We start from the raw sequence: 72,089 nt of genomic DNA on the forward strand, positions 1-72,089 counted from the left end.
ACAGCCCCTTTCCATTATTGTTGCATTCACCTTCATTTTGACCCAGTAACTGAATTGATCTATGGGGAAGCAGTTTCCTTTGTTTGGTTGATTATATATATTAACTAGCTTGATGCCCGTGCTTTGCTATGGTATTTAACTACTTAAAATCCAGTTATAATATTTATGGGTAAGTAACGTTTTTGGTTTGGGGGGCGGGTTGAGTTGGTTTTGTAGTATAATAGCATAGTACCAGAGCTTCACAAAAGTGTTTGAATAAAGCGAAGCATGTTGATGCCTAAAACTGATGAAGTGAATTTCGAAATGTAACATTTATTGAAGAGATTTTTAAAAGGAAAAGATTGTAGTGCAAGAAATAAAGTGAAAAATACGTACAACCTTATTTTTCTACTGAAGGACCTCTTTATAAACCTCATGGGTGGTTTTCTCCCACTTTGGAGCCCCCACTTTGAGGAGAAGCTTGTGGGCTTGGAAGTCAGGAGGGTTGAGCACGTTGAGGAACTCCACAGGGAGTCATTGAATGTGTCCTGAGTACTGTTTAGAATGTTGGGATGATGGCCAATCAGGGCCACGTATGCAAATGACCTCAGGGCACAGCGGCTGAGTTGGCAGTTAGCAGGGGGAGTGAGATGAGCAGCCTCCCAGCCACACAGGGAAGCTGTACCCCTATGGGAAAACACATTTTACCCCTTTTTACCTCCTTAGGGGCCAAATTTCTTAAAATCCCTTCTTAGTGAGCCTCTACACCACAAAAGGAACATTCTCCCCAAATTTCATGCTTTTAGGTTCAAGGGTTTGGGCTGGGCATTGATGAGTCAGTCAGGACACTTGTCTTTAGATAGATAGATAGATAGATAGATAGATAGATAGATAGATAGATAGATAGATAGATAGATAGATAGATAGATAGATAGATAGATAGATAGATAGATAGATAGATAGATAGATAGATAGATAGATAGATAGATAGATAGATAGATAGATAGATAGGACATCTCTTTTTGATTGTTTGTTGGAGCCTCCAGCCAGGCAACCGGTATTGGCTTGAAGCCATATTTTAAGCCCCAGGCTAACTCCAGACAATGGGGAGGGGGTTTGAAAACCTGATCTGGGTGCACATAAAGCCCCGAGCCACTGCAGAAAACCCTGCTGTCTGCTCTTCTTCTTCTTCTTCTTTTTGAACTTTTTATTTTCTGATTTTCTGGAATACATAACAATTTAAACAAAAATTTTACACATAACATTCAAAAAACATAAACAGTGAACCTTGGAACAGTCAATAAGAGATCAGCTATCACTGAAAAGTACATTATTGTTAGAGAAGGTACAATACTAGAGAAGACTCATAAGATTGCCAAAAAGCTGAAAGTGTTCATATCTGCATTCGGCAGTTGATTGGTAGCATGAAGATGGTTCAAAAAAGGCATCCATTGTGTAAAGAACGTTGAATGATGCTGTGGATTATCAGTAGAGTGAAGATAATCAACTATTTTCTCCATGGTGAAGATATCCCACACTTTCTGGTACCACTGCTGCAATTTTGGAAGTCTGTCTTGTTTCCGGTATAACGCAAGAAGCATTTTCGCTGCAGCTAATAACAGGAGTATTCAGTTTCTCCTGATCGTTGGTACTGTTGGGTCTTCCCAGAGACCCAGCAGGATTGTCTCAGGATTTTTAGGTACATCATAGCCTGTGATTTCTGTAACAGACCTCAAGATTAAGTCCCAGAATGACTGGATTTTAGGGCACGTCCACCAGAGATGAATATAATCTCCAATTTGGCCACATTGCTTCCAACAAAGCGGGGCTATAGTAGGATTAAGGTGATGGAGGGAACTAGGTGTCACGTACCATCTTGACATTATTTTAAAAGATGACATTTTAATATTGATTGCTTTAGTTTTTAGTTGTCTGCCTGACCAAATCAGGGCCAATTGGTTGTCCGTTAGTATGTTCTTGCAATTCCTATTCTATTTCATTTGGTATTTTAAGGGTGGATGTTCATTTTTTTAAGTTTAAAATGGAATAAATTCTTGCTATAAGTCCCTTACGTTGAGATATTTGTTTTAGTAGGAACTCAAAGTCCGTTAGCTCACGTTTCAAAGCATTTGCAATTGGTTGGCTGCTTATAAGGTGTGATAGTTGTAAGTATTGGTACCATGGCAAGGTATCAGCTGCATCTTTTTCAATTTGCCCTTTACTTAGGATGGCCCCTTGTTTGGTTATATCCACAATTCTACTTTTCTTAAGTATCTTCCATTTCTGGAATGAGATTAAATCCTTTCCAGGTGGAAACCAAGATTGGTCCAGGAAGGATGATAACGGAGAAGGAGTGGGGGCTAGATACTGCCTTACCCTGTCCCAAGTTATTAGAGTAGATTTCAGAAAAGGATTGTTAAATGTTTGAACTGGTCTGCTTTTATGATCTGTCCAGATTATATCTTTTATGTCATGTGGGGAAATGTGTGTTGTTTCAGCATAGCTCCAGTCTAAATTTTCTGTAAGATTTAACAAAAGCACTATATTAGCTAATTGAGCAGCCATGTAATAATGTTTTAAATCAGGTATAGCCAATCCACCTCTATTGGAGGCACGTTTCATGGTTGAGAAGTTGATTCTAGGGCGTTTGTTAGCCCAGATAAATTTATTTATGAGACTTTGCCATGACTGGATATCTTGATCTGTGAGATGAATAGGCAGCATACGAAAGTTAAATAAGAAAAGAGGTAAAATCGTGGATTTGACTAGCAGTATTTTTTCAGCCCAGGACAAATTTAACTTGAACGACAGCGACCTTTAAGTCGCTGTAGTTCAACAGAAACCTTTCAAAAACAAAATCCAACGGGAAGCTGCTGAATTGGAATTCATATGCAAATTTGACTCTGTCAAGCTGGGACTGAATAGGGACTATGAATGGTTATCTCATTATCACAGGTAACTGATTTCCTTTACAGAGCCGGGGTCAGGGGGAGTCCAGTGGCACCTGGTGTGGGCTTTCAAGGACCACAGTTCTCTTTGTCAGATGCATCTGGCGGGGAGGACTGTGGTTATCGAAGGCTTGTGCTGCAGTGGAATTGGATAGTCTAGGTGCTGCTGCTGAACTCTTTTTGATTTTGCTACTACAGACTAACACGGCAAACGCCTTTGAACCTTTACACAAGCAAACTGATCCCCACACCAAAAGGAGCTGTCTGCATCTCCATATCAAAGGAGTTGTTTATATCCCCCCTCTCCTCCTCCCCCTCCCCCCTCTCCTCCTCTATATTTGACCAGTTTCCTTCTGCCCTCCATGCATCTGACAAAGAGAACGTGATTCTCGAAAGCTTATGCTACAATAAAATTGGTTAGTCTTAAAGGTGCTACTGGACTCTTTTTGATTTTGCTAAATTTAAGGGAATCATGATACCTAAATAGTCCCAATTATTACAAATCCAGTGGTATTCAAAAGTAGAAGCTATATGTGAACGTATGGCTAGGGTTAGATTAATAGGGTAAATTTCAGACTTGGATTTATTAATTTTGAGGCCTGATAGTTGCCCAAATTTATACAAGATATTTTCCAGGGGAGGTAATGAGGCAAGTGGGTTAACAATATAGAGTACCATGTCATCCGCAAAGAGGGAGACTTTATATTCGTGTTTTTTTATTCTAACACCTGCAATTTCAGATGTTTGTCTTATGGTTTCTGCCAACGGTTCGATAGAGAGGGCAAACAATAATGGGGAGAGGGGACATCCTTGCCGGGTCCCTCTAGTTAGCTTGATGCTCTTTGATATCATTCCATTTATTTTCAGTTGAGACATAGGGTTGGCATAAAGCAAATTGATCAAGCGTATAAAGGATGGGCCAAAACCCATTTTTGACAGGAGTTTCAAAAGAAAATTAGTTTCTAAGCTATCAAAAGCCTTTTCTGTGTCCAATGCCAACAACAGTGCCTCAATTTGGTTAGTATTACAGTAGTTGATAATATTAAGAGACTTACATACATTATCTGTGATGTTTCTATTCGGGATGAAGCCAGTTTGGTCAGGGTGGACATACTGGTTTACGATTTTGTTCAATCTATTGGCTAGTATTGCTATAAAGATTTTTGCATCCTGATTTAACTGGGAAATTAGACGATAGGATGCTGGCAACGTGGCATCTTTCCCTTTTTTGGGAATCACAATGACCGAAGCTTCATACCAGGACTGGGGAAAGATACCCTGTGAAAGAACTGTGTTGCAGGTCAGTCTCAATGGTTCCACTAGAATGTGCTTAAAACATGTATAAAATTCTGCAGGGAAACCATCCCTGCCCAGGGTTTTATTAAGATTGAGCTTTTTAATGATCCCTGTGATTTCCTGAGTGGAAATGGGAGAGTCTAAAAATTCCCTATGTGCTATAGTGAGTTGCTTTAAAGAAGTACAGAAAGCTAGAAAATTGTCCATTTCTGATGGAAGGGGATTTGTGGTTTTATAAAGATTAGAGTAAAAAGCATGGAATACTTCCAAAATTTCTCGATTGTTGGAAGTATAAGCCTTGTTACTTTTTTTGATTAGGTGAATTTGTTGAGAGGAGGCTTTTCTTTTAACCTTCCAAGCAAGCAAATGCAGTGTCTTAGAATTGCTGTGCCAGTATTTCTGTTTCAAAAAAAGTAAATTCTTTTTTATATTGGAGGACTCCAGTGTTTCAAGCTTTTTCCATTCTAGCAATAATTGTTTATAAGCCTTTTTACTATTGTATTTTTTGTGTTTGTATTCTAATACTTGGATTTTATTTAAGATGTCTAATCTAATTTTTTCTCTTTCTTTCTTATAGAATGAAGTTAAAGAAATGATCTTCCATCTAGCCACTGCCTTCATGGCATCCCAAATTGTTGCCTGAGAGACTTCTCCTGCAACATTTTCCTTAAAATAATTCACAAGCATTTTCTCTATTTCTTTGTGGATAGTTGGATTCAATAAAAGGGATTTATTTAACAACCAATGTGATTCATGTCTCGTTTTTTCTGCCAAATCTAGTTGACTTTCCACCCATGCATGATCTGACCAAATTTTACTGCCTATACTAGAGGAGGTAAGGTTTTGATAAATTTTACACGAGGCCAGAATAAAATCAATTCTTGTGTGAACCTGGTGGCGAGCAGAAAAGAAGGTGAAATCTTTTTCTTGCCTGTGTTGATTACGCCATACATCTTTAAGAGCAAATTTATCAAATAGAAGTTGCAGGTTTGATTGATGTGGTTTTTTCCTAAGACGACTCCTATCATTCTGGGACTGGTCTAAATTAAAATCTGCAATACAGTTAAAATCCACCCCCAACAGAATTTCCCCTTCCGCAAACATGCATAAGCTGGATATGGTTTCATGAAGAAAAGCAAGTTGTTTATCATTTGGCGCATATATAGAGGCTAAAGTTATCTTTGTTTCTTCCAGAGTCCCCTTAATAAATATAAATCTTCCTCTTGGGTCAACTTTGGAGTCTAGCCACTGAAATTTAACATTTCTCGAAAACAAAATTGCAACCCCCCTCCCCAGCGTTTGATGAGCCAGGGGCTTGGAATTGCATATTAAACCTGTTAGATCTCAGTATCTGAGGCATTTCCTTTTTAAATGACTGCATTTCTCCTGCAGAAATAATATGTCTGCATTCTGTTTTGCTAGCTCTGTGGAGACATGTTTGATTTTATGGCGTTGTTTAAACCTCTGCAGTTAAAAGTAATAATTTTAATTCTGTCCATCATAGTGTATTAGCATTTAAAAGAATTTCACTGTTAAACACAAATTGTAGAGTCAACCCCAAGAAACAAAGCATTTGTAATGTTAGAGATGCACCTCCCTTAGCTTTACATAACTGAACAGAAGTGTCTGAAAATAAACAATAGTTCCAAGGATTAACCTCAACAATACAATCCAGTACCCAACTCCCCCCAACAAACAACATCACAAACTTAACTGTCATAACCCTCTTCTCACTTAAAACAAGGAGCAATCACTCCAGAGGCACAAAGTTAGACACTCTGTGCAATGGGTAGAGAGGAGAGGAGACTCTCCCTCTCTATGTCTGGAGGTCCCTAAGAAAAACTGGGAACAGTAATGAGAACCAGGTGATTCCCCCCTCCCCCCACTGACCATAGGACTAATAGTAAAGGATAGAGCTGCAGATAAAGGTAAAGAAGATAAGTCACATAGTGATAGTAGGAAAGGAAAGGATGAGAACAGAAGAAAAGAAGAAAGCAGCATTAGCACAGCCAGTAGCTGTCTTAGACACTGTACAGAGAAGATCAATGCTGGCTGAAGATTTTGAAAAGTGATATCCGTCCATCAGCAGTGAGATCAATGAGGCCATTGAGATCAATGAGGCCATAGCTCATCGTTTTCAAAGGAGACAAGAAAATATCGCTGTCTGTCTCAGGTGGTTCGTTTTGCAGGGATCGTAGTCCAGCTTGACCGAGATGAGAGGTTCTGAATGATATCATCATTTGTAGGTTTAACGACCACGTCCAGTGGAGACAGGTTCAGCTCCTTGAGTAGGGTTGTGCCAGATAGAAGATCCGTCGCATGGAGGGCTTTTCCCTGATGAATTACTTGGAGTTTGGAAGAGGCCACCCATTTATATCTAATGTTAGCATTATTTAGGTGAGTGATTATGGGTTTAAACTCTCTTCTCTGCAAAAGGGTTTCAGTAGACAGATCTTGAAAAACATGGATTCTCTTTCCTTGGAAGAGGAAAAAGCCCTTTTCCCTTGCCTCTTGGGGAATTTTCTCTCTAGTGCGTGTGTCCATGAAGTTGACAATAATATCTCTGGAAATGTTCTTAAGTTGCGGAGGGAGCCCATTCTATAAGCAGACACTATATTTGGCACCACACCATCCTCCAATTGCAACTCCTGTGCTAACCACCCAGCCAAGAAAGCTGTTAAATCAGTGGAGCCTTCCTCAGATTCAGCAAATCCGCAAAATTTTAAATTATTATATTTCCATTTATTCTCCAAGTCCATGATTTTATTTCTCATCCAGCTCTCACTGGCCTGCAGGGTGCATGTTTCTTTCTGTAGAGACAAACTGAGCTCTAAAGCAGAATCTGCAGTATGAGTCACTTGTTGGAGTGTTTCAGTGATTACTTTTAACTGATCACTCACAGGCTTCAAAAGTCTCTCCATTCTGCTAGCAATTTTATCCTCTAATTGGTCAATGTTATGATTAATATTGGGTTCCTGTACCTGGGTTGCTTCATCAGATGTCTCCACAGTAGTAGCGGTGGCCATCTTAGTTGTGAGACATGATTCTGCTGCAGCTCCCTTTCTGGGCTCTCCTGCTGAGAAGTAAGTTTAACCGACTGTGGAGTCAGCTCCATGGCTTTATTTTTGCTGCCTCCTATCTTACCAATCTTTATGGCATAAAAAGATCAGGCTAGAAAGCTTTTAAAATGATCGGGGGGGGGGGAATGGAGCCAGGAGCTTGATCCTCATGCGTCTGGCATACATGCTCACGACGCCACGCCCCCGTCTGCTGTTCTGATCCCACTCTCTATTGCTCTCACCTCCTGAAAATCTGGCAAACTCGCCTTTCCAGAATTCACCCGTAGCTCATCCGAACCTTTCTATGGAACCTGGCAACCCCATATATCAGACAGTAGTTGTGCAAGGTCTGAGCAAGTGGAAGACTTGATGGCTAGTTTAGATGGATTGCAAGTTTGCAACCTCCATGTTTAGTTCAAGAGTTTTCTGTGAACAAGGGCACATGTGATATTTCTAGAAACTACTAGCATTTATTTAACGCCCATACCGGCCTGTTCCGTGGTGTTCCAGGAGATTTTGGCAGGGAAAGGGTTAATAAAAGCACAATATTTTCCTGAGAGACACTGAGAGATCTCTGTCTTTTGGTGCTACACCTCTGAAGATGCCAGCCACAGCTGCTGGCGAAACGTCAGGAACTACAATGCCAAGGCCACGGCAATACAGCCCGGAAAACCCACAACAACCATCATTCTCCGGCCGTGAAAGCCTTCGACAATACAATATTTTCCTGTTTTCCTTTCAAAAACATTGTTCCCTGGTGTCTTTAATGCTTCCCACTGTTTTTTCTGGTACTGGCATTTCTTTAGTGCCCATTCCGGCACATTCCATGGTGTTCCAGGACCACTTTGGCAAATAACAGGTTAATAAAAGCATGCCACTTCAGTACTTGCACTTCTAAAATCTTGTTCTGCACTGTCTAATGTTTCCTACTGTTTTTTGTGGTACTGGCTTTTCTTTAGTGTCTGTTCTGGCCTGTTTTGTGCTCTTCCTGGAGCATTTTGGCAAGGAAAGGGTTAATAAAAGCATACCATTTCAGTGTTTTCATTTCTAAAAACTGATTCTCTGGTGTATGCAATGCTTCCCACTTCTTTTTGTGGTAGTAGCATTTCTTTAATGTCTGTTCTGTGGTGTTCCAGAAGCCTTTTGGCAGGGAAAGGGATAATAAGAGTGTATCAGTTCAATGTTTTCACTTCTAAAATCTTGTTTTCTGCAGTGTCTGTATTGCTTCACACTGTTTTTTGTGGTACTGGTGTTTCTTTAGTGCCTGTTTCAGCCTTTTTGTTCTGTTCCAGGAGCATTTTGGCAGGGAAATGGTCAATAAAGGCATGCTACTTCAGTGTTTTCTAAAATATTGTTCTGGAGTGTCTTTAACACAATCCACTGCTTTTTGTGGTAACAGCATTTCTTTAGTGCCCTTTCCAGCCCGTTCCATGGTGTTCTGGAAGACTTTTGGCAGGGAAAGTGTTAATAAAAGTGTGCCACTTCAATGTTTTCATGTCTGAAATCTTGTTCTGAACTGTCTTTAATACTTCCCACTGTTTTTTTTTTTTTTGTGGTACTGGCATTTCTTTAGTGTCCGTTCCAGCTTGTTCTGTGCTATTCCGGGAGCATTTTGGCAGAGAAAGGGTTAATAAAAGCATGCTGCTTCAGTGTTTTCCTTTGTAAAACTTTGTTCTCTGGTGTCCATAATGCTTCTCACTGTGTTTTGTGGTACAGGCATTTCTTTAACATCCCTTCTGGCCTGTTTTGTGTTCTTCCAGTAGCATTTTGGCAGGGAAAGAGTTAATAAAAGCATGCTACTTCAGTGTTTTCACTTATACAATCTTGTTCTCCAGTGTCTGTTATGCTTCCCTCTGTTTTTTGTGGTATTGACATTTCTTTAGTGCACGTTCCAGCCAATTTTGTAGTTTTCTGGAAGCCTTTTGACAGGGACACTGTTAATAAAAGTGTGCCACTTCAGTGTTTTCACTTCTGAAATCTTGTACTGCATTGTTTGTAATGGTTCCCACTGTTTTCTGTGGTATTGGCAATTCTTGAGGAAGTGGGGAACTATAAGCCCTCTGAAACCCAAAACAATCATTGGATCACTCCAAAACACACAGATCTGAACTCCAGAGACTCCAGAGACTGTCCCCTACAAGAGGACATGTGCTGGTGCTGATCAGTCTCTGGTTCTGGACCTAAGGCCTCGAATGTGGCCTGCTTCCAACCACCCTGTATAAGATATGGTTTGAACATGGAAGTGGTGAAAATATAAGCCCCCTGCAACCCCAAATCATTTTTGGATCACCCCAAATCACACACCCCTGAACTCCAGAGACTGTCCCCTACAAGAGGACATGTGCTGGTGCTGATCCAGTCTCTGGTTCTGGACCTAAGGCCTCGAATGTGGCCTGTCTCCAAGCACACTGTATTAGACATGGCTTTGAATAAGGAAGTGGTGAAAATATAAGCCCCCTGCAACCCCAAATAATCTTTGGTTCACCCCAAATCACACACCCCTGGACTCCAGAGACTGTCCCCTACAAGAGGACGTGTGCTGGTGCTGATCCAGTGTCTGTTTCTGGGCTTAAGGGCTCGAATGTGGCCTGACTCCAAGCACCCAGTATTAGACATGGCTTTGAATAAGGAAGTGGTGAAAATATAAGCCCCCTGCAACCACAAATAATCTTTGGTTCACCCCAAATCACACACCCCTGGACTCCAGAGACTGTCCCCTACAAGAGGACGTGTGCTGGTGCTGATCCAGTGTCTGTTTCTGGGCTTAAGGGCTCGAATGTGGCCTGACTCCAAGCACCCAGTATTAGACATGGCTTTGAATAAGGAAGTGGTGAAAATATAAGCCCCCTGCAACCCCAAATAATCTTTGGTTCACCCCAAATCACACACCCCTGAACTCCAGAGACTGTCCCCTACAAGAGGACATGTGCTGGTGCTGATCCAATCTCTGGTTCTGGACCTAAGGCCTCGAATGTGGCCTGCCTCCATGCACCTTGTATTAGACATGGCTTTGAATAAGGAAGTGGTGAAAATATAAGCCCCCTGAAACCCCAAATAATCTTTGGATCACCCCAAATCACACACCCCTGAACTCCAGAGACTGTCCCCTACAAGAGGACATGTGCTGTTGCTGATCCAGTCTCTGGTTCTGGACCTAAGGCCTCAAATGTGGCCTGACTCCAAGCACCCTGTATTAGACATGGCTTTGAATAAGGAAGCGGTGAAAATATAAGCCCCCTGAAAGCCAAAACACTCTTTGGATCACTCCAATTCACACACCCCTGAACTCCAGAGACTGTCCCCTGCAAGAGGACGTGTGCTAGAGCTGATCCAATCTCTGGTTCTGGACCTAAAGCCTCGAATGTGGCCTGACTCCAAGCACCCAGTATTAGACATGGCTTTGAATAAGGAAGCAGTGAAGATATAAGCCCTCTGAAACCCAAAACAATCTTTGAATCACTCCAAATCACACACCCCTGAACTCCAGAGACTGTCCCCTACAAGAGGACATGTGCTGGTGCTGATCCAGTCTCTGGTTCTGGTCCTAAGGCCTCGAATGTGGCCTGACTCCAAGCACCCAGTATTAGATATGGCTTTGAATAAGGAAACGGTGAAGATATAAGCCCCCTGTAACCCCAAGTAATCTTTGGATCACCCCAAATCACACACCCCTGAACTCCAGAGACTGTCCCCTACAAGAGGACATGTGCTGGTGCTGATCTAGTCTCTGGTTCTGGACCTAAGACCTCGAATGTGGCCTCTCTCCAAGCACCCAGCATTAGACATTGCTGAGAATAAGGAACTGGGATATAGAAGAGCTCACTGCACCCCCAAATAATCTTTGAATCACTGGAAATCACACAGATCTGTACTCCAGATACTGTCCCCCTGAAAAGGACGTGTGGTCGTGCTGATCCTGCCTCTGGTTCCAGAGCTTCGATGTTTTATTTACGCCACCTCCCAGAAAGCTGTATTGGGTACTGCTTCTGTTTTAAAGCAGGCCATGCTCACCTTTGGAGCCTGGACTGGAGTGCTAACTTATCCATTTTAGTGCCTGATTGTAAGTGGTCACACTTGCTGTCATGAGCCCCTTCTGCCTCTTCTTGCCATGAAGGAGCTGCTGTCCCTTCAACATCCTCTATCTTCTGGACCTGGTAACTATAATCCCAACTGTGACATAAGTGAAAAAGTTACCCCTCCTCTTGCAAGCTCCTCCTTCTGTTTATTCCCTCCAACTTGCTAGGAGACCATTGTTGGTAACATGATTGGGGGTGCTTCCTAACAATTTTTTTCATCAATGCCATCTTACACTGGTTTTAAAAATGTCTTGGGGAGGGGTGTGTGGCACCGACCTTGGAAGGGATGGCTGCCTAAAGAACTAGCTCCTTCCAAATGGGAAAACTCAGAGTTGGAAGAGACTATACTACAAGAAAGCAAAAAGAAGATATCTAAGATTTATAAAATACTTTTGAAGTGGTATACAGAGGATAAGACGGTCAAAGTACAGATGGTGAAGTGGGCAATTAATTGTCATAAATAAATAACAATGGAATCATGGGAATATTTATGGAAAACTACACTGAAGATTTCAACTTGTACCAGTATTAAAGAGAATGTTTATAAAATGATCTATAGATGGTATTTAACGCCAAAGAAGATTGTGCTTGGAAATGTTAACATGTCAGATAAATGCTGGAAATGTAAAAAGCATGAAGGATCATTGTATCATATGTGGTGGACATGTGAAATAGCCAGACAGTTCTGGGGAGATATTATAGAAGTAATAAATGAGATACTACAGATTCAAATAAAGAAGAACCCAGAACTATTGCTATTGAACTTAAGCATGGAAGATGTTCCTACTCAATACCGAACATTACTATTTTATATGACGACGGCTGCAAGACTTTTATATGCGCAAAAATGGAAGATACAAGAAATACCAACTATTGATGATTGGATGCATAAATTGCTGTACATGGTGGAAATGGATAAAATGACAAGGAAGCTGAGAGATCGGAATCCAGTGGAATTTTTTACGGACTGGGGAAGATTGAAAACTTATTTAGAAAAGAAGTGGGACGTAAAGGGGGAATTATGGCAATTTGAAAATTATTAGAATGGGTTTGTTATTAGAAGAGATAGAGTCTTTACCATATGAAGTGAAGTATTAGCTAATTGTTAGCCCAAATGTAAGTGGACTTAGAGTTAATAGATATTGTTAGAATTACTAAAGTAGATATTTTATTCGACTGTTAGTTTAAATTTAAATATATGTGGAGCTAATATAAAGTAATAGATAATAGATTTTAAGTTTATAACAATATTTTTGTTAATAGATAGGGCTTAGTTGAATAAAAGAGTAAGTAAACATGAGATAAGGAGTTACAGAAAAAGGGGACAGATTGGGAATAGATTAGGCTATAGGGTTGGAAAGCTGTTGGAAGTCTTGGAAAAAGGGGGGAGGGAAAGGGTGGGGGGAAGGATAATGAGATGCTATTTGAAAGTTGTATATTAATATTCTCACAATAAAATTTTTCTAAAAAAAAAAAAAGAACTAGCTCCTTCCCCACTCAGCCCCAAGACCGGTTAAAAATACTCTTAATAGTTTCTGACGACTTAGTAATGAAAGGAAAAAGTGTCTTTAATGCCAAGAAACAAAACAGCAACATTGCAAGAAATTTAAAAGAATACTTTACAAGCACTGAAAACGTGATCCCTTCTGAGACAATTCCAGGAAGGAAAGCAAACATGGCGGCATCCAATGCTGTGGTGAGCATACAAGACATAGAAATTCCCGATCCTGTCTTAAATGCTTTATTTACAAAATTAGAATTAAGTTTCAAAAAGCAAATCTCAGCCTTAATAAATCCACTAACTGAGCAAGTCACTGACATGAAAAAACTGTTAAATGCTGTGGCTGAAAAGACAGATAAGGCCCTTAACTTAAATATTTCAATGCAAGAAGATATCCGTGCTTTGCAATCTGAGAACGTGCATGTTCAGGACAGAATTCTCTCACTGGAAATGCAAGCCCGCAGACTTCACCTAAAATTTAGGGGTTTTGATGAAGTAAACACCCCTAAATCAGACCTTGCAAAATTCTTATCAGAATGGCTGGCAACGACCAAGCAAATAGAGGAAAGCACAACTCAGATAATAAGTAAGGCTTACAGAGTAGGTCCACCTAACTCTGAAAAGAGGAAAGGTCTAAGAGACATATTGGCAATATTTGTGGATTGGAAAATAAGAAAAAAAGTGCTTGAAACAGCAAGAAATCAAAAAACACTCGGCTATAATGATATGCAAATTACCGTATATACTGATCTGCCAAAAGAAGTCCTGGATAAATGAAAGCAACTAAAACCAATCACGGAGGAACTGCAACAAGCTAAAATCCCCTATAGATGGGTTAATCTTTGCAAGATGAAAGTCAAGCATGACGGCAAAATTGATCAAGCTGCAGATCAGGAAGAGGGAATGCTCCTGCTGCAATCAATGGGATTAACACGTGCCATGGAGACTGAAAGCAGCTCACAGAAGAGGAAGAGAAGCCTGCCTTCAACTCCTCAAAAGACTAGCAAGATCCCCGTGAGGGATGCCTGAAGATCTATATCATGATGGAACTCTAGCCTCTGAATTCGGGAACTGTAATGTTTCTCCTATATGAATATTAATATAAACTATCTTTTGGTCTTGGGGAGGGGAGGGGAATGTTTAGTTAGACTAGTAGCCCTTAATTTAGAGACAACTCTCTTTCTGGTTATTTTAACAATAATCCTGTCTGGTAGTGGCAGGATTATAGAGGGTTGTTTAGCTAGAAGTTAGAATTATATTAAAGTTACTTAGAGCAAACTAATATTTTACTATACATTAACAAATTAGTTTTAGATAAGGTAATAAGTAATAGTTGGTGATTATTTGTTAGTGTGTGTTGGTTTGGGTGTGTGTGTTCAGATTATTTGTTGTAGATTTTTAAGGTTTAAAACAAATAGTTCTTTCTTATAATATTATAGGTGTTTATTTTAATGGCTTAGAAGTGTTAAATTCATAATTCTTAAGCAGTATTAAATGTTTTAACTAATATTAAAGTATAAAAAGGAGTAATTTCATATAGTTCAAGTTGATAGGAATTAAACAGCACTTACTGTTAACTATATTTTAGACCTGTTACTTGTTAAGCAGTAGATTCATAAGGACAAACACATTAGATATAACAACTGTTTTTGACTATTGAAGTTTGTGAGGTTTGATAATAAGCTATGTGCGTATATTAAAGTTGCCTATAGTTCTTCATTGCTAGCTAAATTATACTTAGTGACTCATATAGATTTCTTAGTAACATATATAGTTAACTATATTTTAGATTTTTTATCTGTTAAGTAGTAGATTTATAAGGACAAACATTAATTGCGCAATCCTACGGCCGGCCCCAATGCCGGCGTGCCTGCACAGACGGAGCAGTGGCGCCGCCAGGCCATATCCTGTGCCAGCGAGGTGCAGCGGCGCCAGCCCGGCAGCAGCGCAGAGATGCAAATTGGGAGAACCAGAAAGCGTTGTGGGTGGGCCTGATGCGCGGCCACCGCCGGGCGCAGCCAAAGGGCGCTGTTCCCCACAAGCAGCAGGGGGAGGGGCCAGGATAGGCGCAGCCAATGGGCAGCACACGATCCCAGCCAGGCCCCAGAGCAGCAGTCAAATCACGCCCATGCCGGCAGACCACCCCGGCTCATGCGTTGGGCGGGGCTCACAGTCGGGAAGGAGAGGGGTGGGCGTGATCTGAGGAGCCTCTCCCTCGTTTGCCCAATGCAGCGCCAAGTCCGTGGCGGCCGCGTCCAGAGAGGTTGGCATGGGACTGGCAGGCTGTTCCCCACAAGCAGCAGGGGGAAGGGCCAGGATAGGCGCAGCCAATGGGCAGCACACGATCCCGGCCAGGCCCCAGAGCAGCAGTCAAATCACGCTCATGCCGGCAGACCACCCCGGCTCGTGCGTTGGGCGGGGCTCGCAGTCGGGAAGGAGAGGGGTGGGTGTGATCTGAGGAGCCTCTCCCTCATTTGCCCAATGCAGCGCCAAGTCCGTGGCGGCCGCGTCCAGAGAGGTTGGCATGGGACTGGCAGGTGCCCTGCCATGAAGAATCCAGGGCAGCAGCCAGTCTCGGCAGTAGGGAACAGCCACCAAGTCGCGGCGAAGGGGAGGGTTGGTCTGAGGCCTCCACCAAGAGGCAGACACAGCAGGCCCGCCCCCGTCCCCATCCCAAGGCAAAGACCACAGACACCCGTTGCACAGAAATCAGCCTTTATTATTATACCATCCCACCTCCCCCAGCAGACGTGAGGAAGGGGAGGCGTGCAGGAGAGGTAGGGTGTCGAGGGACCATGGGGAGGCAGGGCTGGGGAGAGCCCATTTGGAAGGACAGGCTGCCAGGAGCCTGTCAATAGCCTGGGCGCTGCCTCACCAGCCCCGTCCCTGCTCGCCCCCTGCACTGTCCGGCGCCTGTGCGAGTGCATGGTCAGAAGCAGCTGCCCCTCCACCCAGCCTTCCTGGCTGCTGCAACCAGGTCACGCAGCCAAGCCCCGCTTCGCTGCCCCTGCCCCCCAGGACCCTTCCCCCTTGTCTCCAGCAGCTGTATTACACCCTGGGCTGCGGCCCCGCCTGTCCAGCAGAACACCCCATCCCCCGGAAGGTGGCAGCGGGGCTCACTGGCGAGGCTGGCGGCCAGACCCCCTTGGCCGTCCACGGGCCCGGCCTCTTGCACGCAACTGGGCCCGAGGGACGGGTGCCTCTGGGGCAGGTGGAGCTGCTGCAGCGGGTGGGGCCAGCGGCCTCCCCTGCAGGATTGGTGGGGCTGTCAGCCTAGGAGTGGGTCCCACCCCCCGCAAGGCAACACAAGCAGCCACAGATGTTGAAAGCAGGAGATGGCGCCAGGCCAGGGTGGAGCCACGCGCAGCCTCGGACACACTCCACCCCTCCCAACAACCATAGCATGTTGGTGTGGGAGGCTGGCAACTGCCCCGCAGGATTGGATGCAAGGCGGGACGCCGCGGGGTGGAGGGTGTTGTAATGGCCAATGGGGCTGCCGCAGACACCCGAGGGGCCGGACCCACTCTGGGGGGAGGCCACTCATGGGACAGTGTTGCTGCGGCTGCGGCTGCAACGGGAGCGATCCTCCTCCGGCGCTTGGGAGCTCCTGCCAGGGATATGGCATCCGCCTGCCTCTACCCTAGTTTCTTTGCTGATGGAGCTAGGGTTTGGGAGAGCGGACCGTTTCCCCTGCCATCTCCCACCCCCTTGCAGCAGCACCCCTGGCAACCCTCTCCCTGGCTTATCAGGTGCCAGCTGCTTGCCCTACCAGGGATTGATCGCCCTCAGTGGCTCCCCCCTCCCCGTTGATATGCCCTGCCCCAACCCTCTACCTGATGTTACTGTGAGGGGAGGGGGGCGGGGAGGCAGAACGGGGTCTGTCAGATACATTTGTGGCGATGTGCAGGTGGAGATATGTGACGGGAGTGTTGGGGAAGGGGCAAAGGACGAAGTCAGGCTTACAGACACAGAAGGTAGTTGTTTTACAACTCATTTTATTGCACTGGAAAAAGCAGGCTTGTGTTTAGGCTGACCGGGGAGCCAGAGCATTCCACACAGCCCTCCTTCCCATTCCGAGGGGCGGGGCTGAGGTGCAGGCCACGGTGCGAAAGTGCTTCCTGGGCTGCAGCCAACCGTCCGTCAGGGAAGTTTGGGGAGGGTGGGACGCGGGAGAGCAGCCATGTCCTGGATGTGCCTGCGGGAGAAAGAGACACATGTGGGCTTTGCCTCATTCCACTGGCAATGCAAGCCCCACAGTCCGCCGTCTGGGCTGATGCACACAGTCGAGGGCAGCAGCGACCAGCTGCGGCACGGCAGTCTGGCGAGGATGCACGCGGCCTTGGCAAGCCTTTACCTTTACGGGAGAGAATGAACTGGTCATAACAAACACCTGGTCACATGTGGGTTTTGGCGTGCCTGCCTCTGAGGCAGCCAGGGGCGGCCATGGTCGCCCCCCACCCCTGCTGGGCCTCACCCAAAGCGGCAAGTGAGCGGGTGGGTTCAGGTGAATGGGCGGTTTGCACTAATCTGCGGAACGCCCCCCCCAACCTCCTCCTCACCTGTCAGCGCTCTGTCTGTCATCATCAGGCGGGAGCTCCAGAGCCTGGGTACCTGCAAGGAAACAGGAGCGGCTGCAGTTAATTTGCCAAGTGTCATTCCGTTCTGTCACGGAAGGGTTAATTTGTTTGTGCTTAGTTAGAAGCAACTAGCTTGCATGAGTCCAGTTAGATGTTGAGTTGTTCTTCCTGTCAGGGTAGAAAGGGGGTTAGCCAGACATTTGCACTTCTTCCCTTTTACGGGAAGTCCCCCCACTTTTTTGCAAAGTCCCCCAAGTGCATTCCGTGCCTGCCACCGTGAATGCCCTCACCTTTGTTCGGTGTTCAAAGGGGCAACGCCACTCAGCACACCACTCAGCACACGGACAGAGGGACAGAGCCTGCGGCGACGTGCTCACTTACCTGAGGGTTTTGGCCGGCGCTGTCTGGATGTTTTGTAGGGTTTGGTTGCAGGTGATTGGGTGCGGAGAGGGGGGCTCGTTTCCGCCGGGCGCGCACGCTGATTGGTCCCCGGGATAGTTCTCATCCTATGCTCCTTCGAGCCATGGAGGCGGGGCTGGGCACTCGGAGAGGAGGCTGGTTTTTCGCCATTCCATGAGCGCCTATGGGCTACGCCTTCTTTTTCCGTGGCGTAGCTTTTTTGCGCCGCTGTGGGCATTCCCGCTTCTGGAGTGGCTTAGGGAGCAGACTAACTCTGGCCCTGCCCTCCCCCCACGCCCCCCCCATGCTGGCACAGGGCTCTACGCCGCTCCTCTGCCTCCGCCCAGCCGCCTGAGGCTTGCGCTGGTGCCGGCCCGCCGGCGGGCCAGCGCCACGTCCCAGCGCGGGCGGAGGGTGACTTATGCGGGCGTAAAGCCCAGATACACCATCGCAAGCCTTAGTTCAGTTCTTATTCACTTTCCCCGCCCCTCTTAGGATTGGGCTGTAAATATAACAACTGTTTTTGATTTTTGAAGCTTGTTTGTGAGGTTTGATAATAAGCTACTTATATATATTAAAGTTACTTATAGTTTTTCATTACTAATTACACTATACTTAGTGACCCATTTAGTCTCATTATTTAAACAAATCAAATTAAAAGTAGTGTTTTTTTACAGTTAACGGTTTATATAGGCTAAGGTAAATTAATATATTAATAGTTGACAACATTGCTATTGTTAGAGAGTTGATAGGTTTTGAATATTTAATTTGTACTGAAATTTACAAACACTGATATACCTTTTTTATTTTTCTCTTATTAACAAAATGACCATATCCAAATTAAAGGTACTCTCATAAAATGTTCGTGGTCTCCACAACCCAGTGAAATGAAAAAGGGTTCAGACCTCTCTTGTAAAGACATCTCCAGATATAATTTTACTTCAAGAAACCCACCTCCATGCTAAGGTTGAAGAAGAACTACAATTGTCATGGCTCAAACACCAATTCCACACAAAAGGTAGTTCTAAAGCTAGAAGAGTTGCAATACTTCTTTCTAAAAATATTGCATTCATATATAAAGATGTCTTAAAAGATCCAAGAGGCAGATTCATATTTTTGAAAGGTCAAATAGAAGGGCAAACTTATAACTAGCATCTATCTATGCTCCCAATGACAATCAGTTGTGTTTCCTTGAGGACACATTAAAACAGCTGCAACTATTCCAGGAAGGATTGGTAATAATAGGAGGAGACCTTAACTATATTTCTAATTACAAATTAGATAAAACAAATTCCACTAGCAGAAAAACCAGAAATAATGGAGATGGCACCCCTTTGCCAACATTATTAAAGAAATTCCAACTGACTGATATTTGGAGGGTCTTACATGACACAGAAAGGGACTATACATACTATTTGATGAGACATAAAGTATACACCAGAATAGATTATGTTTTGCTTTCATCAGATCTCGTAGAAAAGACACTGAATGCTGAAATTGGATTGATCAACTATTCTGACCATGCATGGGTAGAATGCTTGGTCTCCACCAATGAGGCAACAAAGAAATTGAGACACTGGACTTTTGACAAAAAATTAATTTTCCATCTCAGTGCAGTTAATCAAATTAATCAACATATAAGTCAATACTTGACAGACAACCAAAATTCTGACACAACACCAAATGTGATATGGGACGCATTAAAAGCGGTACTACGAAGGCAAATAATTGCCTTATCAGCCCATATAAATAAAAACAAAAATGCTCAAAGGCAAGATATCCTAATCAGAATACAAAAATTAGAGAAGCAACGTAAAGAAACAGGAAACAGGAAAATATATAGACAGCTATTAAATGAGCACAAACTACTAGAGACTTTAGAAATTAATAAAGTATATAGAAATCTCCTATTCATGAAACAGAAATTTTGGATTAAATCCCCTAGAAACCTAAGACACTTAGCATGGAAAATAAAAGAAAAAAAGCATCCAAAGATATTAAAATAATAAGAGACAACAAAGACCAAGTTCATATTAAAGCTCTAGATACAGCAAAGATATTTAAAGACTTCTACTCCAAATTGTATGCAACTACTAACCCCAATCTAGATGATATTAAACAATATTTACAGAATCATGAAGGCCTTAAGAAAATTAATAACATGCATCAGGCAATAATGGAAAAATCAATAACAGGACAGGAAGTATTAGACTCAATAAAATATCTAAATAACAATAAGGCATCTGGGCCTGATGGCTTTTCGCCAGAATTTTACAAAAAAATTGTTAATTCCTTAGTTCAACCTTTGGTAAACGCTTGTAATAATATTATATCTTCTGGCAATTTGCCTTAATCTTGGTTAGGGGTGTGCAATTCGGGTTTATGATACCCGAAAAAAACCCGAAACAACCTGTTTCGGGTTGTTTCAGGTTTTCCCGAAACGTTTCAGAAAACCTGAAACGTTTTGGGTAATCCGAAACAGCGATTTCCGAAATGTTTTGGGTTGTTTCGGGTTTCTTTTCAAATGGAAAAAGCCTCCCCAAGGCTTCCCGGAAGCCTAGGGGAAGCATTTTCCCAATGAATCAAGCCAAAATTGGTGGGGACCTTCCTCTAACTCCCCTCTAACAACTCCCCAAGTTTCAGAAAGATTGGACTTTCGGGAGCCAAGTTATGGCCCCCCAAAACGGGTCCCCCTATCCTCGCCTAAAAGGGAAAGATTTTTGCTTGCTGCTGCTGATCTCTCACATTGTGGATGCTGCTGCTGATCTCCATGTTTCCTATGGGGGGGAAATGAAGAAGCAGGCTTGTCTTTCTAGGGGGGGCATTTTGCATGCAAAATGCCCCCAACCCTCAGGGGCCCTTCTCCTACCTTTCCTCCCACCCCCCACCAAAGCTCAGCCTGCTCCCACTTGGGGGGGCATTTCATGGCCTCCCAAAGTAGGTGCTCCCCCCCCCCGCTTTCTGCACTATTTCCAGCTGGGAAATAACAGAGGCTTGTCTTGCGAGGGGTGGCATTTTGCATGCAACCCTCCGGGGCCCTTCTCCTACCTTTCCTCCCACCCCCCACCAAGGCTCAGCCTGCTCCCACTTGGGGGGCCTTCCAAAGAAGGTGCTCTTCCTCCCCTTTCTCCACTATTTCCAGCTGGGAAATAACAGAGGCTTGTCCTGCCAGGGGTGGCATTTTGCATGCAAAATGCCTCCAACCCTCAGGGGCCCTTCTCCTACCTTTCCTCCCACCCCCCACCAAGGCTCAGCCCCAAGGCTCAGCCTGCTCCCACTTGGGGGGGGCATTTCATGGCCTCCCAAAGTAGGAGCTCTCAGCCCCCAAAGTCCACCACCTACAGCCCCACACATACCCATTTCTCCCCCAGCTGCCACACACAGATCCAAATCCCCACAGTAGCTCCTCACAGGCTCAAATCCAGCCCCAGCAGCCCCACACAATCCCAGGAACAGGCTGGCTAGCCTTCTCTCTTTGTTTCCTATACTGTGAACTATAACACTCTGTTTTCCAGAGCGAATGTGCACAGCCCAGGGATGCCACAATGGTGGACACACTTCTGAGTGCCAGCTTGTCCCTGTAAAAGAGCACCTGGACCACAGACACCCTCCCTCAAATTCCCCCACCACCTACAGAGATGGCTGGCCAGCCAGCCCCATTGTTCTCTATGATGGGAACCAACTGGACAACAAAGAATAAAACACAAACAACACAAAGTTTTTTAAAAAACCTTTCTCACTTTCAAAGTACAAGTAGGCAAAGCATTATTACACATTACACCAGCAGTCCCCCACACAGAAAAATAACATGACTCACTTAAGATCAGAGAATCACAAAAACACAATTCCTGTCAAAAACACTTTATTTCTTGAACAGCTTTACGTTACACAGCAGGGGGGCACACCAAAGGGCATGGCTGCAGTATCTTACACAAAAATAACACAACTCACTTCACATTAAAGAATCTCCCCAAAAAAATCGCTGTCAAGAGCACTTTATTTCTTTAACTGCTTTAGGTTACACAGTAGGAAGGCGCAACAGGGCGTAAAAGCAGTCTACTACACAAAAATAACACAACTCACTTCACATCAGAGAATCACTCAAACACAATTGCTGTCAAAAAAGGTGAAGTGGGCTGTATTATTTTGTGTAGTATGCTGCTTTCATGCCCTGTTGTGCCCTCCTACTGTGTAACCTAAAACAGTTAACTAAATAGTTTTTGAAAGCAATTGTATTTTGGGGGGATTCTTTAATGTGAAGTGAGTTGTGTTATTTTTGTGTAAGATACTTCTGGCATACACTTTGGTGTGCCCCACTGCTGTGTAACCTAACGCTGTTCAAGAAATAAAGTGTTTTTGACAGGAATTGTGTTTTTGTGATTCTCTGATGTTAAGTGAGTTGTGTTATTTTTCTGTGTGGGGGACTGCTGGTGTAATGTGTAATAATGCTTTGCCTACTTGTACTTTGAAAGAGAGAAAATATTTTTTTAAAAACAAATATTTTGTGTTGTTCGTGTTTTATTCTTTGATGTGCAGTTGGTTCCCATCATAGGAAACAGTACGGCAGGCTGGCCAGGCTTCTCTGTAGGTGGTGGGGGTGTCAGGGGGTGGTTGTCTGTGTGTCAGGTCAGGTGCTCTTTCCTAGGGACAAGTTGGCACTCAGAAGTTTGCCCACCATTGTGGCACCCCTGGGCTGTGCGGAATTGCCCTGGGAAAGAGAGTTTAGAAGTTCTCAGCATAGGAAACAAAGGGGGAGGGCTGGCCTTTGCCAGCCTGTTCCTGGGGTTATGGGTATGGGGCTGCTGGGGGTGGATTTGGGTCTGTGAGGGGCTAATGTGGGGAATAGGGATTTGAGTCTGTGTGTGACTGCTGGGGGGAATTGAGTTTGTGTGGGGCTGTGGGGGGTGGACTTTGGGGGCTGAGAGCACCTACTTGGGGAGGCCATGAAATTCCCACCCAAGTGGCAGCAGGCTGAGCCTTGGTGGGGAGTGGGAGTAGAGGTGGGGGAAGGGCCCCAGAGGGTTGGGGGGCATTTTGCATGCAAAATGCCACCCCTGGCAAGACAAGCCTCCCCCAGGTGGAATTGGTGGAGAAAAGAGCACCTACTTGGGGAGGCCATGAAATGCCCCCCCCAAGTGGGAGCAGGCTGAGCCTTGGTGGGGGGTGGGAGGAAAGGTGGGAGAAGGGCCCTTGAGGGTTGGGGGGCATTTTGCATGCAAAATGCCACCCCTGGCAAGACAAGCCTGCCTCTTCATTTTTTCCCCATAGGAAATAATGAAGAAGATTAGCAGCAGCAAGCTAAAAATACGTTCACATTTCCCTTTTTTAGGTGAGGATGGGGGACCTGGTTTGCGGGGCCATAACATGGCCCCCCAAAATCTAATCGGCCCGAAACTTGGGGGGTTGTTAGAGAGGAGTTAGCGGAAGGTAGCCACCAATTTTGGCTTGCTTCGGTCGGAAAATGCCTCCTCCAGGCGTCTGGGAAGACGGAGGCATTTTCCCATCGAAAAGAAACCCAAAACAACCCGAAACAACCTGAAATGATACCCGAACCACTAAACCCGAAACGGCTTGCCTTTTCGGATTTAGCTGTTGCCGAAACAGATTCTCGTTTCAGGTATACCCGAAACGAGAATCCCGAAACAGTGTGTCTTTGCACACCCCTAATCTTGGTATGAAGCAACAATCTCACTAATCCCTAAACAAAACAAAGACTAATCCAATCCTAGTTCTTATTGCCCTATTTCGTTGCTAAACACTGATTATAAAATATTTACAGCCATATTGGCTAGACGCCTCAATACCTTTATTGGGGAATATATTCAATATCAGCAAGCTGGTTTTATCCCCCAAAGGGACCTAACTGATAATGTTTTCAAAACTTTAAATATAGTATCATACTGTAAACAAAATCACCTAAATTCACTACTACTTTCTCTCGACATAGAGAAAGTGTTTGATTCGCTTGAGACCTCTTAGAACTCTTAAATCACATGAATTTTGGGCACAATTTTCTTCAAATCATTAAAGCTATATATGCTAAACCCACAGCTAAAATTAAAACAAATGGTGTTGTCTCAGACTCAATTAAACTGTACAGAGGTACGCGGCAGGGCTGCCCACTGTCACCAGTACTTTTTGTTATAGCAATGGAACCCCTCACAGATGCAATTCGAAGAAACAAGTATATTAAAGGTATACAAATTAACCAAGAAACCCATAAGATAAGCTTATTTGCAGACGATCTCTTATTGTATATTACACAACCAATTAGCTCTTTAAAACATCTGGATGTTGAACTATTTAAATTTAAAAAAAATATCAGGTTTAGTAGTAAATCAAGTCAAATCTAACATTCTCCCAATCAATTTGACAGAAATGCAGAGTGCTAATTGGGCAGTACCATAAATATCAATGGGCTCATCCATATTTAACATATCTTGGAGTAAAAAATACAGTAAATCTAAACCCGTTAGTACAGTATAACCATATAAGTAAAATTAAAGAAATTAAAAGAAACATAAATACTTGGGAAAAGCAAAACCTTAGTTGGTTTGAACGATACAACCTGATAAAGTCATTTATCTTGCCTAAATTGCTATTTTTGTTTAGATCACTTCCCATTTATATACCCAGAAGGCTGCTAAAGCAATGGCAATCAATCCTTAATCAATTTCTTTGGCAAAGTAAGACCCCAAGGTTGGCTTTCAAAACACTGAGGAAAAGAACACGGGGGATTTAACTACCCAGACTTGGAAATCTACAATACCACTGCAAGACTAGTTAATCTAATACAAATAATCCAAGACAAAGGACAAACAGACTGGATTAAAACTGTTAACATCCCACAACAGGAAAGTACAATTCAAGACATGATATGGAAAAGAGCAAATCAAAGGCCTGCAGATATTTGTCACAACCTTTTTTTTTTTTAGCAATTCTTGAAACCTGGGACAAGTACAGAATTAAACTAGTACCAACTATTTCACGCTTTGCTACTATTTTTTCACAAGAGGGACCTCCAAGTTTCTCTTTGATTAACAAATCAGGAAACAGAGATCAACTTAATACTCTCCGCCTAATAGATATTGCATCTAAGATGGGTCTAAAGGAGAAGCATAAATTGGAAGAAACTATAGGAAAATATATACCTTGGTTTCTTTACTTTCAATTAGTTTATTTTGCTAAAGATATTAGATTAAAAATATTAATGAGTAAACAGAAACCTGATTTTGAACAGCTTTTGGATACACAAGGATTTGTGCGTAAGGGTCTGATCTCTAAGATCTATAATCTACTACTTCATGCATTAGACACTAAAGGCCCAAGTCCACACTTAAGATGGCAGAAAGAATGCACTATTAATATTTCAGAAAGTGATTGGAAACAAATTTGGAACTCGAGATTATTTAATTCTAAGGCTATTAATACTGCGCTTCAATCTTACAAAATTGTTAATTTTTGGTACCTTACACCCCAGAAACTATCTAAAATTTACTCAAAACAGTCCCCTTTATGTTGGAAACAATGTGAGGATATAGGTAGCTATTCACATTGTTGGTGGGAGTGCAAACGTATACCCGAAACGAGAATCCCGAAACAGTGTGCCTTTGCACACCCCTATTCATGACGATCCATGTCTCAGATTCATGTTTTTTCACTGTGGCAGCGCCAAATATTTTTGGATCTGTGTTTTTTTATATTTCAGTCTGTGGATCTGGCTGTGATATGTGATTTGATGTTTCATTTGTATTTTTCCTATTTACAAAACCATAGGATCCGCGAGGATCCATTTGGATCCTGTTTTTACTTTCTTCCTGTTTAAAATATGCTTTTGGAAGACTGGCTGCATGCTTTTAAAATCGGGTGGGGAGGAATGGAGGATTCTGTCCCTGCTTTTTTAAAAAAAGCTGGCTGAAACATGTTGACAGGGTGTCTGTCTGTCGCTCTATTTGGAGAGGCAGGGACGGGTTAAAAACTCCCCCCCCTCTGCTCTAAGTGTGTGTGTGTGTGTGTGTGTGTGAAAACATCCCCTCCCTGAGGGGAGGTGGCTCGTCACCAGGTTAAAAACTCCCCCCCCCCGCTCTAAGTGTGTGTGTGTGTGTGTGTGTGTGTGAAAACGTCCCCTCCCTGAGGGAAGGCAGCTCGTCGCCGTGTTAAAAACTTTCCCCCCCTATGCTCTAAGTGTGTGTGTGGGGGGGCGCCCCTCCGCTTTGGCCTCCCCAATCCCAGATTGGAAATGGGACTTGATCGGTGTGGATCGGTGATCTGGGGTCATCACCAGCACGGATCCATGATCAGCTTGATCAGTATTCTTTTTTTGGATAGTGCCCACCTCTAGTCATGAGGCAAGACTAGCTAGTAGAGATGAGCATGGTCCAGAACATGGACCAAAATTCTGCACGATCCAGCCCAGTTCGTGGACTCACTTTTTTCACGAATTTTGGTCCATCTTGGCTGGTCTGTTGGTCTGTTGCCCATGAATCAGACATCAATCTATCAATTCCCTAGGCAATGAAGGGCACATCTGCAGACCTTTTGCAGCCCTCAAATACTTAATAGGCAGCTCTGCCTGCCGAGCAAAGAGCTCTCTTTCTGCATGGGAGAGCAGGATGTTCTGAAGCCAATCTTAGCCTCAAAACATTGATAGGCAGCTCTGCCTGCCAAGCAAAGAGCTCGCAGTCTGCAAGGGAGGGTGGGACATTCTGTAGCCAGTATGCGAGCAAGGAGAAAGGATTAATTCCTTAGGCAATGCCTGGGAAGGTGTCTGTGTGGTTAGTGAGGGGGATCTTCCCCCACCCTTTTCTATTTCATGTTGCCTCATTGCAATTTTTTGGTGCTGCAAACCAATGCAAGTCAGTTGACATTTGTGACTTCAGTATCTACTGGAAGTTTCCAGGGGGTGGCTGATTTGGGGGTCTGTAACTTGGATGTCTGAAATACAATCTTGACCAAACTTAGAGGGTGGCTAGAGGAGAGACTGCTTAAGATTCTCTGCAAATGTGGGCTCTCTGGGTATGAAGGGGGCAGAGTCAGGCCCCCCAGAAGTGACAGACCATGGACCGACAAACCAGTCCACGAACCAGGTTGGTCCGTGAAAAGTTTGTGGTCTATGGTCTGTGAAAATCAATGGACTACAGGCCAGTGATCAATGCAGTTTTCCCATTCTGTGCCCACCTCTATTTGCTAGTTTTTATGCAAAGACTTAAGACTAAAGGTCTTCCAGTAGTTTCTGACTTATTCTCACCCACACCTTTCTGATCTTTCCCCTTCCACTTTCCTAATCAGAGTTATTCAGGGACCTGATAACTCTCCCTTCTGCTAATCACTGGTCATCATTTACTTTTTTATCTATAGTTCTGCCCAGATATGCTCACTCAAGCCTTTCCCAGTTTATTGTCTTCCCTCCCCCAGAGATGGCTACTGGGCTATTTTTCTTGGGTACATTTCACAGTGTTATTGGGCTGCCCTCTGCCATAATTGTGTGTGTATCCTTGGATCCATATACACACCTTCAGATGTGTGTCTGAGCTTTTGCCTTCATGCTGCAAAGTGCTGGTCGCTTAAGCGGCTACTCTCTATGGACATCCTCTACCTCTCCTAGACTAGTAAATATCACCCTACCCTGAATCTCTCTCATTCTTCCTCACTGATTTCCTAGTTAGCCTTGTGTATGGCATGTGTATTTTGTGTGCAACTGCCCCTTTTTTTATACTGCCCCTTTAATAAAAACCATTTCTGTTTATTAAAGAGTCCGCTAAGGAAGTGATCCAAGTACACATTGGTGGAGATCCTGGTGGAGATCCTCTTGCTGCGACTGCTTGTATGTTAATTCCCCCAACTCATGAGGAAAGACTACTTTAGGGTAACACCTTTGGCCTCTGTACTATATAGTCTTGACAACCTTGAAACGTCCTTTACCTATTCATCCTTTCTGTTTCCAGGCACTATGTAAGGCAACGAAAATGACCTCTCATTTGCTTCACAAAACATCCTGTTTGTTAACATTCAGTTTATGAGAATTTTCTCCCAGAGTATAATCAGTTAAAATCACTATGAAGTGACCTTGCTAGATCCGTTTTCTTTGGATATTTTGTTTGTATGTACGTGCATTTAGTGAAAGCTAATATTTGCCAAGAGAAGCCATTGAGAACAAGACATTAGGATAGCATGATGAACACTGCCTGTACTCTACCATCTGTGCACAGAAAGTAAATGGAGCTTTCCAGAGTCTCCCTCTGTTACTTCAGCCACTTTTGACCCCTCAAAAGATCATTCCTGGGGCATGGGACCCATAGCTGTGCAGATTGGTACACAACAGGGAAGAGGGAAGTGGGGGGGGGGGAATTAAGCTGTATGCAGATGAAACATGGACCACATTAAATGGTTGTATGGATTTGACTTCACCTGGCATATTTTGGAGGCTTTGGAAAAGATGTGTTATGAATCTCCTGCTCCTGCTCCCACCCTCCTTCTGCACTTCCTGTGCCTCCTCCTTCTAGTCTTCGTTCTCATGCTTTGTCTTATCAACTCTGCAATTGTAGCCTTTGCCTGGCCAAGTGCCCAACCACAGCAATGGCAGAGCAGGTTCCATCTCTACATCTACAGCCCATTATCTTGTTGAACCAGGTGATTTGTTGTGAGGCCTGACCTCAATGCAAAAATTCCTTGGGCCAAGCACTCTGTTTTCAACACTGGTTCAGTTGATTGGTTGGTTGGTTGGTTGGTTGATTGATTGAAAGATAGTCTACCTTTCTCACTGACATTCAGAGGGGATTACACAATGTGAGTCAGTACAGTCCTTTTCAAATACATTTAAATAAACAACGTAATAGGGCATAAAAATGTAAAAAACAGAGCATAAGCAATTCTAAGACTGACATATTAAACCACATAAAAACTGCAGTAGGATCATACTTACAGCAACTGATAGTCCATAGTACTAAAGTTTATAAGTCCTCTAGCCCTTTACTTATGCATATCTTTGAGACCGCTTCTTTACAATAGGGACAAACAGAGAGATTTGTACATGTCTTTCCTAGTAGTATCACATCAAACCCAACTGTGTGGACATGTGATCAAACTGATCACACAACAGAACCTCACCTCCCCCAGTGTGATTCTTGACATTAGCAATCCCTTGATCCTCCAACCCCCCCCCCCTCCATTCTTTCTACTTCAGTTTCTCTATAAATATTTAAGTAAGCTGGGCTGAAAATCAGTCTCAATGTCTTGCCGTTTTCCTCCTGTCATAATGCTGAAAATGAAGACTTTTATTTGTATTCTAAATGTCTCTCTAACTCCAGTTCTTATTTGGCTGGCTGTCTTAGCTGTAGCGTGGAAATAACAAAATGCATTGCCATAATATCCAGTGAGGAAAGAGAGGATGAAATATTTTTGGCAATAAAATTAAATCCTCTTTTGCTTTTTTTTTGCCATTTCTATTGTCTTCCAGAAGCACCAGAGATACAAATGAAGACTAGATAGCTAAAGCTGAATTTTGAAAAAATACATCTAACTTTTAAGAGGTTGCAAATGGAAGTCTATAAAATCCTTCCAGTACATAAAGAACTCTCTTTGTGCTGCTTAATGTTTAAATTCGCGCAAATTAACTGTAAATTCCCCCCCAAGTGTATATATTTTTGAACCTTGGAATTATTCAAATAATTAGATTGATTTAGACTAGGAAATATTCAATAAGTAAAGCTCAAATACTGTTTTTTTTTTAAAAAATCCCCAGCTGCCGTCCTGTCATTTTGCTTTATATGAGAATAAATGACTTGACAAATGAACAAATTAATCCAGCTCTCTCCAATAACAATCTGTTTTTTTAAAAAAATCTAGCAATTGCTTTTCATTAAATTGGAAAGAAAATAAGCTGTTTAGAGTGGTGTTAATACACACTGGAAGACTTACATAAATCACGCAGAACTGGGCTTGCTGGTCTACTAATCAGATACTGAGTACAAGTACTAAGCTAAAATGTAACCTCTTTCCAACTTTGCCACCCTGTTCTCAGCCTCCACAGTTGTGAGACAGGCATTTTGTGATTTGTGTGCAGGGGTGGTGGTGTCATGAAATGATGCAAAGCAATTCCCCTGCTTACCAAAGACTCTGCTTTCTGCTGGACCCCCATCCACAAGACACCAGAGTGAAGGCAGAAAGCATTGCATCTGAAGGGGTTTCACAATTATGTTATTCAGTGAAAGATGGTCACAGAGCCAGCTTAAAGGCTAAGGGTGATTGTGCAGGAAATAAATGCACATGACACAGTGTGGAGAAAAAACAGGGCACAACTTTATTGGTTACAGTGAAAAGGAGCATTGGCTCTGCGTAGGGCACCGATGCCAGCATCGGCTGACCCACCTGCCAGCTGATGATGCCCTCATCCCTTCAGCCTGCCTGCTGAAAGGGGAAACCAAGGGATAACAGTTAAAGAGACCCACACAGGGTGGTGGCCTCTTTGTGGTTCCCCTGTCACCTGGGAGCAGGCATGAATTGGGCTTGCCACTGCCATGCCTGGTCTAAGATCCCTTATGAAGATCCCCATCCATGGGGAAACTGTGCATGCTGCAGACCCTGTTTCCCCCCAAGGGATCCGTGCCCAACACCAAAAAAACCAACCCGAAGTTGTGTCAAAAGTACTTACATTAACAACAGTATCTCCATAAGAACTCCCTCTGTAACAGAATCAACCATAACAATTCAAAGATGTACAATTGTTAACAAACAAACTCCATGTGAACCATTATCATTATACAATAAAAATACTGTTAACAAGAATTAACAACTTTAAACTTAAAGAAAGAGGTGGGTGGTCGAAGAGCGCTATTTCAGAGACCCAACTGCCAATGCCCTGGCTGGCCCCTTTATTTACAGATGGTGGGAGGACCTGAGTGGAAACCTTTCCTCTCAGGTCCAGCAAGAGCATCCTGTCCTCCTACATCCCAGCCGGCTGGGATTTTAAACATCGCAGCTCACCATGGAGCCACAGGAGCCATTTTGGGGGCTGGCTGGAAAGGAGGACGATTCTGCCTTGTCTCCATGCCATGTGAGCCTGCAAACTTTGGCCCCAGTAGGTTCAGGGTCGGGGGCTTAACTAGATAACATCTGATGCCAAATCAGCTGAAAGAGAAGAAAAGCTCCAGCAGAAGCAGCAGACAACTTGTTGGGAATCACTAGGATTGTGTAAATTGCCCACAAGAGTGAAAACAGGGGTCTGGAAGGGGCCCTTGTATAAGTCACAATGTCCAGGAAACAACTTATTCATTTATTATTATTTACAAAATGCGTACCCCTCTTTTCTGCCCTCATCACAGCCACCAAGGTGGCTAAACTTTCAACTCAGCTTGAAGTGTTACAATTTAACTTTAAAAAGAAGTAGAACTTGAACTTCACGTTACAGCAAAGAAAATATTTTAAAATAGTAGGTGAGAATGTATGGAAGTGCAGAGGTAGGTGTAGGACATAAACCTCAAAGCTATAGCAAATCAGACAGCAATATGTTTGTTCTTCCAATCTAGCTTCTGAAAGCAAAGATGGGTAAGAAGAAAGAGCTCTGTGCTCTGAGCTGACATTATAGTGGCTTGAATGGATGTGATCGAGGACTCCTAGAACTAGACACTTGATAGGTTTGTCTCAGAAGAATGCTCAGGTCTTAAAGCACACTTCTGGCCAGAAGGGAGGAAAACTAGATCTACTCCTGTGATTGGTAGGCAGAATGAGCTGGCCACATCTTGTATAAATTCTCAAAGACTCAATTTCAGAAGTACAAAATGGGGTCCGTGTGTGGCTTTGTCATGGTTTAGATTAGCTATTCAGGGTTCCTGTCTGGCCTCAACCAAATTTTATCTATGGCTTTACTTTATATATTAAACAACCAGAACAACAACAAAAGATTTGGATGCCACTTAGTTTCTGGTGCAGCTCCTTCTTTCTCAGATGGGCTGAACCACACAGGTCCTTCCAAGTTGAATCCAGTTAACAGGATCGGAACATTGGGGAGTTGTTTTCTTCCAAACAAGGCATGTTGGGAAATAAACCCCGGCACCATTTCAAGTTGGAAAAATGGCTGCGGGGAGAGAGGAAGGAGCCCCTCCTCTTCTGTGCTGCAGTGGTCACAACTGGAATTAAACTCTCATGATACTCTTAAACTGCTTTCCCCAGCAATACAAAATGGAACCGTGAACCTGGGGACAGTTTCTCTCCTTGTATCTAGAGCAGAGATGGGCATGAACAGAAACAAACAAACAAACAAACATGATTGTCATGTCTGAACCCCATCCATGCCAATGCTAACACTGAACCAATGTTTAATGCTGTATCTTAATGTCATTTTGCAAATGCCTTAACCATCACTTTCGTTTCAGAAGCATTCTAAGAAAACAGCTGGCTTATCTCCTTCCTTTGAAGCTCCCAGAAGTGATCTTGCACTGTCTGAAATGTTACAGTTTAATCTTATGCCTTTTGTCCTGTCTAGGCTGATGTATAAACCCTGGAAGAAATTCCCAGGACATTTCCTGCGCAAACCTGTGGTTTAGTTGGGAGGGGGGAATGATTGGGTATTTAGAGATGTACTTTCTTCAAGTTTCTATTTCTTTCAAGGAACGTGTACTGTTTAGATGCTTTCTAGCTTCTGAGTAACCCTATGGACATATATATGGAAATAATTTGATTTATGAATAAAGCCATTTAACCAAGAGCCTGGACTTCTTGTTGCAATGGTACAGGGAACTTTCTACCATATCCTGTCACCCATAGCCTGACAATGATGTTCGTTGTTCATTGCCATCCATGAACAGGGACTCACGAACACTTATGAAAATGACATGTTCACAAACATGTTTGTGGTTGGATGTTTGTGGGGTCCAGCAGGCTCTCCTCCAGCCATCATCCAAGTTTGGTCAAGAGCCCTACTGCACCACTCCCAGAAACCTGACCTGAGCAGGCAGCAGGAAAGGTACCAATAATAAATAATAGCTTGGCCCAGAGCCTGGCAGCAGCCCTGGAACCCGAAGGGGTAGATCCCTATAGCACCACACACAAAAATTTAAGCTCTATCAAAATGCCAACAGCAGCTGTCTCTCTCCCTCTCCACTGTCTGCAAAGCCAGAGCTGAGATCCCCCTCCCCCCTGCTCTTTGCTCCCTTGCGGAGCTCCACACTTGAAAGGAAGACCTGCCTATCAAAATAAATTGGGCTTAGATTGGGGTTTCCAGGGCAACAGCAGGAGTTCAGACAGAGTTCAGACAATCCCTGCCTAAGTTGCCAAGGGAATTGATTGCAGGTGCCAGACTGTCTGGCTTGACGAACAGCAATGAGAACAAGGCTTGCAACGACCACCTGTTCATTTAGAACGAGGCCTCACAAACAGCTTGTTTATGAACAGCCCTGTTGGTGGCTTTTTTGTGTGTGTATTGCCCATCTCTAATCTAGAGTGGGAATTTGAACCTGGGTCTCTCAGTTACTAGTCCAGCACTCTAACCACTGCACTGCCTACAGTAATTTCATTCAATGTCATGAATGTTAGAGGGCCAACTCTTCATCTTCCAAAAGAAGATACTATATAGCCACCATCTAATTTTCATGCAGCAATGCCAACTAAGAGGGGAAAAAATTCTTCAAACGCCAAACTTTCTTTTCAATGGGAGAGCAAATGACCTAGGATAGATTATCCATTTTTTTTCCAAATTGACTAAGCCTTTTGTTCAACTTTTCTGCCATGGTTGGGCTTCAGTTTACTGACAGGGAGCATGTATATTTTATTCATGCATTTAAATTTTTATACCCTGCCTTTCCCTTATGGCTCAAGGTGGATTTACAATTCCAAGATTAAAAACATGCACAATACAATAAAATTTCATGAAGCCCCTTCCCCAAGCAAATTGTCTGCAGCTTATACCTCATTAAAACACTTGCAAATAAAATGGAATTAATGTGGCTCATAAGGACCTTTAAAGAGGGTGCCCCGCCCTTACAATCTCAAGGAAGCCCGTTCCACAAGGTGGAAACCACTCCAGAGAAGAAGCAGGCTGTAATAGATACCAAACCACAGAAACAATCAAGTATTTAAAATGCACCGTGCAATAATATCCAATTATATCCTACTTTAATTAAAGAGCCATAGGCTCACCATCAACACCTTCTAAAGTGCACACTTGGCACATATATGAGGAGAAACAGTCCTTCAGATACTTTGTACCTGGGAATCTACGGAAATGTTCTGCCAGGCCTATGGTTGAGGCTCGGCACCTGATCCCCTTACTGCCCGTACCCCATCGTGCCTCCCTGAAGGTAATTGTTACACTCTTGTACTGTCTGCACTTTATGGTTTTATGACAGCCGTTAATCTGAGTTTGACCACCAATTTATTGACTGGTTTTATATGTGTTAATTGTATATTTTAACTTCTGTATTTAAATGTTGTTGTGACCTGCCCTGAGCCTCCTTGTGGGGAGGATGGGATATAAATGTAATAAACTGAAACGGAGTGAAAAATATTAAGTGACATGATCTGTCCAAGGCCTGTTTCCTTGGCTCTGTTTGGCTGTTACAGATGCAAACCATGAACAGAAATGCTGAGCAACAGCCTCTCACAAAGCCTAGTATATAGACTGGTTTCCAAAGGTGAATACACTCCCACCCCTTGCTTTACACTTCTGCTTTAAATAGATTTTTGAGCATAGAATTGTGCTTGGGGCTGTCATGCGTGCCAACTGTGGACTGTCCCAGCATCTTCACATCTGTCAGCCTTTGCCAAGGATGTGTTAAGTGCTCTGATGAATCCTGGCAGCTGCCCACTAATATCATCAGCAAGTTTATTTGTAGGAAATAAGTGAAAAGATCCTTGACAAGTGACTGCAATTGCTTGGATCATTAGACTACTTCATGCGCAGATGGAATTGCAACAAGAATTAATAGAAGGTGGCAGGTTCTCTTTTTCCTCCTCCCTCCAGCCTGTACTTGGCAATCTTTGAGATGCTTCTGGAACTGCCTAGATGCAGCGACTTGCATCTGTGGCTCTTTAGCTTTGCAATGTGGATCAAGGCTTGCAGCTGGCTCCCACAAAGAGAGGCTGCTTTTAACCACAGACAATATACTTCACAGATAGAATGAAATATGCCGGAGGTGCAACCTTTTGATTTGAAAATGCCTCCTTTAAATCCCAGCAAAAGGAGGGGAGAGTTAGTTCTGGTTATTCAGTAAGGAAGTCCTCTGCACACACTCAGCCATTCTGATGTATGGGGAGTTGAAAAACATTTCCATAACTAAGCAGTAACACAAAGCAGAAGTGGAGGCTGTTAATACTGCAACTATATGGTAATATTATGCAGTTCCTTTCCAGTAGAGCACTTGGTGCTGTACACAAGATTGGAACAGAACTTGTCCAGAGGTGAATGCATCCACACCCAGACAGTTCTGTTTTTGGCATTAACAAATGATGAATTATGCAGCCATAAGAGACACAGAAATGTCTCATCTGTAAGTCAGTGAGAAAAGACTGTGGATAGACACATACTTGCATGCATATATACATCTTTAAGAATGTGTTGAACTGCAGCTGGGAAGGTCATGAGAGAGGGGTGGGCTAAGGTGGAGATTCCTGCAATAAAGCAGTGTGGGGTCACACTCAAACATTAACCAAACATTTGCTTCTGCTGCTCTCAACTGGCAAACAGACCATGAGCTGCACTGCTAGGTGATCATGTCAGGGTTACTTTTCTATACTGGTTTATCAATGTGCAAATGTACATAACTGTTACAGGCATAGAGTTCTTTATACCCACCTACTGCCCACCTCCCGTTGGCCAGTCTGCCTGACATAAATGCAGCTGGCCAAGGAACCCTGTTACTTGCCTCCTCCCCTCTGAGGCTGCCCCCTCCTACCCACACAGAATGGAAAAGAACTTCTACTGGTGGTTATAAAATCAAGATCTTGGGTTTTTTTTTAGTTTTTGCAAAGAAAATGGTAGCAGTCTAGTTCTAAAATGAATGAGTGAGGGAAGGCTGTACATTGGTTTTGGTTGGTTAACAATCTCCCACATACACCCATCCGGGCAAGTCTCTGTAAAATTGGCACTACATTTGCCATAAAATGCCAGCTGGAACGATAAAATCAGAGGAATAAAAGTGTGTGGAGTCGGCTGACAAAAGCACTGCTGACGACTCAAAATTGAGAGATTTTAGTACCTTTTAAAACAAAGAGCATTATGTTGACTAATGCTCTGAGGTAGAACCAAAAGTGGAACAATGAGGACACATGTTCTATTCCTCACAGAGAAGCTATTACAAAGAAGGCCAATTTAATGCTGTTTCCACTTATCTTGACAGTGTTTTTTCTTCTAAAATTGCAATATAAAGGTCATAAGAGAGGTTGAAAACGGAATTTTGCCCCAACCCTTTTCCAGCTTCTAATTCAGTATTGAAGAAAAGAACATTTCAAATCATCTTTAGAAAGGGGATTAAAGGATGTTGTGGATGAATATGGAAGAAGTGAGAGAATGAGCCTGGAAACCAGTCCCTTCTTTTCAGAGGGAGTCTTGAAGATCCCAAGGTGGAGAAACCAAAGATCAGAAACCACCTCGGGGGGAGGGGTTATACCCAATGTAAGACTCTCTCAGGGGAGTCCAAGAGCTCCAAAACACAGAGATCCATCCACTTGCTGCACCAGAGGAAGTCACTCTTTCCTCAAACTCTAAAAACCCTTCAGAAACATCCACAGATCAAGAGGATGCTTTCTGAATCAACAGGAGACACAGCCCAACGGGCATACCTAGTCCTACCCACAACCTACCTTCAGTTACACAATGAAGATTCTGTTTCCGAAGTGACGGCTGTTGCTGAAGCAATTTTTTAAAAAAATTGCCCAGCCAATCAGGTCTCCAGTGGCCAATCAGATGGACAAAACCCCACCTGGCCCTGCCCACGTTCTTAAAACACTTGGCTGATGCCAGCAAAGTGTCAATGGGTGGCATGGGGAACCCTACATTACACATTGGTTGGCATCTAGCCTTACTGAGCTTTCCATGGCCCTGACTGTTGCTGGATTCCCTTAGAATCCATCAAAGAGATGAGAAGCCTGATGTGTAGAGGACACGCACTGGCTTCCTACAAGGTTCCACGGGAAGTGTAGTGAAAAAGAACCTCTGCCAGGGAGAAGAGGGAGAGAATCCCTCTTATCCTTGGCACAAGTTCTTTCTCTAGGTGTCTCGTCTAGTCCACTCAGCTCCCTCTTGCCAATGTCAGCTCCCCTTGCTCCCCTAAAAGCACTCTGCAGCCTGAGGGCCAAGCTACACATGACGAATGACACTTGAACGGCAAATGTGTTTCTCCCTATTCACTTGCCCTCCACTCAATCCACTTGCCGTTCAAGTGTCATTCGTCATGTGTAGCTTGGCCCTCAGAGAGCTGAGCATGCTGGCAGCAGCAAGAGGGAGCCGATTGTGCCAGTGGTGGTCAGAGGGAGCTGGCCATGGTGATCAGCTCCTTGTCCCTTTTGGTGCTGCCAGCACACTTGGCTCCCTCTGGCTGTGGAGTCCGTTTAGGGGAGCAAGGGGAGCACATTGGCTGCAGTGAAAGGGAGCCAAATGCCCTGGCGGCTGTCAGAGGGAGTTGGCAGCAGTGATCAGCTCCTTGTCCCCCTCACTGCCGCCAGTGTGCTCTGCTCCCTCTAGCTGCAGAGTGCCTTTAGGGGAGCAACAGGAGCTGGCAGTGACAAGAGGAAGCCAAGCAGACTAGATGAGATGCCTAAAGAAATAACATCTGCCAGGGAGAAGAGGAATTCTCTCCCTCTTCTCCTTGGCAGAGATCCTTTCTCACTGCACTTCCTGTGGAACCTTGTGGAAAACCGACACATGTCCTCCATGTATCAGGCATTTAATCTATTTTGGCTCTTAGTTTCATGCATAAGTAATTTATGTCTTGCTAAGGTTGCTTTGCAGGCAAATAAGACACACACATACTTTGGTAGAAATCTGGCCACAACTTTATTGATTAGAGCCATCCCATCCACCATCACTGGAGGGGAATAGAGAGTAGGGAATGAGATGTCATAAGGTAAATTGTCCTACACATTATGGAAGGTGACAGGAAGAAGTCAATACAGAGTGGCTGGTTGGGGGAGAGGAGGTTTGGTACCAATTCTGTGTTCCTAGTCATCTGTATTATTTATTTACTGATTTCTATGCCACCTTTTCATTTTCCACAGTATAAAACCATAGTATAAAAACAAGCCATTAAATAAACAAGGAATTTAAAATAATCCATATACAGCATATAATCTGCCCATAAAACAGAGCAGCCTATTTAAAAACTGTACTTTCAGCTTAAATTAAATTAAGTTCTTTAGGTCTTTTGGCACCCGCACTTTCCAGTGGAATCCTTCAAACTTATTTTCACTGCTATTGCCTCATTATACCATACAGTCTAGAAGTTTTGGTTTCACTTTTATATGAGAATAGTCACATTCTTTTCCAAATTTAATGTCTTTGATTGGTTCGAAGATATTTCTAAGGAATTTGCACTCAGACAAATTTGCTCTCGAAGGTCATTCTTTATACTAACATTGGGCTTATTGTTTTTTTCTTCTTCCAGGCATATTGTTTCTATGAAACAAAAGAAATAACAACTGTACAGTGAAGCTTTTTTTATACTTAACTTGTCATGCCTTTATCAATCATCTTTCTATTAGAAACATCCGATCTGGCAAACTTGCTGAAGGTAGACTACCAGACTATTCAATACCGGGATGGAAAATCATCCTTGGGATTTTATATAAGCTTTCCAGTCCATAATGAAAGAGAAGGTATAAATATAATAAATAAATACATTAGTTTGCTTGTTCTTGCCCATACAGCTCTTCTAAGAATAGCCAATTATCTAATTTAATTGCATGTATTCAGAGCTCTGGCAGAGCTCTCTGAAAACTTTGTCTGTCTGCCATGAAATATTTTGTCTTTGTCCACATAAAATAAATGAATACTGGCAGGATTTTGTATTTATTTTGCTCTGACAGTGCAAGCCAGTCAGTCAAACACCTTTATATTGAAAAAAAACCCCTTTAAATATAGTATGTTGACTATTTTTTAGAGCTTCTTTACTACAGCCTTTTTATGTTCACCATCAGGAAAACTGGGGTTTATAAAGTTAATCATGGTGCGCTAATTAAATATTATATCAAGCTTTCTTTTAAAAGAAATGTTTACTTAAGTTTTTCAAGGAAGAATGAGTAGAATATTGCACTTTTGATATTCAGAATCCTGAATATCAAATCCTGAACATTCTGGTGGTTGTACTGAATCTCGTTATAGTTTTGGTTACTCTGCTATATATTCTTGTCAGACCTGGTCATGTTTATATCTGTGATCATTGGTATCTGGGTAAATTTTCCATCAACATATATTGTTCAGACAATGGCATACAACTAGTGTGTTGCATAGGATCAGAAGTAGTCCAAAAATGGATTAAAGATAAGCATTCACATGTGCATTGCGGGATTAATGGTGACATGCTTTCCATTCCATTTTTACAATACATATTTATTTGCACCTGCAATCTACAAGCAGACAATGCTGATAGATACAGAATTTTCTTTTATTCTCCTGGCAGTCCTTTCTACTCCACAAAGTTTAATTCGTGGGGGCATGGTATCTATATGGACTAGCCACAGCGATCAAGGGGCTGCAATGGACAGGGGATATTATTAAAATATCCAATCCTACTTCTTCCCTGTGGGAGGGAAGGAGGCAGAAATTGTTCAGGAGGCACTATTGGTCCCTTACAGGCTGGGCCACACCCCTATAATGTTTCTGGATAGAGAAGGCCACTGGACATGCCCCAAGCCTGGCTAAGGCCTTCAAAAGTCTTGAGAGAGGGAGCCAAGGAGAACATACCAGTTCTGGCTTACAGCTCAGAAGAACATGAAGGCAGAGGAGAGGAGGTGGACTAGGGTAGTGCCCAACACCCTCTTTTCCTTGCCTGGGGCCAAGAGAAGGAACGTTAGCCAAAGTAGGCCCTGGTGCATGACAGCTGGGGCTGGGGTAAAGATAGGGTTGCCAGCCTCCAGGTAGTGGCTGGAGATCACCCGGAATTACAACTGGTCTCCAGGCCACAGAGAACAGTTCACCTGGAGAAAATGGCTACTTTGGGGGGTGGACTCTATGGAATCATGCCGTGCCAAGGTCCTTTCCCTCCCCAAAACCACTTTCTCCAGGTTTCACCCCTCAGATCTCCAGGAATTTCCCAACTTGGTGCTGGCAACTCTAAGTGAAGGGCCATATTGGATCAGACTAGCAAACCATGTTGTTCAGCTTTCCATTTCTCATAGAAGCCAATCAGATGCCTCCAGGATCCTCACAAGCAAATAATCTTCTTTAGTTCTTAACTCCCAGCAACCGGTACTCAGAGGCATGGAGGTTTCATCTGGATGCCTCATTAGTGGATAACCATTCACAGATTTAACCTCCATTACTTTGTCTAGCCTGTCTATTTGCATCCAGATGTGCTTCAGATGTGGTTTTAAGGTATATTTCCATAGGCATTTGAACAAGGAAGCTTACATGTATGATTCCACTTGATATATCATGGCATCTCTGGTTTTGCTCTAGGAAAAGACAGTTGTTGTTTTACAAAAGAATGAGCTCTGTCTATGCAAGGGTTGGATCATTCTGGCTTATTAGCTTTCTAAATTTAGGAAACACTTTCCACATTGACTTGTTGAGAAGGAACCTTTTGAAAGGTTCCTTGGACATGAATTTCTATGACATACACCATGTTCTTCTAGGACTGACCAAACCTACTGGACCACACTGTTATTCTACATAAACCAAATATGTACTCTAAAATACAACTTAAGACTCTCTTATAGCTGCATACTATAGGGCAAGTTACTTATCAGCTTGAGGGAAATTTGGCCGACATTACTAATTGAAGAACCTTCCATAAACCTCTAAGGATCTTCTGGGTTTCCTGGAACATGTTTTTCAAGCCTAAATATCCCTTTTAAGCAGCAAATAAGCATTTAGCATTTCTGCTAAAATAACCAGGCCTCCAAGCAAAACCCTAGACACAAATTAGAGAACGTCTGGTTGAACTGCAAATACCTGCTTGTAGACTGGCATTGCAAGCGTCATCAAAGCGGATGGAAGGAATTACAGTAATAATGATGCTATTGCTCCTGGAGCTGAAATTGCTTAATTACACAGCCTGTTTTTAATTGGTAGAGTATTTGACGTGAAGCAGCTCCCATCTATTTGCATGATTCAGACACAATTAGCTACCTTTGCAAAATCAGAGCTTGTCTTTTAGCCAAATCAACACTCATGCAGGGGACCATTGAATTACTTCCAAGCAGGGAGTTTTAGTGTTGTTGTTGTTTTCCTGGTGTATAGACATCCAATATATAAAATCTGACATTTTGTGAAGCTTCAAAGATGACTAGCTATATTCTTTTACAAGGAAAAATTGTTTCCTTTGTGCATATACTTGAGGAGCAATTGTTTACAAGTAAAGATGAATTTCAAAGCCAAATTCAATTTTCTTTCCTTCCAACAGAAACCCTGTGTTCAAAGCAAATAAGAAAAGAGTGTAGCAATGAAATTACTTGGCTGTCCAGAGGATAGTACATGAATTACAGCTACACTAATAAGAACTTTTGTTTCTTCAGATGACAGCAGGTACATATTCCAGAATTTATTCCGTTACAATTGAATGAAAAATTTCACTTAGAAGGAAAGCTCCAATGTTACAGCAGTCACTAGCTGATGAATTTCACTCATTGCAAATAGATAAAAAGTATGGTCTGTACAGCAATATTGCAAGAATGGAGACAAATGAGAGATGAGAGAGAGAGAGAGAGAGAGAGAGAGAGAGATTAAAACATTGACAACAGTACTATTCAAGACTCGGTGGGGAGGCAGAATTTTCCAGAATGGCACAGCTGTGCAGAAAATATTTGGCTTGTGATACGACATAGATCTGGCTCACTGAGGCAGGCAACCTGTTGGTGCAGGTGGGTGTTGAGATTTAATATTCCCCCATGGAAAAAAGAATCCCTGCACATATCAATCTAGTTTCAGATAGGTAGCTATGCTGGTCTACAGTTGACAGGCAAGATTTGAGTCCAGTGGCACCTTAGAGACCACCAAGATTTTCAGGGTATGAGCTTTTGAGAGTCAGAGCTCCCTTCTTCAGGTACAAGGCATATCTGAAGAAGAGAGCTTTGACTCTCAAAAGCTTATACCCTGAACATCTTGGTGGTCTCTAAGGTGCTACTGGACTCAAATCCTGATATACAAAGCTGGTGTGTGAGACAGAAAGGCAGGCTAGAACTCCTGTCCCTGAATTATAGTTTTCTATGGACAGAGGATTTTTTTTTCATGAGGGAGCATCCCATCCCTCCCTCCAGGACAACTGGTTGGCCACTGTGTGAAACAGGATGCTGGTCTGGATGGACCACTGGTAAGATCCAGTAGGGTTCTTCTTATGTACTTATCTTGGATTTCTTAACCTGCAGTATTTAGTGATTGGCCACTATCCTAGATGTCTTAAAAGGGGATGCAATGAATTCGTGAAGGTGAGGCCTATCAATAGCTATTAGCCATGGTGACAAAAGGGGAAATCCACATTTAGAAACATATGGCAGTAAATATCAGAGGAAAGCCTCTCTATTCTGGTTGTTGGCCCGCCGGGGGAATGATCTGATTTCGGAATAAAGCCATTTAACCAAGAGCCTGGATTTCTTGCTGCAATGGTACAGGGAACTATCTGCTGTAGCCTGTCACCCATAGCCTGACAGCACTAGGCTCACAGCAGCATCTTTTTTTTTAATGGCATTCACCAACTGGATCCCGGTGGGAAAGAGTCCTTAGGGTATTAATTAACTCGGTTGGCAGGAAGGGGGGATGTGCACAATGCTCATGAGTGCCCCCCCGATCACTACTTGGGCGATGGCAGTCTCCCTGCCAATTGGGTCCTTGCAAGGGCAGACCTCTCCCCATCTATCTGCTTTGGAAACCTTTGGATGAGGAATGGGCAGACTTCAGTCATAGGCTGCAATTCTGAAGACACTTCCCTGGGATTAAGCACTATTGAATAACATGGGCCTTTCATTTGAATAGACATGTTCAGGGTGGTGCATCTTGGTTTGATTTGTGGCACTACCTGACAATCATTTGTCTCCCACAGCCCAATCAGAGCACTTGGGTAGTTGGTTGCTGTGAGGAAAAGTGCTGCTGGGGGAAGGGAGGTGCAAGTGGTCTGTTCAATCATTCAAACTTGACAAAAGTCCTGGAAAACTTCAATCATTGGCTGCAGTTCTACAGGTGCTTCCCTGGGATTAAACACAACTGAATAACATGGGACTCACATCTGAGTATACCTGGTTAGGATTGCTTGCATGCCTTTTGCCTTCTCTGTCCTTTCAAAAACAATCCTGCCTCCCCTCAGCAAAATGAAAGCTTTTGGGAAAAACACAGGTCTTCTTAGGCGAGGAGGAGGGGTGGAATTCAGAGTCATGCTGCCTGCCTGCACTTGGATGATGGAGATAGGTGGCGACTAACACAAGAACACCCCCTCAAGAATGCAAAACTGCAATGCACAAGGAAACATGGCATCAACAGGCAACAGCGGGATGCAAAGGATGCATTTACTGAAGTTATAGGGAAAAAAAAGTGAACATAAAGCAAGATTGTTTTTAATGCTACCGCTGCTTCCTACACGGCTCCCTTTGCCAGCCACTTTCTCACCCTAATGCGCACCCGCAGACACTTGTCTTCTTCAGAGTCCATTGTTGTTGTGTGTATGTGTAGTGTAACTGAGGAAAAAGTGGATCAATGGTTTAGGACTCTGTGATCTTTGTGCTGCTAATGGCAAAAAACTGTTGCCCCAAAGAGCCAGGAAGCATTTGATGCAAAGAATGGGGCCGAAACTATCTATATTATGTATATATTGTGTATAAATACCATATAACATTATGTGTAAAAACTGTACAGTATAATACAGAATGCAAACGAATCTATAAAACCAGCAACCAAAAATGAAAAATGGAAACTGCATGTCCAAGATATAAACAAACATTAAAAAATGAAATAGGAATCATCTGCTCAATCCTAATAAACATTGTGGAAATAATACGGTTTTATAGAAAGTCTACATCACATATAATGTCTGTTTGCAGGAATGTGGACTTATGCAGAAATACAGGGGCTGGTTTTGCACTTCTCTTGTTATTATTGATTTAAATTAAGGCAAATGATACCTGTGTTACTTGATCAGTGACTGCCATTGAAGCTGAAGTAGGACATATATGATAGTGTGCATTCATTTATTCATTTATTTAAAGCACTTCTATCCCATCCTGCTTATGAGACATGTTCAAGGTGGTGGTTCACAAAATAAAACAAGATAAAACTATAGAAAATAAAACTGTTATATTAGCAAGCATTAAAAACCATCCAATAAAACCCAGAAGCATCAAAGCACATAAAGCTTGGAAGCATAAAAACACAACAAGCCCCAAAGCATTAAAGGACATGAAAACCCAGAGCATAAAACATTTGGCAGCCTAAATGTTCCTCGTAACAGTCCCCATATGAGAAGCACTTTTGTTTTTTCATATAGACCATACTTCTGTGGTATTCCAGAAAGAATTAGTGCAATGGAGAAATGGAGTTCATGAGATGAAAGCACTTAAAGAAATGAGTCCATTTTCCCATCCAAGAAAAGAAAAAGGTACTTGAGAGCGTTGGTTACAGTTTCTGAAGAATGTGCTTCATTTTCCTCTCTCCCACCCACCGCCCAGCTTATGCAGAATGCCATTCTGATAATCCTAGACTGACAGCTCTACTTATTTATTCTATGGCTTCAAGGAAGATGTGTTGGATAACAAAAAGCTTTGCAAAGATGTGAGACTGCACACATAACACATACACTTCCCCCCCCCCTTTCACTCTACTGGAAATAAATTGGTTTGCCAAATTCAAACAAGCTTCCCTGCCTTCCATATTTATTGTATTTCTCTTAGATAATAAATTGCCTCATTCATCATGAGCTGAACACCCAAATCCTTAGAGAGGAGGGATATGGAGCTAATGTAAATACATCACTTATTGGCAATCAGAGTAGAGGATCTAAATGTGGAGTGTCTTGATGATACCTAGATGAGTGCCATCATGTTCCATTGTGTTTGTGAAGACCGCACAGGACTGAACAATTTGTAATGCCATGCTACCCAGATGCATAAGAGGAGTTGTGGCATTTGGTCTGAATGCCAACCTAGTTTTCGTTTATTGAATTTAGATAATGGAGATTTTTCTGAACAATGGCAGAAGGGGGAGCGATTTGCTTGATTAAGCCGCTAATTCAGACACGTTCCTTCACAGAAGAGGGTTAATTACAAAACAAAATCAAGAGAATATGAGCTGCTAGACTGAGTTTGCAGAATAATTGTAGCTGAGCAATTATTACCTTTCCTTTTTCATGCCTCAAGAGAAAATGAGTTCCAGACTAGGAAGCCGTCACCGAGAGCAACATCAGGTGCTACAGAATGTAGCAACAGGGAGAGGGAAGAAGAAATGACTCGTGCTTCTTGGGTAATATCTAAAGTTAATGTCCCCAGTGGTGACATGACATGCAATATGCTCTGCTTTTGGATATTTGTAAATAACACAGATATTACAAAATCACCATACGTCTTCAGGGCTCCTTCCTGTCCAAAGAAAACGAAATCCTGCCATACTACCTCTTGATGTTTTCACAGCTCAGGGAAGCAGGAAGTGTCTAATGCCATGATTCTTGGGTTCATAAATGACCCAAGTTTGGAAATAGGAAGTACAACTCATTTTTACTTCCTCAGTCACTGCATTTAGCAGTCTTGGAAAGCCAGCATTCCTGCCTGAGAAGACTGACAAGGAGAGTGAGCAAGATTTGGGTCCTTAAGAAACAACTAGCAAGTGAGTGAGTGACTGGGGTGGCATTTGGGACCCTGTCTGATGTAGCCACTATTACACAAAAGTTCATGCACAAACCAGGTGATTATGGATGATCATTCTCAAGCATTTCAAACAGTTGCTGTAGTTATCATTCTGAGATTTCAAAATTCTTCTCTCCTGTGTTTCTTTCCTTTTAATTGTCGAGAGTCTTGACAATGGTTGAGATGTACACACTATTTTATTTCAACACACATCGGCTGGTTTGCTTCCCTTGAGCAGCAGAGCAGATCCCGAAGAATTCACCTGTTCTGTACCATTTGAGTGGATTCAGGTTTCTTAGAAAAGTGTTTTCATTCCACTTTGAAGAAATACAACACCAGGGAGATTGATAAGGTGAAAAACGCTCTTCCAAGAAGGAAAATTCCCTGCAGAGTCATACAGCAGAATCCATCAATCTTCTAGATAACGGCTTTCAGCAAATGGAAGGGGGGCAATATCCTTTAAATAATGGCCATCTTTTTCTTGATTGCTGTCAGTAGTCATAGGCCTATCCTTCAGCAATACAGTGGCAAACAGATGTTCTCAATAGTTCTTCGAAAATACAATCATGGAGCGGTAGGAGGTAGAAAACTGTTCCCCTTTTAACTCTTACTGCAACTGGCTAGCTCAGGTGATCTGTGTCAGGTTTGTCTTTGGTTCTTTGGTCCTTATACAACCATGGAAACTGTACCTCTTACTGTGGGACAAAAGCTTAGCAGCAATTTTATCTTTTAAAGAGGCAAATTGTGTCCCTCTTTTCCTCTTCTCTCTGATTTTATCCCTCCCTCCAAAGTCCAGCAGGCAAAGTCTTCAATATCTCACCCTATGTAGACATAGAAAATGTTGGTTTTCTGAGTTGGCTTTTCCATACTTACACAGTTCAATCTGTTCATGCTTTCAGAGTTGTTGGTGTGTTATGTGTGAAACATCTTTGTGGCTGTGGTACAAAGTGTTGTCAAATGGTAGCTGAGGTTTTCAAGACAAGAGACTAACAAAGGTGCCTTGCCATTGCCTGCCTCTGCAAAGCAACCATGGTCTTACTTGAAGGGCCATTTTCACATGTATTTGTAAGATCATGCAAAACTCATGATATGAAGCTTCTTCCTAGCGCGATTTCCCAGCACGATCCCCTTTAATGGTGCAATGATATCAGAAATTGTGCCATTAAACAGGATCGTGCCAGGAAATCTCGCTAGGAAGACACTTCATTCCATGAGTTTTGCATGATCTTCTGGATGCTTTGGCCATGTAGAAACAGCCAAGATTTCCCATTCAATTATTACCCCCACCAGTAAACTCTTACTGGTCTCCTCTCTGGTTTAAGTGTGTGTGTTTATTTATATGTTTATGTTGTGTTTATATATACATTTAAAACATTATTTTCATGTTTTAAACATTTTCATATTTGTTGTTTGCCACTTTGTAGACCCTGTTTTGGGTGGAAAGTAGCATATACTTATTTTAAATAAATAAATAGGGAAGAGCCATTTCAACTAGAGATGGGCACGAACAGAAAAAAAAAATGAACATGATGTTCGTTGTTCATTGCTATCCATGAACAGGGACTCAAAACCCCTTATGAACATGATCTGTTCATGAACATGTTTGTGGTTGGCTGTTCGTGGGGGCCAGAAGGCTCTCCTCCAACCATCATCCAAGTTTGGTCAAGATTCCTACCGCACCGCTCCCAGAAACCTTACCTGAGCAGGCAGCAGGAAAGGTACCAATAATAAATAATAGCTTGGCCCAGAGCCTGGCAGCAGCCCTGGAACCTGAAGGCGTAGATCTCTATTCCACCACACACAAAGAAAATTTAAGCTCCAATGCACTCTCTTTATCAAAATGCCAACAGCAGTTGTCTTTCTCCCTCTCCACTGTCTGCAAAGCCAGAGCTGGGAGCCCCCCTCCCCTTGGTCTTTGCTCCCTTGTAATAAATTTGGAGCTCTACACTTGAAAGGAAGACCTGCCTATCAAGTTAAGTTGGACTTAGATTGGGGTTTCCTGGGCAACAGCAGGAGTTCAGACAGAGTTCAGACAATCCCTGCCTAAGTGGCCAAGAGAATTGATAGCAGGTGCCAGACTGTCTAGCTTGACGAACAGCAACAAATGAGGCTTTCAATGACCACCTGTTTATTTAGAATGGGGCCTCACAAACAGCTTGTTCTCGAACAGCAGATTGGGCAGTTCGTGGCTTTTTTTTTTGTTCGTATTGCTGTTCGTGCCCATCTCTAATTTCAATGGGTGAAACTATGTATGAGAAGAAGAATTGAATCATCTTACTCCTTTTTGTCCCTCAACACATTCTTTCACGGTTGCAACCCAGTTTTTAAAAAATGCTGGAACATCTGATTTCTCATTGCCATATCTGTTTTGACTCTTAAATTCACAGGCACAGGTTTAAAGAGTGCTGCAGAGAGGAAATGGATTCAAACAGAACAGTGATGTAAATTGATAAGAATAGGAAAAAAGGCTCTGGAGTAATAAGATGGACTTAAAAAAGAAAGTATGATAACAAACTGACAAGGGAAGAGGCTGAAATCCTTCAGGAGTAAGATCACTTTAACAATAAATGCAATGGAAAGTGACAAGTTGAGAGGGGGATGAGATTGCAGATAGATGACAGGAAATCATGTCAAAGTGGTCTTTCCTGACGAGGCAAGACAACCAAACTGCTGTTCTAAGAGCATTCCAAAGTTTCAAGCGGTAGCAGTTTACATGAAACATTGTTTTAGAGTGGATATGGTACAAGTCAATGAGCAATTAGAACATATGCAACTTCACTTGCAAATCATAGGCGTACAGAAGCATGAGCCTTATGTAACAAAGAGCACATTTAAAAAAAAATCTTCCAGTGAAGAAAAGAAAAATGCATATAGTCTGTTTCTTTCTAGACCAATATATTTGGTGTTAGGGAATCTGCATAGATCTGTTTTTGGCATTAACAATTTCGTTCAAATTATTTAATACCAAAGCGGCATACATTTTGGATGAATTGTGATGAAATAGTTGCTTCTCTTTGTTTCAGTGGGAAACACTTTTCCATTTGTAGCTTCTCCTGCCATATGAATGGAATAAAATAACCCCCCTCCCAAATTCAGGCAAATTGGAGAAAGCATCTTGTTTCTAGTGGAGATGCAAAGCACCTGTAGCTCTCATTTCCCCCATCCCATTGGCATGAAATTCTCAGGGACTAGGGCCCTCACTTCCCAAACTGAAAGAGAGGGAGAACAGGGTTGTGTTTTGCAAGCTATTAATCCTCTTCCTTGCAGAAAGGGTGCTCAAGTTTATATGTAGTGTGTCTTTCAGCAGAGATTTGGGGAGGGAATTTAAACATTGACGGCAAAGAGCTCCATGTTATGCATGCTAGTAGTCTTTCTCAGGTGGCTAACAGGCCTGGAGAAAAATGTCCTGCCCTTTTCTCGGGGGGGGGGGGGGAGTTAAACATTTTATTTATTTATTTACCTAATTTATACCCTGCTTTCTCCCCCAAAGGGGGTCAAGAGCAGCTTAAAGGGGTTTCCTCTCCTCCATTTAATATGTGAAAATGGACTGCAGAAATTTTGCACGGCATCTACAGAAAAAAAAAAACGAACATGATTTAATCATCATCTTCCCTTCTATTCTAAACCTGGAAGTAACATTACAACTGGAGGGGGTCTGATCAAAGCAAAATTGTAGCAAAGGGTCTTTCCCTTACCCACCATATTTAGGATTATGGCCATTGCTAATCTAGGCTATGTGTATAAGGAAATTAAGGGCTCACCACATATTATTGATGATGCAAGACTGATGTTTGGCATCTTTTGTTCTGTCTTAAAATAACTTAACCCTTATATTACTGTCTTGCAATTAGAGATGGGCACGAACAGGGAAAAAAATGAACATGATGTTTGTTGTTTGTTGCCATCCACAAACAGGGACTCACGAACAACCACGAACAGGGCGCTGATCACAAACATGTTTGTGGTTGGCTGTTCGTGGGGGCCAGCAGACTCTCCTCCAGCCATCATCCAAGTCAAGAGCCCTACTGCACCACTCCCAGAAACCTTACTTGACCAGGCAGCAGGAAAGGTACCAATAATAAATAATAGCTTGGCCTAGAGCCTGGCAGCAGCCCTGGAACCTGAAGGCGTAGATCCCTATCCCACCACACACAAAGAAAATTCAAGCTCCAATGCACTCTCTCTATCAAAATGCCAACAGCAGCTGTGTCTCTCCCTCTCCACTGTCCACAAAGCCAGAGCTGGGAGCCCCCTCCCCACTGCTCTTGCTCCCTTGTAACAAATTTGGAGCTCCATACTTGTAAGGAAGAGTTCTCTTCAGCTCTTTATCAAGATAAACTGGGCTTAGATTGCAGTTTCCAGGGCAACAGCAGGAGTTCAGACAGAGTTCAGACAATTCCTGCCTAAGTTGCCAAGGGAATTGATTGCAGGTGCCAGACTGTCTGGCTTGACGAACAGCAACAAATGAGGCTTGCAATGTCCACCTGTTCATTTAGAATGGAGCCTCACAAACAGCTTGTTCACGAACAGCAGATTGGGCTGTTCATGGCCTTTTTTTTGTTCATATTGCTGTTCGTGCCCATCTCTACTCTTGAATAGAGATGGGCATGAACCGGAAAAAAAACTGAACCATGTGGTTCGTGGTTTGTCAAATTTCACGAACCATGAACTTTCACAAACCTGCCCCTGGCTTGCGAACCGGTTCATTTGGTTTGTGAAAATGTCACTTCCAGGTCAGCAGAAGGTCACTTCCGGGTCAGCAGAAGGTCTGCAGAAAGTCCATCCCCTGTTGCCTAGGAAACTGATTGGCACCAGGGCAACAGCAGGAGTTCAGACAGAGTTCAGATAATCCCTGCCTCAGGGCCAAGCTACACATGACGAATGACACTCGAACGGCAAGTGGATTGAGTGGAGGGCAAGTGAACAGGGAGAAATACACTTGCCGTTCAAGTGTCATATACCACATTCCCAAACGATGCAAATTGTCATAATCCTCCCCACCAAAGTGCATGACATCTGTTTTAGGTAGTCTGTGTTCTGAATAATTAACTGTAACTATATTTGATTGTAGCTGCTAATAACCAAGCAAAAGAACAAAGTGTTTAAAATCCTTGGCTGAAATTAAGCTGCCTGTGATTTTTTACTATCTCTACAAAAGGATAGAAAGAGGGGAAGGCTTGATTTACTAGTGCCTTGAAGTAACAGAAACAAAAAGGCAATGAAATCTTAGTGAGGCTGAAGTACTATATCCCGAAGAGACCCATAAATGGGTGACTGGAATAAAGAGAACGAGTAAAATGTACAATTCTACCAAAGCAGAATCAGCTTCATGAGATCCAGTGCGGAGGGAGGAGAAATATGAAATCATCCCTAGCCAAGTACCTGCTGATCCTATATGGTGACAGACATGTTTTACAAAAGTTAAAACATTTACAGTAAGGAGCAGGGTCTTCTGTAGCAAGGATTTCCCAGTAGATGTTATTGGGTTTTAGTTAAGGCACATTTAATAAACAAACTGCACACAGAAAGCTCTCATCCAAGTTAGAGAACCAATAACTGTTTATTTATCTACATAAGTTTAGCAGAGAGAAAGAACTAGTAACTGATCCAACTAGCTATGATGGCTTTAGATTGGAAGTAGGCTATCTCTCTCAGGAGGAGACACCGTGCTGCCTCTCCTGGTACATGCAGGGAAGAAGAGAGAGAGAGGAGGGGGAGAGAAGGGAAGGAAGTTCCTCTGGCAGGAAGGAGACTGATAGCAGCCTATCTATCTAACTGGGGGCCAAGCTACACATGACGAATGACACTTGAACGGCAAGTGTATTTCTCCCTGTTCACTTGCCCTCCACTCAGTCCACTTGCCGTTCAAGTGTCATTCGTCATGTGTAGCTTGGCCCTGGCTCTATGGTTGTTGCCTTCCTTCTTCTCTGCTGGCTGTTTGAAAGGCCTGAGCAAGAGACATTGCCAGTCCCTTCTTCTAACAGATGTTTACTCACATACCTCTTTCCCAGCCTTTGCCTATCACTTCTAGCTGATAAAAATAATTTTGTGGTGAGAAGACTATACTAAATTGATGGCTTATTGACAAAGCTGGGACTCAAGTGAGTAGAGGTAGAGTTGGAGTTCATATGCAGATTTGACTCTTTCCAACTTGTGAGGAGCTCATTTACTATAACAGCAGCGGCAGCGGCAGCAACAGCAACATTTGATTTACACATCACCCTTCAGGACAGCTTAACACCAACACAGCCTGGTTGACAAAGTATGTTATTATTATCCCCACAACATTCACCCTGTGAGGTGGGTGGGGCTGAGAGAGCTCTTGAAGAGCTGTGAATTACCCAAGACTACCCAGCTGGCTTCAAACAGAGGAGGAGGGATTCAGAATCAAACCCGGTTCTCCAGATTACAGTCCTGCTGCTCTTAACAATTACACCAAACTAATGAAAATAACTTTCATTCCTTCAGGTTTGTGTATCTATTCACCCACTCATTAATCCTTACTAGCAATGGATTTTCTTCCCTTTTGATTATATCTTTTTTTCATTTGTTCCTTCCAGTTTAATAGAAAACACCTGTGTGTTGGACTCTAGCCCACACTGCCTTTCTGCCACAATAAATTAGTTATCCTTTATGGCCAAGAAGCATGTGAAGTATATATTATAAATAAATGTATATTCTGGGTCCTTTCCACATGGAACTTTTCTGCCAGTTCCGGCTCCATACAGCGATGTATCCTCTGAGTTCTGCATGCATGGTCAAAATATCCTCATTCAATTTCCCAAACTGCTTCCCAGTCTTTTTTGCATTCTGTATGGAGAAAAGCCTAATTTACCTCAGAATCAAGCTTTCTGGTTTTTCTGAGGCTCTTCTTCCTGCGTACATATCCAATTTTTTAAACTGCAGAATGTCTTCTTTGGGATAAGCCCTGGCCCTGCCTTGTGCCCTCTCCTTTATGCCCCCACATCTTGATGGGCTGAACAGCTGTGTGTCAAACTCTTTCCTCCCCTTTCTTCTTCCTTAATCTATTCTAAAAAATGCCATCAATTTGAAAGAGATGTTGTCAATGTTTGTTTTGCTACTACTAGAAAAGCCACAAAAATGCTTTCTACAACCTCACTCTATCACTCCCATCCTGCAGTCACTCCATTGGCTCCCTTTTAGTTACCATGCTCAGTTTGTATGTAACAGTATTAGCTGTTAAATACAAGGTTGTGGTCCAGTATACCGATGGGACCAGTCTCTCCCTATGTTCTTTCACGGAAACTTCACTCATCTGAACAAGGTTTCCTGCAGATTCCACCATGCACATGGGTGAAATCAACAGCTGCCAGTACATGTGTATTATCTGTGGTAGCTCCTGTCCAATGGAATGACCTGCCTAAGAAAGCCCCCATGCTTCTGGCCTTCTGCAAACAATGCAAAACTGAATTATTGAAAAGGTTTTTTACTCAGATAGGATGACTGTATTGTAGGGAGATGATCTCAAAGAGATGCTTGACTAATGAGTAGAGATGGGCACGATCCACATTACGATCGAAAAAACCCCACGCTAATGGCGATCGCGCGATCGTCACCTGGCAGATCGTGATCGCCCATGGCCAATGATCCAGTGATCGGGAGTGGCCTGGATCGTTGTGATCAGACTTGGATCGGGGATCCAGACACTCAGGCACCAGCAATCTATTCCCCTGACAACGGAGCCAGGGGAAAGCCTGAGCTCTGTTTGCCCTCTTTCTGTCGCCCTGGAAACCCGAATGGAAGCCCAGCTTTCCTTGATCAGCAGGGCTTCCTTCCAACCATGGAGCAGCAAAGCAGTCACAAGTTGGGAGAAGACACCCAGGGGAGGGAGGGGGAAGGGGGTGTTCTGTAGCCATGGGTACTCCAATCTCATCCCTGCAAACCCTGATAGGCAGCTCTGACGGCCAAACACAGACCTCCTGTGTTGCTGAATGGGACCTGAGGGGAGGCGGCTCATTGCTGCCTCCCCGTGCCCGCCAGGCCCGGTGGCCGCCGCCACCACCCACCTTCCCACATAGCTGGGAATAGCAGTGTGGCCTGCTTTGGCCTCCACGATCCACGGATCGGGAACAGGAGATGCTCGGTGTGGATCATTAATTTGGGATCGTCGCTGGCGCCGATGCACAATCAGATGGATCGTTAATTTTTTTTGGATCATGCCCATCTCTACTAATGAGTTAGGGTTGCTTATACTTAAAGCACATACTTTAAGTATGTGCTCCTATGTACTACCTGTTGCTATAAGTATGACCCTAGTGGGTAGTTCTATGTTGTCTAATGTCAGTCCTAGAATTGCGTATGGTCTGTTTCAGGATTTCTTTAATTTGCATTTTTGCTAATGTTGTCTTTGTAAACTTTCATTTATTTAACCTACAGCATAGTTTATTGCAATGTCCTTGATATTGACTGTGCTAATCTCATGCTCTGTAATCTGTCTTGGTCTCAGTGAGAAAGGTGTCCTATAAATGTCATAAATAAATAAATAAAATAAGTAATAAACAAACAAACAAATAAAGAAATAAAATGTGTGTTGTGTGTGCATGTTAACCTTGGCAGTAAATCGTCTTCTCACAGTGCAAGATGCTATCAGGTGAAAAAGCCCATGATATAAAAAAAAAACACCTCTTTTGTTTTTCCAGTTCTTTAAAAAAAATATTTCGATAAAACGACAACATGAGTAAAGCATTGCTATTTTAACAAAAAGTAATTAAAAAGGGTTGTGATGTTGGGGCGGGGGGCGGGGAATGCTCCAATGACTAACATAAAAACTCTGCAGAAAATCTTGAATCCCACTTCATATTTTAAAGTTTCCCTCCAGAACACCTCAACCAATCATACAACACACTCTTATGTCCAAACATTACAAAGTTACCACACAGTCTCAACAAAACAAAACAAAAACCACACACTGATTCAAACCCTGATGTATCATGTTCCCCCAGAAAGCCCACAGTAGAAAAGGGGCATTTTTCTAATACAGAAATAAAAACCAGACACCACTTCAGTTTGAATCCTTCAAGTGCAGAATTGAACAATCAACGCTTTATGAGGGACAGAATTGACAAATAAGTGGATTCAGTCCTCACAGGCTGAATACCCTGAAAACTCATTGTAAAGTTGAGCATGTGGAAGAGGCCCTGATCACTTTCTCTCGCATATTTTAAAATTTCCACACCAAATATCTTTTATAATTGCCCTGATCTGGATAGCCCAGGTGAGTCTGATCTTGTTAGATCTCAGAAGCTAAGCAGGGTCAGCCTTGGTTAGTAATTGGATGGGAGACCTTCAGAGAGCACCAGGGTTGCAGAGGCAGGCAATGGCAAACCACCTCTGTTAGTCTCTTGCCATGAAAACCCCTCCAGGGGTCGCCATAAGTCAACTCTGACTGCAGGGGATTCACCACCACATCTTGTGTATTCACATTAAATCACTTCTTTATACTAGGACTCATTTAAACTAATGTAACCAGTTAATCTGAAAAGGTAGGCTGTATTTTATTTAGAAACATACATTATTAATCTTTTTTAAAAAATCTGTTGTGCTTTATAATCTTGGTGATCATTTGTCTTTTCTACTTAATGTAATTGAAAGACATTTTATTATGCAAAAATGCCATTAACTCACAATGTAATTGCTGCTATAGAAACTAACTCAGCAACAAATAAAGTTAAATCTACATTAAGAATGTCAACCCAAGTAGCAAGCTGAAGACAGATAAGCATAGACATGGTAGATTTATTTTATTTTTATTTATGTCATTTATAGTCCGCCTTTCTCACTGAGACTCAAGGTGGATTACATAGTGTGAGATCAGTACAATCAGTAGCAAGGACAAGGGTAGGCATTTCCATACAGTGTCAAGGACATTTCCATAAACAATGTCATAGGGTAGATGAATGCAAGTTTACAGAGACATAGCTTTAGCCAGGATCCAATACAGGGTTGAAGGATTGCTGAAACAGAACGTAATTTGTTCTAGGATTGACATTAGACAACATGAAGCACAAGCAGTATATACAAGTACATATTCAAAGCAACATATAATATGCAAAGCAACAATGGTGGAGCCCATGGTTCCCAACTCATTGGTGAAACATCTGAGAGCCCCTCCCTACAATACCGCCCTCCTATCTGAGTAAAAAAAAGCCTTTTTGAATAATTCAATTTTGCATTGTTTGAGGAAAGCCAAGAGCTTAAGTTGGGAGCTCTCCTCCTGACCTCCTCAGGCAGGCTGTTCCCTCCTCCCCTCCTCAGGCAGGGTAGGGGTCACCACAGAGAAGGCCCGTGTCCATATTACACATTTTAGGGTTTTGTACGTGTTTTGGTGATTGGTGCAAGGTTTACATTGTTTATATATTATTATATATATTTATGGGAATCTCAGCAAATAATGCATTATTTCCTTTCTCACAATGCTGCGTATAGTTCCATGCAGCAATGCTGTGTAGCTCCATCACATTGTGGTAATACACAATCTGGAAAAAATGAAGCTGCAGCATCCAATGTGAATAAGAATCCTAAATGTGTGCCAGTATTATCCTCAAATGTGGTATATTCCCTTCAATTCTCTCATATCATGGCCATCACTGTCTTAATTCTCATCTTTGCTCACTGTTGCAATAATAATACAAATAACATAAGTCTTCTTTCCATAAGATAGCCAGTGCCAAACATTTCATTACATTTTAACTAGAAGAACCTGGCTGTGCAGATGCGAATGCCATAGTTCCGTAGTGAATGTTATCCCACTATAAAATTCAAAAACCAATGGTGATTTTTATTGCACTGTACTGATTTTATACTTGGATTTGAAGTGTAGTAATTTTATTGTAAGTTAATTGGAGCTTCTTCTTCTACAGTTGAGGTACAAATATTTTAAAAACAGCATAGGCAATAAGAATAGTAACAATTATGGACGGCCACCACTTTCAGCTACCCAGTTGGACTGGTACAATGCCAATCCCATCGGTAATTTCAAAGGGAGACTTAATTCAACCTAGGAAAATCCAACCACTGCTGAGGGAAGAGGAAAGGGTTCCTTTCTCTAAGTGTCTGGAAATCTTGATCAAGTGAGGCAAGCTAGGTTGCAAAAGTAGAACTGGCCCAGCATCTCTTTCTGTCTCGTTAAGTGGTTTCAATGCTGAACTGAAGGCAGGCAAGAAGATGTAGAGAAGTCAGGTTGAGGCAAGAACTGAATGTCAATATCTTCATTTATACAGACCACTTCAAATGTCAAAGCACTTCACATGTGCTATCTTGGTAATCGTTATCGCCTTGGAAATGAAGCTGGAAATTACAGGTGGGGTGAATGGTGCAAGGTAAGTGAAGGTCACTATGACTCTGGATGCTCCAGCACAGTGGCAAATGACCATCTTGAGCTTTAAGTATCAGTAGACTGAATATAGTAAAGGAAAAAAACAGGAAGATCAGTACAGAATGACAGTAGATATACTTACCATATATGGTGGTTAATGACCCCTGCTGTAGACCTATGTTTCAAGCCATGTAGCTGCTGCTGTCAGTGTAGAAAATATTGTGCTAGATAGATGCCTCAAAACCATGTTTAATACATGGTCACATTTTCATCATACATTCATGTCCTAGACACAGGAGGGAAAAAGTATACAAAGAGGGCCCAAAGCAGAAAAGCTTCTGTAGAATGGAGAGAGCCTGGAGGGTGTGGCAGTTAGATTGGGGCCAGTCATAATCTCTCAGCTTAGCCTACTTTACAGGGTTGTTAGGAGAATAAAATAGCAGAAAATTTAACTATGTTTAACACTTTGAGCTCCTGCAGATTTTTATATGATCATATAAAATATATTGAATAGATAGGGCCCAAGAAGAGAAATGAGATGGGAGATATCATCACAACTAGACGCCCAACATTAATAAACAGAGAAGATTAAAAGAGATGGGTGATACTATTGTAGCATTTTCTTTCGTCAGGACAATCCTTCCTCAGGACAATCCTGCTGTTAACTGGAATTCATTAATTGCTGGGGCCATATTTATTAAATGGAGCACATGATCATCCAGCCATGTTGCTCAGCTTTTAATTGGTCAATCAAAGACGAGGAGTGGTAAGATTTAGATAGCTTCCCTCTCATCAGAACAGGTTGGTTGAGAACCAAAAAAAATCCATCGCTTTAAAAATCTACACGGAGTAGCTGATCACTTCAGGACTGAGCAGCAGGAGTTTTGGGGGGGAGGGGTCGCAACTCGCAAATTGACAGCAAAGTCGTGCTTCCTGCTGATTTTTATGGGAAGATGTACATATTTAGTTTGTTTAGTATGGCCTAGTTTAGTATGGTTAGGCCCTAGCTATGGGGTAGCCAGGATTAGTGGGGAGAGGAAAGGCCCCAAATAACACCAGGAGACATCAGCAGATAACATCCCCCCACACCATTTTTGGTCATAAAAGTGAAGGGGAAAGCCAAGAAAGCCTCCCCATGCTCTGCAGTAATCATGATCAGAACTGGGGTCCCATGGCACTGTTTCAAAGATTTCCCCAGTGGAAAATCATTCTGAATTTGGGGGCACTGTCCCATTTAGTCTAGCTCACAGTTTTAAACATCATCATCTGAAGCTACCTGGAGATTATTGTAGAGGAATGGTATTGATAAACATCTCTCAGAATATTCTTGGTGACCAGGCAAAGAAAACTAAGAGATGGTGCTGGTACCAATTCGTGCTTTGAGTTCCTTCTGTTAGTGCTAGCCATCGCTGCTGCTGGGCAGGGCGCCAGCAGGGCCAGCCCTGACATCAGAGGGGTGCCAGGGATGCTGCAGGACCCTGCTCTGTGGAAGAAGGGGCAGTATACCCTTTTTTATTGTATATTTTTTGTGCATTTCCTTCAAAACATCCTTATTCCCGTACATATATACCCATTGCCCTCCAACCCCTCTCCATAAGTTCATATACAGTTTCTATATCTTCGGCAGAAGTCGCTTGTAAGAATCATTCTTCTATTTATCTTGTTTCTTCACATCCGGATAAGAGGAGTTAGTCTCTGAGTCCTCTCCTTCTTCTATTCCTCCTTGATTCTCCTTCCTCTTCCTCCTCACTTAATTCATCGCCGAAGATATTGTATCCTATAGAAGGGAAGGGTTGAGAGTTTTAGTGTATTTTGGATGACTATTTCCCATTCAAGTTATTAATCTGTATTTCCATACCCTTATCCCTCCTGCCCTCCCTTTAGCTACTCATCCTTTCTAGCCAGGGGCACAAGTTTAGGAGCTTCCACCGAACGTCCCGTTGTTGACCCTCCATGACCCATTTTAAATATAAATGCCATTTTCCTTAATCTTTCCTATTCTTAATTCCCATGACTCATCCTGATTAATTATGGCTATAATGTCTGATTGAATGTATTCAAATAAATAATCCTGCCAGTTTAGTTCCGTCCACTTAGTTTTGTCTTTCCAACCAAATGCTATTACTGCTTTACCGGCTAGCACCATTGCTTTAAATAAGTCCTGTCCTTCTTTTCTGATATCTTTATGACCTAAAGTACTACCTAACATCAATTCTAGGTCTATCTTTGGTCTTATTGCGAAGAACTTATAAAGTTGCTCTGTTACCTTCTCCCAAAAAGCTTTAACTTCTGCACACTCCCACCACATATGGGAGTACCATCCTTTCCCGTTTCTGCAGTGCCAACAGTTTGAACTTAGTCTTGAGAACATATTAGCTAATATAGCCGGGGTTCTATACCACTTCGTGTAGAATTTCAATTCCAGCTCTCTGAATTTATGCACTTTTATCTCCTGTATACCTTTTATAAGTCTGTCAACCCTTCTGTCCGCTAGACTAATTTCTACGCTCCACTTCCCCTGAAGGAGGGTTCTTGTCCGATCTTTATCAGACATCATCCTTCTATATATCTTGCCTGCTAATTCTCTTTTTGTGTTTATCATCACCTTTAATAACTCCTCCATTGGTTCCCCCGCCGTCAGAGTCCTATTTTCGATTATCTTTTTAAGTCTATTATGTAGACCTATTAGCTTCAACCAATATTGCCTTCCTATTTCATCATGTAATGTTTGTAATGGTTTAAGTGACTGCCCGCATAGTATATCTTGCAATCTAGTGTACCCTTTCTGTTTAAGTAATCTCCACCATTTTTCATCTTCCTCCTCCTCATCCAATGCCTCTAATAATACTTGTTTAGATACTCCCTTTAACCATTTCAGTTGCCATTTTCTCCAAATCATTAATGCTGTTTTTCTCGGTCCCGGTTCTAACATACTGTATTTAAACTTTCCTCCTGTAAATACTCCAAATCTTCCAACCCCTTTATTTGCCTCATTCTCGATTCTAACCCATTTTTGTTCACTTCTCTCCCCTATTTCCATTAATGTTTTTATTTGAAATGCTTCATAATAATTTCCCAGTTCTGGGACACCCCATCCCATGTCAGATCTATGAGCATATATGAAATATCTAGAAACCCTACTTTTTTTACTGCCAAAGACCCATTCTTTTATTCTCGCATTCCAACTGTTAATTTTTTGTCTATTGATTTCTAAAGGTATCGTTTGAAACAAATATAATAACTTTGGGGTCCAGAACATTTTCACTATATTAATCCTAGCTGTTATGTTTAATGTCTTCTTGCCCCACCTCCTCATTTCTTTCAATATTGTGTTCCACGTCCGATTATAATTCCTCTCTACCATCTTATTAACATTTTTAACTATATCTATCCCTAAATATCTGAATTTCTTGACCCCTAAACCTATTCCTGTCCATTTATGTATCGCTTTCCTTTCTTCCATCCTCACATTAATATACATTATCTCTGATTTTGCCATATTAACTTTTAATCCTGAGTTTAACTCAAAGTCTTCTAATATAATTTTTGTCTCTTTGACTCCTTCTTTCGGATTAGATATAACTATGATCAGGTCATCTGCAAATAAATTTAATTTAATTTCTTCCTTGCCTATTTGACATCCCTCTATCCTCCCAGAGTTCCTAATGCGTTGAGCTAGTTGTTCTATAGGCATTATGAAGAGGAACGGGGAAAGCGGACATCCTTGCCTAACTCCTCTCTGAATTGAGAATTGTGAGGTATGTTCCCCATTGAGTCTAACTACCGCTGTGCCTTCTCTATATATTTCCTGGAATACTTGTATAATTGATTGACTAATTCCATATTTGGCCATAACTGTCCACAAAAATTGGTATGACAGTGTATCAAAAGCTTTATAAACATCTAATTTTAATAAAGCCAGTTTCCTAAATTTACTATGACACAAGACATTGATTAAATTTCTTACTGGGTGTGCAATGTTTCTACCCTCCATAAAACCGTATTGATCCTCTTTTATCACTTTCTGAATAATATTCTTAAGTCTATTTGCCAATATTTTGGCAAAGAGTTTATAATCCTGATTCAGCAGGCTAATCGGTCTATATGAACCCACTTCTTGGGGGTCCCTCTTAGGTTTCAAAATCACCGTTATTTCTGCTTTCCTCCAGGTATCCGGGGCCTTTCCTCCTTTTAGTATATTATTAAATACTTCTTGTAATTCAGGGATCAATACCTCTTTCATTTCCCTATAAAATTCAACTGAAAAACCATCTAACCCTGGAGATCTACCTGTCTTTAAGCTACCTATTGCCTGCTCAATCTCTTGACACGTTACATCCTCCTCAAGCCTCCTTCGTTCAGTTTCCGTTAACACTGTCCCTATCTCTTCCTCAAATTCCTTCACCTCTTTTTCCTCATATAAACTTTTATAAAATTTCTCAAATGCTCCTTTTATCTCCTCTGGATTCTGTGTCACCTTTTTATTTCTCTTAATACTCCTCACCCTTTGTCTCTCCTTTTCCCTTCTCAGGTAATTTGCTAATCTCTTGGCTGAATTAAGTGTATTTCTCTGGTATTCGTTTTTTACCATAACCTGCTTTTTCCATAATGCCATGGAGTCAAGAACATCCAGTTCTTTCCGCAGTTCCCTAATTAATTTATGTCTATTGGGGCAAAATTTCTTTATTTGGTCCTCTTGCAACTTACTTAATTCCTGTAGTTTCCCTTCCCTATAGGCATGCCATTTTTCCTTATCTCCTTTTCTTTCATAATACACTGCCCTCTAATTACCACCTTAGCCGCATCCCATAGTGTATTTGTCTCCACCGTTCCCCTATTCTCTTTGAAGTATAGCTTTATTTGATCTGTAATATATCGCTTGTCCTCCTCCCTAGCCATAATCATGTTGTTGTATCTCCATGGTCTTCTAACTTGTTTACACATTAGTATTATTTCTACACTTACCGGGGCATGGTCTGAAATCCATGTTGGATGGGTGGTTACTCTTTTTACCTCCCAGGTACTCGTTCTATTTATAAGTACATAGTCTAAACATGAGGTGGTTTTATGCCTACTTGAGAAATATGTGGGTTTGGGCACTAGGTTAAGAACTTTGTGTACTTCAGTCAGATCCCATTGTATCCAATTAATTATGTTATCTTTATTAAAATCCTTATTTTGGACGCCTTGTCTCCACTCTCCCGAGGACATCCAAGTTAACAGCTTTAAAAGAATGTAAACTGCTGATTGAAACTGCTGAAACTGATTTATGAGATGTCTGGCACAATAAGAAGAAGCTTGGTGAAAGAATAGGTGAGAGGATAACAGAACTTGTTTAGTTTTAAAAGGGAAGGGAGGACAAGCTGAGACAGAGGTAACATGGTGGTTACTGTGAAAGGGTTATCAGAACAACTGGCACAATTTCAAGCACTAATGCTTGACTCCCAGACCAAAATACAAACTTCTTTAACCGAGCTAACAGCAGAAATGAGAAATTTGGGCTCAGAGGTTAAATTGGTGGCAGCCATTGCATCGGAAGCCAAGGCTCTTGCACAACAGAACAAAGTAGAGATTGATTCATTGGAAAAACAATACATAGACTTATCGGACCGTAATAGGAGGGGGAATATTATTTTCTTTGGTATTTTTGAAGAAGTTAAAGCATGTGATTTAGAGCGGACTCTGGTGGAATGGTTATCACAACAGGAGCTGGAAATAGAAGAAGAAGAGATTGAACATGTCCACAGACTCCAAACAAGAAGAATGGGGGGGGACCACGCCCGGTGATAATGAAGCTTGTGAGGGAGAAGTTACAGCAGAGGATATTCAAAACACTCAAGAAAAATAAAGAGCTGACATTTAAAGGCAGAAGGGTTTATGTGAAGGAAGATTTTTGCAAAGAAACGCTGTATCAAAGGACTCAAATGAAACCTTTTGCACAGAAACTTAACCAAAGCAACATTAAATTCAGCTGGGCGTACCCAGCATCCCTGGTTATTTACCAAGAGGGGAGGAGGCTTTGTGCGAGGAACCCTGAAGAGGCACGGGACCTATTAGAAACTTTGGGAGTAAATGTGAGGAATACTGAGTCAATCCCGATGGATGAAACGCATCAACCTCGGCCACAGCAACTGGACTCTGAGGAAAGTCCACCTAACCGTCAGGACAAGAGGCCAAGATTGTCTCGAGACTGAGACATATTAAGGGAAGTATACAAACAAAATTAAAATAGTATTAAAATGGTTATTAATATAACTCAGGGAGTGGAGGGTGTGCTTACCCCAGATGTGTAGAGAAGGGATGAGTACTCATCCCCAGCTCATGGCTCTACACAAGGGAAGGGGAGGGGGAGGGAGGGGGAAGAGAAGGGAAGTTGGGTATACAAAGGGGAATATCAAACTAAATATCAGGCCAGGGGAACAAAGGGAAGGTAAATCTGAGTTTGAAAATGGATAAAACGCTACAGGTGCTGACACTGAACATCAATGGTCTGGGTTCGGATTTAAAAAGGTATAAATTTCTTAGACTTCTTAAACAACAGAATATAGATATAGCATGGCTCCAGGAAACACATAAAACAAAGAAAGATAAAAGACCTTTATTCAGAGACCCTAATTGGGGGATCTTGGCAGAGGCACGTGGATCATCAAAATCAAGAGGTGTGGCAATTCTGGCCCACAAGAGGAATGATATAAGAGTAATAGAAGTGATAAGAGATGCTGAAGGGAGGTTCATAATGGTTAAATGCCTGGTTGAAAATAGATTAACAACATTGATAAATATATATGCTCCAAATAAGGGACAGAAAACCTTTTTATTAAAGGTATTTAAAAAAGCACATAGCTTCTCTGAAGGAGAGGTAAGGGGCAGTATTCCTCACCCAGACTCCCTCTCAGTCCATTCGCTGGCCTGCTCAACCTGGCCTGCTCACCCTCTGCAACCTCTGCCATCTCTTCCTCCAAGAACTCTCCTAAAAGCCTCCATTTTCACACTACTCCACTCCACCTCCATGCCATCACTCCTTACTCACACCCACCACCCCAGTGCTCTGCTGAGCCATCCTTTATAGGGCCTTCTCTCCCGTCCCACCCTCCTTGGCCTCCCAGCACTGGCCTGGGCTGTTAAGCTGCCGCAGCTGGGGTAACTGGCTTGGCTGCATAGGTCAGCAACAGCTGTGTCTTGTTGGCTGGCTGCCAGGCCTCTCTGGCTGAGCTGATTGCTGAAGGTGGGTCCAGCTGTGGCCCCTTGGCCGGTTGCCCAGCTTTTCCAGGAGAGTGCCTTCAGCAGCTCCACCTGGAGGGGCTTGGCACTTAGCATCTCCTGAGCCAGATTACTGTTCTCTAGCTGGGGCATAGGCTTGGGCATGGTCCTGAACTGTTAGGGCTGCTGCTCCTTCTCTTCAGGTAAGAGCTCTGTTTGGGCGACTGCTGGGTCCCTAATCCCACTGTCCTTGCCCCCTTCCTCTGCTTTGCCTAGCCTGCTGTCCTCTCCCTGGAGGGTGGGACTAGCTGGCCTCCCCTTGCCCCCTCTAGCCTTCTGAGGCTTTGGAACTTTGCCCCTTCCCCCTAGCACAGGCAGGTTCTGGCTCTGTTTGCCGGTCAGGGCAGTTGAACTGCTGTCTCCCGGCTGCCCCCGGCCGCTGCCTCCCAGCAAGTCCAGGGGCTGGGCTGCTGACCCCGGACACCTTCTAAACAGTGAGAAACCCATTGGGTAGTCTCTTATGAAATCTGAACTAATACATTTAAAATTAATAAATTGCAAGCCAGCTGTAAATAACCTTTCCTGGACCTGTATGTTTTCTTCAGGTGTCTTCATTTATTTTTTTTAGTAGTAAAAGGAAAACCAATTGACTGGAGGTAACTTTGAAAGAACTTGTTAACATTTGGCTAGGGAGGACCTTTGGCCATTCCTTTCCTTGTTCCTTTTCTTTATTTTTAGCTTGACCTTTGTTTTGTAATTTGGTTTCACTGAGATATTTTTCTCTTTAACAGCATTTTTTTTTAAAAAAGAACACTTATCCAGCACATATTTGTTCTGGGAAAACTTGCCTTGTTTCACTTCATGCTTGAGGCTAACTGTGGATAAAAGAAGAGGTTCTACCAGTCAGGTAAATTTCTAGAATTGCTATTCCATTGCTATTTTGTTGATGAACGCTATGGAACTCGGTGCCTAAGGAGAATGGAGATTGTTAGTGTTTAGTTATTGCCTGTCGTCAACATGCTAAAAGGAACTTGGCATCCTTCTGAGCCACTAGAGTGGTAACAGTAAATGTCAGAGATAAGTCATTCAGTAGGCAGTGGCATTGCTTTTAGTTTTAATATGGGGGATAAATCTGCCAAGTGCAGGGACACCCACTGTGCACAATAAGTGAATTTTGACAGAGCAAATTGGTTTTCTCTTAGCCATTCATGCTGTATTATCTCAAAGAAAATGCAACATGGTTACACGGGCATTAAAAAAAAGAAACCTAACCACCAATGACAAGACAATTTACTGTTCCAGATAATCAAACAGTGGCTGTCCAGTATCTACAATTGACTAACAATTGGTACAGTAGGTATTTGATTACACTCCCCTTGAGCCTCTTAATCAAAGGTGTTTTTGCTCATGATGGGTTCCTTATCACCAGCTGTAATCATTGTTTTGATTTTGAAAGAAACTGTTCAGTATGAAATGTACCTGGTCCATCTTATTTTTTCCTGTTGTATACTTTCAGCATGCTCTGTAACTACTTTCTTATATGTGCAGTCTTTTATAATTAGGAAATGTAAAGTTATGTACATTTGAAGGAGGAGGGAGTGAGAATGTGCAAATCAAATCTTGGAAAGGAAAAAAAAATGTATTCTGGTAGATGGAGAAATGTCAGCAGGAAAGACATTATATCTCTTATAGTTAGTGCAATCTGCAGGTAGTATACCAACAAAGATGTCGACTAACTCTGAAGAAGCAATCTTGATTTTGAAATCATTATATCACCCAATGAAGATTGCCATTCCCAAAATATTTAAAAAGGTTCTTTCCCCAAGAAATTAAGACAAATGAGCTGAACATATTTCCAGGAGAAAATGTTTTGATAGCTTTATGGGTTGGTTTTCATTTCTTTTCCTTTGCAAATTGGCCCGTTTGGAATGATAAACATAGTTAGCACTCCATTTGTGTAACAATCATTGGTTTCATAAATATTTAACAGTGTTAAAGTTAGAATAAATGCAGCTAATTTAATGATGATAGAGTTGAAACAAAGTGAAGAAAGTTAGAAGCACAGTGGTACATCCGTCCATGAGAGGTCAAAGCTGGTGTGATTGGGCTTCAGAGCCTCTTTGAATGTAATTTTGGATGGCAGTACAACAGAGTATAAAGTAATTGTATTAAATTTTAAAATGCATAAACCTAGTTGCCCATTAGCTTTATAATGTTATAACCGTTAAATAGTGCAGCAGTTTAATTTGAAATGGTATTTAGCAATGGGCAAAGTCCCCTCAGTTTAATTCAGAATGGGCTTAGCTAATACAAGTAATTTTCTTCCCCCAAATCAGAAATAACTAAGGGTTTGTTTGTTTTTTTGGTCTGGAACTCTTGATGGACTCCTTCAGAGTACAACAGGGCCCTAAGCAGATCTCCCCATGAGGTCTGGTGTCTTGTCCTTAACCCCATACCTGCCTGGTTGATAACAGCAGGGCATCTTCATGAGGCTGCTTTTCCTCCTTGGGCAAGAAACATCCCAAGCACCAGAGACCTGGGAAACATAACTGTCAGTCATGTCCCAGGACTCCTTGTAATGAGTACATTGTCCTAGAATTAATTGCCAGACAAGTGTTATAGAAGGGCAGCAGTAGAGGTGGGTACTGATAGCATGTTGAGTTCATTATGAGCCAAGATCCAACTATGGTAGAGTTTGGTGCTCTCATTGTATTTGGGGGGGGGGACTCTGGACGTTCTTCTTTAGGACTGCCCTCCATTTCAAACTTTGGCAGCTTCATTCATTGTATTCCTAATATAATACATGTTTAACAAAGAAGGCTGTATGCGCTCCTGGTGAAGTGAAGTGCAAAACTGAATTTCAAAGGTTCTCTTGCAGTAAAAGCAAAACCCTGCATATAAAAAACATTGCAGTAGACTGCAGTTCTAGGCCCTTATAAATATGTCCTCCTAAATTGCTCCATTATACTATCTTTTAAAATAAAAATTCTGTCCTGAATATTTCTGATTTGCACATTCAATAGACTGATAGAAATATGGAGCTTTTCTGACTTTGGGCAGGCCATACCACAAAGTGGAAGCCACAACACCAGTGGAGTGACTACAGAATGAGTGTGATATGTATGTGCCACCTAGTCACCAAACTGTGATGTTCTGTCCCAGGTGGAGTTTCTGAGTAACCAACTAACAACAACAGGGATAAACTTCCTAAGACTTACAAAACTAAGGGAGCACACAGGCTCAAGGAAGTCACAAACACTCACAATTTATACAGTGTAATGCATCAATGTATTTATCATAAAGTCCCAAACCTACATAACCATAAAGTCCAAATTATTGGCTGGTGAAAATTCCAAATCAGGAACCAACATTTGATATTATTTTCCGCTAATGCGGGGTAAGTTCACTATTTTCCGCTAATGCGGGGTAAGTTCACAATTACTGGCATCCACAATTGTTGATGGTAGAAGCAGCGACACAGCTCGCCGAAGTTGCAGCAACCGTGTTCACCTAAAGTCAATAGCCACGGCAACGAGTTATACCGGTCTCTTTATCCTTTCACTCGTTTCAAATATACTTTCTTCTTCAGGCCGTTAATTCTATAACAAACCATAACGAAATAAGCTGCCATCCAGAAATATCTTGAAAGACATTTGACCAAAATCTATACTTACGTCAACATCTTATTTCCACAATTTAGACCTCCAATCTGCAAAGGGCAGTGATACAATGGGACAAGCAATGAATAATCCCCAATGCTAGCATATATGATGTCCAATTAAATCACCCAATCACTGCTTAAAGAAACCTCCTGCAGCTTCCAATTATCAAAAACCAACTGTTATTCACTCAGGATCAGTCCCCTCTACGCAACAATAAAAATACATTCAATAAATACAATGATTACAATAAATAGAATAATTACTCTTAAAACATCATTAATTCACAATAAGTTTTATAATTAATTCATAATCAATCTTATATAGTTGAAAAAATCATTTATAAAATCCTTCACTGAAATGCCCAATAGGGACATTGATGGAATCAATCGGACAAGGCTTACAAAAATACAGAATAGTCCAATTCGTTATTGAGGCCCGAGGGTGTCAAGGTGTTAAGTCTGAATATCCAACGTGCTTCAGCCTGCAATAAGAACCTATTTGCATAGCCCGGATTTCTAACGACCTCTAAGACTTTTCGTTTTCGTTCCTTTTCGTTCCTATGATACATTTGAAAATGATGGGATAGAGTGGGCAAACGTTGCAGTGACTGCAGGGGTAAAAAGTCCATAGCCCATGCAAGGAACAGAGCGGAGGCAATTCCACGTAGTGCTCTTTTAAAATATAAAGTCCGTAGTCAACCATCGGAAAGTAAGATCACATGGGCTATGGACTTTTCTCCACTTGCAGGGGAAATTGCAGGTATTATTAAAAGGAATTGGCATATTTTGCAAGACATCCCGGGCTGTAACTTTCCACCACAAATTGGGTTCAGATGAACCAAAAGTCTACGAGACATGCTGGTTCACTCCGATTTAAAGACGCAGGAGGTTGGCTCAAACGTGCCGCAGGGTCATTACCCCTGTGGTCTCTGCAACGTTTGCCCACTTAGAACTGATCTTAAAAATATAGTGCATCCCAGGACGGGTCTTCCATTGTTTTCAAAACATTTTTCAACGTGTGCCACAAATAATGTGGTTTACCTCATCCAATGCACATACACTTTACTATATGTAGGTAGTACCTCACACCCAATTCGACTGAGGGTCCAGGAACACATTTCGAAAATTAGAACCCAGAATCAGGAAGCACCTCTATCCCATCATTTTCAAATGTATCATAGGAACGAAAAGGAACTGAAATTCACAGTCTTAGAGGTCGTTAGAAATCCGGGCTATGCAAATAGGTTCTTATTGCAGGCTGAAGCACGTTGGATATTCAGACCTGGTCCCATCAAAAGTGGGAAGCACCATGTCTTTCAAGACTTCTGAGTTTCCAACCATATTCTCAGGGCCAAGCTACAAGTGATGAATGACACTTGAACGGCAAGTGAATTGAGTGGAGGGCAAGTGAACAGGGAGAAATACACTTGCCGTTCAAGTGCCATTCGTCACTTGTAGCTTGGCCCTCAGAATGCAGTTTCAACTTGTTCACCTTTAGCCATAACCTCCGCAGTCAGGCAATCGTTCATTTGGTTGAGAGTTGATGGGTGGCTCACTCATTTAAGTTCATTACTTGATTGAATATATGAAATTTCAGCTAAATGGGTGAACTGACACCATTGAAAAGCATTGCATTTGGGTTTGAAAGAGTTTTTGACCTGTGATTTCTCATTCTCTTTCCAAGCCCACACTTGATGTAAGCATTGCATAATGAATATGAATGTGTAGTCAGGTAGTGAACATGCATGTGTGCTGCCTAAAAATATCAGGGCAAAATTGTGTGCCAGGGCTCCTTTGCTACAGCACTAAAAGCTGACATTACTGCACCGGTGATAGCCAGACCTAACAATAAAAGTGTGCTTATCTGTGAACAAATGGCTTTATATGCATGCATTATTATATTGTAATTCTGTTTCATGGACTGCCATCTGTGCTAAATGACAAAGACCTATGCTTTAATAGATGCTTCCGCAAATCTCTCGGTCTCTTTCACACACACACACAAGCACACACACACACACATGCATGCACGCACACACACCCTGTTTATGGAAGGTTATCATTTTCTTCAATTGTAGCTGATTATTGTTGTTGGACTAAAACCTAGTTGATCCCATTGATTGAACAATACCAAATCATCATTCCTGTTAGGCCTTTAGTTCAGCAATAGAACTATTCTGACAATGAAATTGCTATCTATTCATGCAAAGGGCTTTCTCAGAGTGTACAGTGATTGGGTTTCATAACATCTTAATATGTTTCATAATCTCTTTTTCTTTCTCCCAGGCTGCTTTCATTGTCTCTTTTTCCAAGAACAAAGTCAAAGTGTCCAGGAATTGCATTTGGAAAGGGCATTGGGAGCTGCAGGAAAAAAAGCAAGGAAGTCCTGATCTAGTTACAGAAAACCTTCCATTGGCAGAGGTTTATGTAGCACCCAAGCCATTGTTTCTGTACCAGTTGCATATAAATAAGGTAAAATGCCATTGCAGTTGCATAAAATTTATTATGTATTTCATTTTTATTCTTCCTTTCTTCCAAGGAGCACAAGGTGGTACACATAGTCCACCCACAACTTTATCCTCAATGCTATGCTGTTGAGATACGTTGGGCTAACAGAGGGTAATGGGAATACTCTAACTACTGTATTACACTGGCTACCAAATCAGAAGAAAGAAATTAACAACAGCAGAAGCAGCAGAAATTAGGTAGTTTGAAATTATTGACAACATATGAAATTAAAAGTCTCATTGGTTTATCCCTAATTGTGTCTGCATTGGAACTTCTGAGCCCCTAATGGTTAATTCAGTTGTCAACAGACCAGCTAATTATCCAAGCATGATTACAGGAGCAGGTTGAAGATCTACTGGTGTCTTTTTATCCTGCCTTTCCTCAAAGGAGATCAGAGCAGAATCTCAGATTTTATGAGAGCATTGGTGGTACTAAGTCAAAGCATCGTTGCTGTGAGACACCTATTCACTCTGACAAAAGCATGTCTCCTGACTAGAGATAGGCACGAACCTAAATATGACCCAAAAAACCCGACGAAACAGGCCGGTTCAGGGTTCGTGAACCAGGGTTCATGGAAGCTCCTTTCCATGCTGGTTCGTGGTATCGTATTTACAGGGGCAGTTTAATTGGTCATTTCCCCAGGGAAATGGCTATTTAAACTGCCCCTTTAAGGGCGTTGCTGCAGCAGGTCCCTTTAAACTATCAACTGGCAGGCAGCAGGGGGGATCTGTTTTCAGCTTCCCTGCCACCAAATGGCTGCCGCGGCAGCCATTTGAAGGGCAGGAAGGCCGTTTTCAGCCTCTTCTGCCACCCTGCAGGCCCCCCGGGTGGTGGAAGAGGCCAAAAACAACCATCCTGCCCCTCCTGGGAGGAGAGGAAGGACTGCGCTGCAGGGTAAGGTAAGTGTGGGGCTGGGGCTGGGGCTGGGGAGGTAGGGGGAAGGGGGAAGGGGGAAGGGGGGCTGGGGTTTGGACAGTTTAAAGGGACCTGCCACTTGCAAGGCAGGAAAGGCCCATTTATAATGTTAAATGCCCCTTCCCCTGCCGCTGATAAGGCCAGAAAGGGGTATTTAAACCCCACGAACCACGAGCTGGTTCGTAACTGCTCCAGTTCCGTGGTTAGTGGTTCGTTGGGTTTTTTTGTTCCATGCCCATGTCTACTCCTGACACACTTAGTTATGAAAGGTGTGTGTGTGTTTTCTATATGAAGTTTGGAAAACTATGACTACTTGGAATCAATGTATCCATTCAAAATATCAGAAATATCTATGGAAGCAAAAAGTATTTGACTGAGAAACGTTGCGGGTGGGGGGATGGGAATCCTTTCATTCCTAGGCTGACACAAGTTTTGCCTAAAGTGAATTTGTTGAAGCAAATTTGGAGAAAAAATACTTAAGAAGTTTCTTTGAAAACAAAAAGAAACAGCAACATTACTCAGCGTATGGTATTGACGAATCATATTTTTATCCCATGCTTCTGCCATGGATTTCAGTGCAATGCGCATGATTCTTTCCTACGCTTTATATTCATAATGATACTGTAAGCTAAGCTAGGCTTAGACTGAGTGTGACTGGCTCAGTATCAG

Source organism: Eublepharis macularius, chromosome 13, assembly GCF_028583425.1.
Source record: "Eublepharis macularius isolate TG4126 chromosome 13, MPM_Emac_v1.0, whole genome shotgun sequence".
NCBI classification, from domain to species: domain Eukaryota; kingdom Metazoa; phylum Chordata; class Lepidosauria; order Squamata; family Eublepharidae; genus Eublepharis; species Eublepharis macularius.